The sequence below is a fragment of the Pelophylax lessonae genome, assembly GCF_965119305.1.
Source record: "Pelophylax lessonae genome assembly, chromosome: 1".
In the NCBI taxonomy this organism is placed as follows: Eukaryota; Metazoa; Chordata; class Amphibia; order Anura; family Ranidae; genus Pelophylax; species Pelophylax lessonae.
In genome coordinates, this window is record NC_138768.1 from 140,791,260 (window position 1) to 140,863,348 (window position 72,089).

General features: G+C 46.6%; 1 pseudogene across 1 annotated transcript; it reads right to left on the reverse strand.

Moving 5' to 3' along the window:
- Positions 1 to 8,949: 8,949 nt before the first annotated feature.
- LOC309544370 lies at positions 8,950 to 49,493 on the reverse strand (annotated as a pseudogene). The gene is made up of 3 exons: positions 48,965 to 49,493; positions 45,963 to 46,012; positions 8,950 to 9,712 (listed from the first exon to the last, which is right to left on the reverse strand). The product of its transcript is annotated as an uncharacterized misc_RNA (transcript).
- Positions 49,494 to 72,089: the final 22,596 nt, after the last annotated feature.

Below are 72,089 nucleotides of genomic sequence, written 5' to 3' on the forward strand. Positions count from 1 at the left end.
GGGGTTTACACCAAATGAGGTGTTTGTTTTGCTCTTTCATTTGACATGAGTATTGATGGTTTCCTGTCCGCCAATCAGTGGACTCTATCGTGTGACGCCAGTAGCTCCGCCCTAACCGTACCGTACCATTTCCTATGGCCCTACATTTGAAGCAGGACCAGGAATGGTGCGGTTTGGTTCGGTTGTATGGGCCACTTTCATAATGGAAACACTCAAATTAGCGTACCGTACCGAACCGACCCGAACCGATCCGCTCAGTGGAAACGAGGCATAACTATGTTCCGCAGATGGGCAGGGTACCGAAAACTCGTCCGAACCGCATTGGGATACAACTGAAATTTTTTTCGATCTGTAGACGAGACAAGGAGTCTGCCAAAATGTTGGTTTAGCCTGCAACAAAGGTAGCCATAATCCAGATATCCAAAAACAAACATCTGGATACAAGATCCTTCAATAATTCGATCACGGGGGGCGATTTGGAGGACAAACAATTGATGCAAACATAACACCCCTAGTATCGGTCCGCACCATAATGCGTCTATTCTTAAAGTATTGTCCCCAAATTCCTAGGGCAACCACCACGGGGAAAAAATTCTAAAAGAACACTGTTGCTAGTGTACCCAATTGTACCCATCTGATGTCCCAAGATTCAGCGCACCAGTGGGTGCGCCAGAAAGCAGCGAAACCCACTGAGCCGGCTGAGTCTGTAAAAAAAAAAAAAAGGCAAAAATCTTTAACAAGGATAAATTCCTCCTGCCAAATAGACCTACCGTAAAATAAATCAGAAACTGAACCCTATGATAACATAGCCTCTCCAAAGTCATGAAACAATCTGATATGAGCTGAATGAGATTCAAACCAGAAATGGCAGAACATAATTTACTAGCGAACAATCTACCGAAAGGGAATGGTCCTGGATGCAAAAACTAATAAACCCAACAACGATTCTACTTCCTCAAACATACCTTGCGCCTACGGATCAACATCGGCCTGGGGTAGTCTGAACACCATCAGCATGGAGTCAATGGCAATACCCAAGAACTGAACGCATGTAAAAAGCCATTCCGTCTCCTCATGCGCCTAAGGAATGCTGAACTGTTCGCATAGATCGAAAAATAGATGTAATAGACGCAAACAGACCGAAGATCCCCCCTTACCTAAAACAAAAATCATCTAAGTAATGTACAATGTCATTAGATTTGGACACATAAGAAATGACCCACCCTAAAAAGATGAAAAACATTAAAAATAAAACATGAAATGGAGCAGCGCATGGGGGGGGGGGGGGGTACCTGTCAAAATAATAACGGTTCATAAAGAAAAACCTAAGGAGTAAAATGAATCAGGAGGAGCTGGCAGAAAACGAAAAGCTGACATGATGTCCGTTTGTGCCAGCAGCGCCCCTTTAGTAAAAAATCAAATCAAAAACACTGCTCCTTGCATCAGTGATGTATGATGATGTTTAGAAATTTTTATAGAGTACACTAACCGCCGCAGTGTGACCACGGCATCATCAAAAGTGGAATATTGGATAGATGCTAAATCCTTGCTTATTACATCATTGAAAAATTCCCCAAAGGGGAATGACAAATGGTGAATAAGCTGGTATCTATATGGTTCCTTTTTCTAGGGGGATGAACAAAAAGAATCAGCAAACCTTCCCGACAAGAGTTATGTATTAATTTTATCAACAACTGTGTCCTCCTAAAAAATGTAGGCAAAGGGGAACCTGCACCAGAACTACAGAGATCCCCAGTCGGGGAAAAGCTGAATCCTATTCGGGAGCATTGTATAGAGACTCACTGGTGTTAACCCATAGATAAAAAGGGGGGTTATCAAACCCATTTTCTTACATTTATTAATTGTTCTAAAGGGGAACTTAGTTCCAAACTATTTGTGATGCAGTAGTTAACTAAAATCCACTTATGATTTTTCCAACTTAGCCATTGCAGAGTCTACTTCCTTTTTTTTTTTGTCACTCTAGAATTTGTTAATTCCAGTAAATCTGAGCTGATCAATTGTCATTGATAGAGGAACAGTTAAAACACAGTCAATATACACCACTATACAGGAAAACATCCCATGCCATGTGTAATGAGCAGGTAAGGTTATACCATGCTGCTCACAGATATGCATTTATTAATAAATCACTGGTTTGCAGGAGGAATAGAACTCTGACGTTATAAAAATTAATTATTTTAGTGAATTTGATGCTACTTCTGCAACAAACCCAAAGAAAGAAAAGTTACCACAAGGCTTTATATGCACCAATCAGTTAAAACATTTTGGCGTTTGTGTGCCTATTGCCAAAGGGCCACTAGATGGCGCCCAGACATAAATAGGAGAAGTAGAGGCTACTGCTTTTTTTTTTTTTTTTTACAGCAGCAGCAGCAGCAGGCATAGGCTGTGTACCAAAAACATACCAATAGAGTTAAATGCATTCATAAAGCCTTGTAACAGATTTGAAAGTACAAACCTGGAGGACAAGGTTGAATACTCACCTCCCTTGTCAGTCCCAGCTACTGCAAATCCTCTGCGTTGATATGAGCTGGCAGGGTCTAAAAGAAAGAAGCCTTGCAAACTGTCATGAAAGGGTTAGCTACTTCACCTGGTCTGCAGTGTGAGAGATGCTCCGGCGTCTGTGGGGCTTGTGCCGAGGCTGCCTGGGACTTGGCCAGCCGTCCGGCGCTGGAGGAGGTCGCCCTGCCTCCCTCTCTTCCACCCGGTGATGAGCGCGGGGCCCGCCTGGATGTTGACCGGTACCTGCGGCGGGGGGGGGGGGGAATCTGCGGCGGGGTGCGCGTCTCCTCTTGGCTGCACCGGCATCCAGCGTAGAAGGTCCCGGGGAGCAGCGCCGACGGCCGCTACTTCCTCGTCCAGCTCCGGTGCTGACGACGCTCTTCCTCTTCCGATGGCCGCGTCATCCGGTCTGCGGCTCCGTCCGGCAGATGGCTGAAGAATACTCATCCTGGATGGAGTCTTGAGGCAGGGAACAGCACGGTTTTTCTTGACTTCTGTGAGGTGATGTGAGGTCCGGTCACTAATGAGCCCCTTTTAATAGCGCTGAGGCGAGCTCTGGAGGTGGGAAATACAGGATAAAACAGGTATGCTACCTAATCTTCCTAGCTACAGGGGCAGGCTTAAGCTGATTGGAGCTTATGGGATGGTAGGAAGGAGAAATGCTCGTCTAAAAAAACCCAACTCATATAACCTTATACACCATACCTTATATATATGTATAAACACATTTTTTTTTTTTTTTTGAAAAAAGGCACTCGGACTCCAGATTGGATAAAACGGCCGCGGCTTCTTTATTAACTGGTATCAATATAACATAACCATCTTTATAAATATCAATATAAAATAACAGACCAACCCAGTCATAAACAACTCGGGTTGTCATTCACAGTAGATCAAAACAATTGATCAACATCCACAATACATCACCAACATAAATCATCATATATATATAATAAAATACACGTCCCCCTCTAAAACAGAGGTGACCCAAACCAGTTAATTTGTTTGAAGCCGCGACAAAACCAGGGGAGGGAGGGAGGGGAAAAATCCAGATGAGAGGTATGACGAGATTGAGCCCCTGAGGGGCGGGAGGCAGCTTAAATATGCTTCTCCCTGAGGTAACCTCCACCTCATAGGCTGAGGTGAGCGGGCGGAGAAAAGGGGCTCATTCGCTCATTCCCTTGAGAGAAGCCCTAAACTGCCTGACAACTCGCCTAAGAGACCCCACTAACCTGCCTGGTAACCCATCTTGGCGGGAAACCTACTGAGGAGAGATGTGGGCCTCATACCCTAATCACTTAACCCATGCTATATTTAAGTTATCCCTTCCATCATCCCATATGAAAGAGGGGCTAATTTAGCCCCCTTTCTAATATTCTCACCTAACAGAGCGCCACAGACCTTTTCTACCACAGCAACAGGTCTCCTCACGCTCTAAGCCCGCCAAATTAGCTCTAATTTACTTTAGCTAGACCTGTCACTATCCCATCGATAAAAGGGGGTTATTGAACCCCCTTTTCTTTCCATTGTTCTAGAAGAAGGAGGAAATAACCTCCGTTTTTTAGAATACAGAAGGCACTGATCATGGATTAGGCAGAGCCACAACACACAAAAATGTCATCTCTAATATTATCTCTGATAAATGATGCTGGACTAATAATCTTTACAGGTTGTGTTTTAGAAGATTGTAAAAAAGGTAGCATTTTTATTCTAGCCCTCCGCTGTAGCCCTCTTTTGGGAGGGTTATGAGAAATATCCCCAAACAGGATATTACTCTAAAGGGGATGCTCAAAGAGGAGTATCGTGTGCAAGAGGCCTTAACCTGTAGATAAAGAAGAGCACTGGAACCTTCACTAAGTGGAGGAGTGGGTTTGATAATAAAGTTGGCAGTGCCTCCACCCAGAAGGGTGTTAACAGAGGGGATTCTCTTCCTGAGAAAATAAACAGTAATTTACGGTAATCAAAGTAATTGGAAGCAGAGTAACTACTGTGACCAGCAAGCATATAACAATAACTGTAAGTATATAGCTTCAGACCAGTGTGGAAGTTTGATATCATAAATTGTTATATCCAATGTACAAACAGGTAATATCAACAAGGGGGCTCTGCAGGTGTCCTGGTAGAATTACAGGATACATAAACAATTTTTAATCACTCCTGGACCGGAAGATATTCCCACTTAATGACCAGGCCATATTTTGCGATTCGACACTGCGTTTTTTTAACGGACAATTGCGTGGTTGTGCGACGCTGTACCCAAATAAAATGTATGTCCTTTATTCCCCACAAATAGAGCTTTCTTTTGGTGGTATTTGATCACCTGTGTGATTTTCATTTTTTGTGCTATAAACAAAAAAAATAAGCGACAATTCTGAAAAAAAAAACAATATTTTTCACATTCTGTTATATAACATCCCCCCAAAAAAATATGTAAAAATCTAAATTTTTTAACATTTTAGGCCAATTTGTTTTCTGCTACATATTTTTGTTAAAAAAAATCTTAATAAGCGTATTTTGATTGGTTTGTGCAAAAGTTATCGTGTCTACTAACTACGGGAAAGATTTGTGTCATTTTTTATTGTTTTTTTTTCTTTTACTAGTAATTGCGCCGATCTGCATTTTTTAGAAGGACTGCGACATTGCGGCGGACAGATCGGACCCCTGACTGACATTTTTGACACTTTTGGGGAGACCAGTGACATTACTACAGTAATCAGTGCTAAAAATATGCACTGTTACTGTAATAATGACACTGGCAAGGAAGGGGTTAACACAATAAGTGATCAAGGGGTTAAATGTGTACCTAGGGGCGTGTTTCTAACTGTGGGGGGGGGTGTGGCTTGTGAAATGATCACAGAGACCTGTGTTCCTATATAGCAGGATTACAGGTGCTCTGTGATCATTGCAGAGAGAAGAACGGTCAACTGTGTTTACAACAGCTGACCGTTCTTCTCTCTCAGCGGGGAGGGATCGTGGGTGGCAGCCTGCAATCGGAGCCGCCTGCCCCGTGCATTGGAGTCCCCGCTGCAGAGTGGGGGCAGGAGCGCGCCGGCAGCGGCGCACGCTCGCCCCTAGCTGCAGGCGGGCGTCCGACATATACCTTAGTCGGTTCGCACAGGAGGGCCGCGCTGCCGCAGTTAACTGCGGTGAGTGGTCGGGAAGTGGTTAATAAAGATACTACTAAATGTATGTTGCAGCCAAATCCAGTTGCAGGGGCCCTTTATAATGAATGTGATTTGGCATTTGTCTTGATGCTGAAGAGCTGGAGACAAGAGCAGCGATGATGTGGGGATCTTCCGGTGGTTGTCCAATCAGCCTTGAACTCAGCTTCTCAGCAGAAACCTAGTGACATCTAATTTACCAGGCAACCGTACCTCGGACTACCTAATGAGCCATTGGATGCCTAACCTGGCTCTATCCTACGCTGGTTATTGAGCCCTGAGCTAAAACTAGCTATAAAATCCCAGACCAGAAAGGACAGGCCTAACTAAAATGACAGGAGCTGCATGTAAACTCAATTGCAACAAACAGGTTCACCTACTAGTATACTGGAAGGTGACCTCTACACACATAGTAGTATAAACTTTCTAGCACTGTGCATGTGGGATAATACCAATAGGACAGAGACTCATCTGTCACTAGGATTCAGATCAAGAAGTTATGGGCAGCTAAAGCTAAACAGTCAAAATACTGGAACAATTACCTTATAGTCTCTGCTTCTGGCCTGGGTAAAATACAGCAGCAGATCCTGAATGGATTCTCATGTGGTCCAATTCTGTATCTGCTTTCTAGAAACTCCCTTTTTTGTTAATAATAACGCAGTCCTTTAATCAGGTTTTGAGATATATATATATATATATAGGCAGACAGTCAGTCAAGTGAAAAATTAAATACACCCCTAGGAAATTGTTGACTTTTTCAACATATTTGAACATATAAACTTTAGGTCTTTATTCTAACTATGCCCACATATAAAGATGATATACACGAGAAAGAACACCTAAATGCCCTTTAAATCATTTATTTAACAAAAATATCAAAGGATATAATGGTGTACTGTGGAAAACGTAATTAAACCCTTAGCATCAGAAGCTGGTATTGCCACGTGTTGCAGAAATGATCTTATTTTGTATTAGTCAGAGCTCCACATCACAAGTAGGTATATAGAGATAAAAAGAGCTTCTAAGAAGCCAAACAACTAAATGCAGTGCTCATATTTTTTTGAGATGATCAAAGAATTTACCTTTTTTGAATGAAACCATAGCTCTCAACTGTCCCTGATTTCGAGGGACTGTCCCTCATTTGGAACAAAGTCCCTCTGTCCCTCCTTCCTCCTCATTTATCATATGTACTATTTATCTTTCAAAAAGTCCCATGTTCCCATCTCAGAAAGTTGAGAGTTATGTAAAACCATACATTTTTATTAGAAGAAGTTAATTTTTTTTTTTCAAATGATAATTAGGAGTCCCATGTAATTTTAACATCCATGCATATTCATATGCCTATACCCCTATTATATGCAATTCCATTTACACATACTTAGATCCAATCTGATCAGGAACATACATTTTGAAGATTTTTTTTAAATAAGGTAATCAGCACAGTATAGCTGGACATAATTTACAGACAAAATCTGCCTTTCAAGCAGCAATATGCATCTAAAAGAAATAATAACATTTAGTGCATGTATAATACTTACTTCATACATTTTAATACCATCATCATCATTATCATATAAGGTAAGTTCAATTCAACCAATCTTATTTGCATACCAGGGCCATGTGAGACCATACATGTAGACCTATAAAACTCCCCTATGGGACTGCAGGGGAGATGCGGGGGCACATAAACAGACACGCACAATACTGTGATCCCTATATAAATAAAGGAAAAGGTGTCTAATCTTCTTCCAAATCCCAAAAGATTAATATAGATTAATAGAATATATCCATATATCCCTTCCAGTTAGTAAGTAGATTAAATATATATATATATATATATATATATATATATATATATACATATTAGGGATAGACCGATTATCTTCAAGGCCGATATATTGGGGGCCTGATATGCACTTTCCCCGATATATCGGTATTGGCCTCGGAACTGGCCGATATTGCCAATATTTTTGTGACGTCATTCTGCTTTTTTAGGCTGCCTCCCTTGCCTTGGACAGCCTCGTCTGGAGTTGGGACTAGTCTTGCGGGAGTGTATCACCCACCCACAGCAGCCCTGTGCCAGCCAGCCACCCAATCCACAGCCAGCCAGCCACAGGCACTGTACCAGCGAGCCAGCCACAGGCAATGTACCAGCCAGCCAGCCACAGGCCCTGTACCAGCGAGCCAGCCAGCCACCCACAGGCCCTGTACCAGCCAAGTGATTAATAGGTAACAGTCAGTAAATAAAGTCCAAACATATAAATCCTTGACTGTCAATCCCCAGCTGCAGGAATCAGTAGATTCTTGCCGCTGGAATGTGAATGCATCCTAACTGAAAGTTTGTACCTCAGGATGGACATAGAGCTGGAGGAAGAGTCTGCAGAAGGTTGGCATTGCGTGCACAATTTATTGATTGAGGTCACAAAGCTTTGCAGACTCATTAGCAAAAAATAAATGAATGCATTTTTCTTTCTGCATATCTGTGCATTAATTGTTTTTTATTTATTTATTTATTTATTTTGCAAAAGGTGGACTTATCCTTTAAACATATGGTATTTAGTCAATCTAAAATAATAAATGCACATATTTTTGCAGGAAAAAATGGTGCAATTATTTCTTCCCACAGGAGCCAGCACTGCAATCTTTTTTTGAAAATGTAATCTTTATTTGCATAAAAGATATACAAAAAACAATACTTTTGTCGGGGTACATTCTCCCCTGTACTGCGACGCAGCGCATAAATACACTACATTACAATACATTTCCGGTCATACTAATAAATACATTCAATCACATACATTCATTCTGCGGTATGATGCCTGATGTGTTGTGCGGAGTAAGGATACCCCGTGCCATCACATCATGCATGACGCCGCAATACCCCTAAAGCATGAAACTAAAAACATTGTCTATACGTACATTGCTCAAACTGTATCGATATAATATGACATTTCAAAAAAGCAACAGGTGTGATGGGGGGGTGGGAGAGTGGGGTAAAGGGAGGGGAATGAAATCACAGGCCCGAAGCTTTATTGAATGGACAAAGACACACAAGGGAGAGTGGGGGAAGGGGAAATCTTCAGACCTCCTCTTCCTCCATGAGATCCATCAGGTTATAGTCTCTGAGCAGACTGTGAACCAGTCTGCGACAGTCCTCAATGGACATCCTCTACCGCTGGTGGATAAGGCGCTTTCTGGAGCACCATAAAGCGTCCTTAAAGCAACACAACACCCGCCAGGCGTTGTCAATGTCCTCCTGTGAAAAAGTTCAGTGAAAAAGTCCATTCAGCACAGCAAAATGTGTGATGGCAGTCTGTGGAACAAAGTCTCTAAGTTCAGGTTCCAAGGCCCTCAACAGGCTCTGTGCAAATGAGCACTCCCAGAAAACGTGAAAAGACGTTTCCTCGTGGATGATACAAAAGGGGCAGTGCCTGTATCTGCACAAGTTTCTGGCATGCATAAATGTCCTGAGTGGCAGCCCTCCCTGGACAGCCATCCAGGCCAGATCTTTATGCCTGTTGGTGAGTCTCTTTGAAGAAACATTCCTCCAGACCACTTTGCAAGTGGCTGAAGGGAGGCCTGGAACAGTCTCAGCAATGTCCGATGCTCTGATCAACTTGTAGATAGTTTTTGGCTTCCACAAGTCGGGCTTAACTCCATGCAGCCCCAGCTCCTTGATGAACTTGAAAGTGTCCAAGTAGTACCAAGGAGTGTCCCAGTTGTAGGGGATGGAGCTGTCCCATTTGTCCCATCCAAGGGACCTCCAGAGAGGCAGGAGGAAAAAACAGGACATGGAGTTGCCTCCAGAGTCCGAAGTTCTGTCAATCAAAGTTCTGCGGATGCAGTTGCAGGCAAAGAACACCCCCAGTAACGTTGCGATGTCGGGCACGCCCTTACCGCCCTTGAGGGGTTCCTTAAACATGACTGCTCGCTTCACTCTGTCCATCTTGGAGCCCCAGATGAAGTGGAACACCGCCCTGGTGATGGCCTTGCAGGTGTTGACCCGGGGGGGGCCAGGCCTGGGCGAGGTACTGCAACACAGGGAGGATTTCACTGCGGAGTACCAGTGTTTTCCCTTTGATGGTGAGTTCTCTGAGGCTCCATAGTCCAAACTTTTGTCTCATCTTGGACAGTCTCTCCTCCCAAGACTTCAGGGCTGCGCCCTCAGCTCCAAACCAAACTCCAAGAATTTTGATGAAGTCCGCCTTGATGCTGAAAGGGATGGATGCAGAAGAAGGCAGGAACCACTTTCCGAAGAGCATGATCTCTGACTTCCCGCAGTTGACTTTTGCCCCTGAAGCTTTGCCGAAGTCCTCACAGGTCTGGACGAGCGAGTCGATGGAGCGCTGGTCAGCACAGAACACCGTTACGTCGTCCATGTAGAGTGAGCACTTGACAACCCTTCTGTCCGGTCCCGGTGCGGTGATCCCTCTGATATCTGGGTTCTGTCGGATGCATTCGGCAAAGAGCTCTATACAGCAAACAAAAAGCAGAGGTGAGAGAGGGCAGCCTTGTCTGACCCCAGAGAGAACAGGGAAAGGGTCAGTTTTCCAGCCATTCACCAACACCGTACTACAAATGTCATTATACATCACATTCACATACGAACAAAACATGTCCCCAAGACCAAACCTGCGCAGAGCTCTGCACATAAACTCATGGGAGACACGGTCAAAGGCCTTTTCCTGGTCAAGACTGACCAGGGCCGCAGCACTGCAATCATTGCAGTTACGATTGTTGGATCGCAGCCATAATGTGAGGCTCCTGCAGACACATCCTCCAGCCTTCTACTTGCACCTCTGTATGGGCTTTCAGTTAGAAAGCTGCAGGAAGGGGGCGTGGCCTGCAGCTGAGGAGATGGCCGCATAGAAAAAGAGCTCAGTGAGCGCCAGCTAAGTCCCACGGCAAAGCAGCTACTTCACGCCGTCAACTCCGCTACCCTCTGCTCAGCGAATCTCTTGAGAGGTCCGTGAACAGAATGGGGAAGGGAAAAGGAAGAGAGGGGCCCCGAAAACTGACAGAGTTTTTTGCGCCATCAGGGGCATCCCGCCCCAGTGAATCCCTGGTGGTGCGGCTCACCACCTAGGGGGGAGAATCAGCACTCACTCCACCCCTAGATAAAATCGTATCCTTCCGGAGGCAGAACGAAGCCTCACCGAGGGACTCCCTTCTCTGGGGACACCACCAGGGAATTTATTGATCAGTTGGAGGACTTCCTTTAAAGATATGCTACTCTCCCAAAAAGGTTCCCTTCTCAGGGACATGCTTTCTTTCATGTCACAAGTAAAAAGATGTATCAGCACTAGGGGATAGAGTGTACCATATGGAGTCCAAAATGGGGGAGTTTGCAAATGCACATAATGAGCTTGTTGACGTTCATAATGGGGCTGAGGAGGATATGCAAGCAATAAAGTTGAAATTGGCCGATCTTGAAGATCGTTCCCGCAGGAATAATATAAAGTTCTGTGGGATATCTGAACCCGTGCTAGCAGCAGACTTGTGGAGATATGTGCAACAAATGATTTCCACTTTACTCCCGGATACGCCAGGCTCCCAAAACCATCACACCTCCCTGACAATATACCTATGGATTTCATCGCCAAAATTCATTTTTACCATGTCAAAGATGCATTGATGCGATTCTCAAGGAAAAATTCTCCCATGCCTGGTCCTTGTAGTTATATAACCTTTTACGCTGACCTATCTCAACATACCCTGCTGGCGAGGAAGAAACTTGTTTCTCTGACAAAACTGCTACGCAATCATGACGTCCCTTACTGGTGGGGATTTCCCGCCAAGCTGCTAGTCTCAAGCTGGCTAAAAAATTGGGTTCGCTCCTTACTGACAAGACCTCCCTACCATCTGCATCTTCACCTGGCAGAGTCTCGGCAGAGTCTCGGCAGAGTGGGAAAGAGTTCCTGCACAATCATCTGCTTCCAACCTTAAAGGAGATGAAAACCATAACTGAGTAGTGACTGAAGTAGTAGCCTCAAACTATCCAAATACTATTCTCTACAAGCAGGACAATGCTCCAGGTGCCCCAGAGGATACCCCTCCTAGTTAATGTTGTGGCGAAAGCCCTTCGTTGGATTATTTTTATTGTAACTCTGAATATTACACAGCAGTTTATAGGTGTTGTTGGTTTCTAACCTTTCTTTCTGTTTTTACGTTTATTACACAACTGTCTGCTGAGAAACATATGCTGAGTATGTATCCATGGCTAGGACACTATCTACAGAACTGTCTTCATAACTCCAGAGGATCTCAAGAACTTTAAGTCTTTACCTTCTAATACCTACACTAGTTTTCACCACCACATATCCCTCACTAGAGGGCACCAACTTCCATCTCATGAACAGAATAGTAAAATGGGTCTGAAGGTAATATTTCTGAATGCACATGGCCTTAAAAGCCTGTTCAAGCGAAAGACCTTATGGAACAATGTCAAGAAACTCCAAGGGGATGTGGTGTGTGTGCAAGAGACTCACTTTCACACCCAAAAGGCCCCTAAATTCTCTCACAAGCTTTTCCCCCATATTTTTACAGCCAACGCTGAAATGAAGAAATGAGGGGTGCTCATAGCCATAAAAAAAATCGGTATCATTCCTACTACACTCTGTCACCGTTGACCCACTAGGAAGATACCTGATACTGGTTTGCCACCTAAATAATACCACCTATACAATAGTGAACCTGTATGTGCTCAACACTGGACAAATCAAGTTTCTCAACACTTTACTCCAAAAAGTATCAAAAGTCAGTCGAAGGCTTCTCTTGTTTAGTGGAGACTTCAACTCCATCTGTGATCCGCAATTAGACAGTAGCTCTATGAAAAGCTCCCACAGACATACCCTTTCCACTTTCCTAAAGGACATTAATTTCTATGACCCATCGAAGTGTCACTATACTGTACATTCTTTTCTGTCCCGCACCAGTCCTATTCAAGGATCGACTTCTTCCTAATGGATCTGCAGTTACTCCGTAGGACTACATATGCAGATATATACCACGCCACGTGGTCGGACCATGCCCCATCGTCAGGCACCATCAGAGAAAAGGACGCGATTTCCCTGACCTTCCTATGGCGCAACGACTCCTCTTTAGTCTCCAAGCCTTCTAACTAACAGAGATTGACAAAACAGCTCAAAGAATTTGTTCAGCTTAATACCGATACGGAAACTGACATATTTACCATTTGGTGCTAGCACAAAGCATTTTGTAGAGGTTTAATTATATAAATGTCAGCAAGGAAGAGAAGGCATAGGTCGCACACCCTGTCCGAGCTTCTCAACCAAATTAAAATGTTGGAAGAGCAACATAAACAAAATTTATCCCAGCAAACCCTAAATGAATTACAAAAACATAGATTGGACCTCAGACAGTTTTTATTGCTACAACACGAAAAATCTATTAAATGTTCTAAGGCAACGTACTATGCCCAAGGCAATAAAGCAGGGCGTTTATTAGCTAACTATCTTAATGCTAAGCAATTGAAGACCAAATTGTCCTCACTAATACACCATACTACAGGTAAGAGGGTGTATCACCCTGACGAAATAGGGAATGCTTTCAAATCATACTGCTCCCTTCTATATAACTTAAAAGATGAGTCAGGGACACTTCAACCCTCTCTAGATAGTATAGAAAAATTCTTAAACTAGCTTAAATATACCGTCCTTGACCCCCCAACAACTTACCTTCTTGAATGGCCCTATATCAGGTGGGAAAATTCTATATGCTAATAAAACAATGCCAAAAGGCAAATCCCCAGGAGCTGAAGGACTCTCGTTTGAGTATTACCAAAAATTCACTGACATACTACTTCCACATTTGAATAAAGTTTTCAACAGGGCTGCAAACTTAACCTCCTTTCCTCTAGAAATGCTGCGAGCTATAATAGTCACTCTCCCCAAACCAGGGAAGGTGCCTGACTGTCCTCAAAACTTTCGCCTTATTTTTCTATTGAATTCGGACCTGAAGCATTCGGCTAAAATCTTAGCCAACAGATTATCAGACATCGCCCCTAATTTAATCCAGGCTGACCAGGTGGGCTTCGTGAATGGTAGGCAGGCAGCAGATGGCACAAGATGCATATTTAATCTACTGAGATTGGTAGAAAATCGCCAAACTCCAACTATTTTCCTCCCATTGGATGCCGAGAAGGCGTTTAATAGGGTCCACTGGGGATACCTTAAGGCTACATTAACAGGGCCTTATCAAACAAGCTATCACCGCTCTCTACACCAACCCTTCCGCCCAAGTCTTTACGTCTAGCGTAATAACTGATACATTCCATATAACAAATGGTACACCACAGGGATGCCCCCTTTCCCCTTTGATATTCTCCCTGGTTATAGAGCCTCGAGCAACCCTGTCACGTACCTGGTAGAAGAGCCTGATACGGTGAGGAAAGCCTCTCTTACACCTCTGACTCGGGGCCCCTGATAGAGCAGACACGTAGCACAGGAGTGCAGAGTGGCACGAGAGCCTATTGATCTTGATAGTAGCTTAGCCGGACAAACTGTCAGGATCAAGCAGGGGAAGACAGTCGGTGGACCGCAGCGGAGCAGGAGTGCCGTATGGACACCACTGAACAGGAGACAGGAGCAGGCTGGGTCTGTCAGTAGGTTGCAGCAGAGCAGGAATGCCGGATGGACACCACCGAGCAGGAGACAGGAGAAGGCCAAGTCCATCAGCGGGTTGCAGCGGAGCAGGAATGCCGGATGGACACCAGTGAAAAGTAGGCAGAGACTAGCAGCAGGCAGGCCAGCAGGATAGTAGGCAGGAACAGGGTCAGGCAAACCGGGTCATACACTGGCAGACGGATCAGGTGCAGATGTACAGGCAGAAGCGTGGTCAAAGACAAGCTGGGGTCAATGCAGGCAGAGTTCAGGAGAAGTCAAGGCAAGCCGGGTCAATAACAGTAATCAGATGCGGGTTTACAGGTAGCAGGTTTACACAGAAACGCTGTAGACAAGACAGCACTGAAGCACAGCACAGGCTCAGTTTAAATAGATCCCTTGATGACCATACAAGCAACAGGTGCACGCACTTGTGCAATGGGCGTAGCCTATGCACAGCAAGCTGTCTAGAAGAGCCATTCTGTCTATGGGAATGCCCTTCCTGACATTGCCCCCTCACAATGGGCAGCCTCCGGATGCCCAACTAGAATATCTTTTCTGGGTGGGCACGATGAAATGCTTGAATAAGTCTCCTGGCATGGATATTATTTTCAGGCTCCCATGAGTTATCTTCAGGGCCATACCCCTTCCATTTAATCAGGTACTGAATTTGATTCCTTCTTTTCCTACAGTCCAGAATTGATTCAACTTCATATTCCTCTTTCCCATCAACTACTACTGGCTCAGGTGGACTCGTATTTCGGTTAGGAAAAGGATCTGAAATAGCGGGCTTTAATAATGTTACATGAAAAACGGGGTGAACCTTGAAGGAATCTGGCAAAGTTAGCTCATAAGTAACATCATTGATTCTCCTTTTCACAGGAAATTGCCCCACATATTTAGGTCCAAGTTTCCTTGGATATGTTTGTTCAACACATCTCTACATGACTACTGAGTGTAATAATTCTGCAGCTGCAAATCCATTCACTAACAAAAAACGCAAGAGCGTTACAGATTGAACGAGCCCTAAAATATGGATTCAGCAGAATTACCCACTCAAGTAATGCAATTAAAACAACAAGTAAATGCATTGATACTTGCTCTTACAGAGGTAAAAAACGAAAATCAGGCTTTGAGACAGCAGGTTGGCCGTCTTGCACAGCTCTCTGCTGCTCAGCCCCGTGAGCCTAAGATAAACCCTCCTCTAGTGTTTACAGGTGATCGGAAAAAAGTTTGTGAATTTAAAAACGCATGTCAATTGCTTTTCTTGTTAAAACCTCGTACCTACCCTACTGACCAAATTAAAGTCTGTACCACTATTTCCTATCTGACGGGTGATCCCCGTGCCTGGGCAGACTCTCTCTTTGAGAAAGATGATCCACTTCTCAATTCCTATCCTTTATTCCTAGCGCAACTCGCTAGTTTATATGAAGACCCCAATAGGCAGAGTACTGCTGATACCCAATTGAGGGCTTTAAAACAAGGAAGGAGACCTGTTGAAGACTTTGTGGCAGAGTTCAAGAGATGGACCCTTGATTCAGGGTGGAATGATACATCTCTAAGAACTCAGTTCAGACTCGGCCTATCAGAAGCCGTTAAAGACGAGCTCGCCCGAGCGGATTTACCTGACACCTTGGATGACCTGATACAGAACAGTATCAATATTGACAGACGACTGCGAGAAAGAAAGGCCGAGAAGATGGGATTGCCATTGTCCAGTCCTTCTCGGATGTCGGCTGTTGACCCTACTCCTATGGAGGTAGGAATGATACGTCCACCTTTATCCTTTACCGAACGTGCCAGGAGAAGATCCGAACATCTCTGCATGTACTGCGCCTCCCCAGATCATTTGTTAAGCGACTGTCCCCTTGTCCGCAAAAAAGAGGGTGAGTGTTCAAATGTCTTGCTAGGGGGACTAACGACTTCCATTTCTAATCCTTATCTTTTTATTCATTTGACATTACAGTGGGACCAAACTAGGATCACCGCCAAGGCTATGATCGACACAGGATCTTGTGGGAACTATATCGATACTTGTTTTGCTACCTTAAATAAAATACCTATTATTTCAAAACTCAAACCTGTCTCTGTTAGTTTCATTAACGGTATTCCGTTATCCTCTGGTCCAATCACCAAACAGACACAAGCACTCCTTGTCACTGCCAATGAGTCTCATATGGAGACTACCACTTTTGATGTACTAACCTCACCACATTTTCCCATTATTTTGGGACTTCCCTGGTTACACATACATCAACCAATCATTGATTGGAAAACAAGAACTCTAACCTTCTCTTCTCACTATTGCGAAACCACGTGTAATCTCTCATCATATGGAAAGATCCTGTCTGTGGTGACAGATGAGATTATACCACTATGTTACCAGGATTTGTCGGAAGTCTTCCTTGAGAAAAATGCTCAAGTGTTGCCTCCCCATAGGGACTATGATTGTTGTATCGATCTACTCCCTAATAGCAAGTTGCCTTTCGGTCATGTTTATCCTCTTTCACAGGATGAACTCTCTCATCTCAAGGAATACTTGGATGAGAATTTGGCAAAAGGGTTTATCAGACCTTCTACTTCCTCTACTGCTGCAGGACTCTTCTTTGTCCGCAATAAGGATTCAAGTCTCAGGCCTATTATTGATTACAGGCAATTAAATACCATTACAATAAAGGATCGCTATCCCTTACCCCTCATTCCTGAACTTATTGAACAGGTGCGCGGGGCTACCTACTTTTCGAAATTGGACCTAAAAGGGGCATACAACCTAATCCGAATCCGTGACGGGGATGAATGGAAGACAGCATTCAGAACCAGATACGGATTGTTCGAGTACCTTGTGATGCCATTCGGGTTGTGTAATGCTCCCGCAGCCTTTCAACGATTCATAAATGACATCTTCAGAGACTTACTTGATGTTTGTGTTGTAGTATATCTGGACGATATACTTATTTATTCTCAATCTTTATCTGAACACATAAAACATGTAAGACTCGTGTTGTCCAGACTACTTGCACACAACTTATACGTAAAATTAAAAAAATGTTTATTTCATAAAGAAGAAGTACTATTCCTAGGATACATCATATCTAAAAATGGAATCAAAATGGATATGAGCAAGATATCCTGTATTCTAGATTGGCCTGTGCCAACAACTCGTAAAGCATTATAAAGATTCCTCGGATTTTCTAACTTCTATAGGAAGTTCATCAAGAACTTCTCTGCTATTGTGAGACCTCTCACACAACTCACAAGTATGAAAAAAACATTCAAATGGTCAGAAGAAGCAAATGGAGCTTTCCGCTTGTTGAAATCAAGCTTTACTTCTGCTCCCATACTACGCCATCCAGACCCATCCCTTCAATACATCCTGGAGGTAGATGCGTCAAATATGGCAGTAGGAGCAGTTCTCTCCCAACGACCAACAAATACTTCACCACTTCACCCAGTTGCTTTTTTCTCAAAATCACTAAGCAGCCCCGAGGTGAATTACCCAGTGGGTGAAAAAGAGTTGCTTGCCATAAAATTGGCATTGGAGAATTGGCGACACCTACTTGAGGGTACTCAATTACCAGTTCTCATATACACAGATCATAAAAATCTTCACTACCTTCAGACTAACAAGACTCTTTCCCACCGGCAGGTACGATGGTCCTTATTCTTTTTAAGATTCAACTTTTTGGTGACCTACACTCCTGCAGACAAAAATAAAAAGGCGGATGCGCTGTCACGATTAACCGAGGATAACTACGCCGAAATACCTTCAATTCCTATAATACCCTATGAACGTATTGTCGGTGTTGTTTGTTCCCTGAAGGAAGAGATTTTGCACAGCATAGGACTGGATTCACCTCCACCACAACTAAGTGCTGATGCAGAAGGCTTCCTCTATTACAACGACAAACTTTACATACCCCCTACTATGCGTACCAAGATTTTGGAATTGTCGCATGATGTGCCTATGGCAGGACATATGGGTATGACTAAAACATTCAATTTACTTACTAGGCAGTTTTGGTGGCCTGACATGAAGACGACCGTACAAAAATTTGTTTCTTCTTGTGACATCTGTGCAAGGTCCAAAATTGACACTACAAAACCATCTGGTCTACTTTGTAGTCTACCAATACCCAAGGTTCCATGGGAAGTTGTGTCCTTAGACTTTATAGTAGAACTACCATCTTCCAAAGGATTTAACACCATTCTAGTGTCAGTGGACCATCTGACCAAGATGGCACATTTCATTTCTATTCGAAGATTACCTTCATCCAAGCAAACAGCGGAATTGCTAGTGAAACATGTCTTTAAGTTACATGGTATTCCAAAGACCCTTCTGTCTGACCGTGGTTCACAGTTCATCTCCAAGTTTTGGCAAGCTCTATGTCAGATACTACGAATAGAGCGAAAACTTACTTCTCCTTACCACCCTCAGACCAACGGACAGACAGAAAGAGTCAACCAGTGCATTGAGCAATATCTACGTTGCCATACCTCATACCTACAGGACGATTGGGTGGACCTCCTCCCGCTGGCGGAATTCGCTTATAACAACGCAACCCACAGTACTACTAAGCAAAGTCCATTCTACTTGAACTATGGGTTTCATCCCACTCTTCTTCCACCACGCATCCTTCCATCAAGTAACCCAGTGGCCTCTGATTATCTCACCCAAATAAAGGACTCTCTGGGTTTACTCAACACCACCATATCACATGCCCATAGTCAACAAAAAAGGTACTACGACCTACGTAGAAAACCCTCTCCTCAATATGCTATTGGGGATCTTGTTTGGCTATCTACAAAAAAATTGAGATTAAAGATCCCTAGTAAAAAACTTGGACCTTTATTTCTGGGACCCTTCCCAATTAAGAAACTCATTGGAAAAGCTGCAGTGCAACTCACCTTACCGGCAGATCTCAAAATACATCCCATCTTTCATGTGTCGCTACTAAAACCACATGTTCCTAACCAAGGAATAAGGCCTACCATCTTGCCTCCACCTCCAGTACAAGTTGAAGGCGGAGAAGAATATGAGATCAAGGAGATTCTGGATTCTCGTATCCACAGAGGAAGACTCCAATATCTCATAAGATGGAAGAACTATGGACCCCAAGACGACACCTGGTTGGATACTGCTGATGTTCACGCACCTAGGCTTATACGAACATTTCACTCGAAATACCCTGAAAAACCAGTGCTATAGGCCAGCCCTCAAAAATTCCACCCGCCCGCTCGCATTTTGCGAGTGAAATTTAATTGAGGGCGAGTGTTCTAGCTTGGCTTAGATGAATGGCTCGGCTTGTGCTGGGGCGGGTGGATCGGATGGCTCGGCTCGGGCTGGGGGCGGGTGGATTGGATGGCTCGGCTCGGGCTGGGGGCGGGTGGATTGGATGGCTCGGCTCGGGCTGGGGGCGGGTGGATTGGATGGCTCGGGCTGGGGGCAGGTGGATTGGATGGCTCGGCTCGGGCTGGGGGCGGGTGGATTGGATGGCTCGGCTCGGGCTGGGGGCAGGTGGATTGGATGGCTCGGCTCGGGCTGGGGGCGGGTGGATCAGATGGCTCGGCTCGGGCTGGGGGCGGGTCTGCTCGGCTTTAGACAAGCCGACTCCCCAGTCATCTCTATGGAGGGCTCTGTGAGCCGCACTGCACACTGGGAAATGTAGTTTCCAGCACAGCACAGCACCGCGGATTTTCTCCTCACTTACATGCCGGACTTGAGGTGGCAGAGAAGATGCGCGTCCCAGGGCAGTGAGGAGGAGGAGGAAGAAGAGTCAGCAGCGAGAACTCAAACTTCAGGTAACAGCCTACTGGGGAGAAGTGAGAACCGAGACATTGGGGAGACCATCAGAGAGACAGAGAGAGACAAGTCCGAGTGTGTAAGTTTGCACAAGCAGGCAATGTACAGGGATGATGGGTGCAGGCTGTTAACTTATCATATCAACTGTACTGGCTTCTGAATGGTTGCTATTAGGCCCCATTTACACCTAGTGTTTTATACACAATGTGCATAGGGCAGCCCATTCATTTAAATGGGGATACACTACATAAGGCAAAGTAGCTCAATGAGCTTTTTCTGCATTCAGTTTTTTTTTTTTTTTTTTTTTACACCACTTATTTTACAGTGCTTTCACATTTTTGCATGCAGAAAAACACATGTCAGCTTGTGGTGTTTGGGATGCCATTAACAACGAATGGCACAGCAAACGTGATGTGGTTTTAGCAATGTTTTATAAATGCGTGCACATGCAATTTTGCATGCGTTTACAAAACACATATGAACACAAGTATGAGTGGAGCTTTAAGGATGGGGTCGGTGAGAACCCAGAAAGAAGGTGTCACTCCTGCACAATAATTTAGCGTAGTGCACCTCTCAACCCTGCACTCTGTATGTAGTGTATATTTACTTAGGAAGGCAGTAATGATGTTTACAGTGCCTGTGCCCATATTATTAAAGTTGTTCTTGATAAATATTTCTGTAACCTAATTTTGCATACAACATTTAACAGTGTTATTTAATGAGATAACTAGGAGGGCGTGTTTAGGGGCGGAATTAGGGGCGGGGCAGGGTAGGAGTTGGGTGGGGCAACTGGTGGCGAGTAACTCTTAAGGCCTGGCTAGCAGCTCAGGACTTGAAATTTTGAGCCCTGCTATAGGCCTTCCGGAGCCGGCCTTAAGGGGGGGGGGGGGTACTGTAAGATTCTGGTACCTTTGGTACCCTTATTTCCCATTTCTACCTTAATATTGCGTCCCACCTTGCTAACTAGGTGGAACGCATACACCTTTAAGAACGATGACATCATCGCCGAGCGCCGCTGTGAGCGGCTATTTCAATCGCCGGTTTTCTCTCACTCATTGCTCGTTCAAACCGCATGCTTGACCAGTCTTGTCCTATGCTTGACCAGTCTTGTCCTATGCTGACTATTTCCGCCTGTACCACAATAGGGATCCCTCGCTTATGTCCTTTTGTGGCATAGACAGAGTGGATAACCATTGGAGAGGAGGAAATATGACTAAAAAAGTCTCTATGAATGAGACCCAATGGATCTATAAAATGAAGACTTTAGAACCATTGGGAATGAATATTGATTTTGATTTGAATTGTTTTATTTCTAATTTCTAATTTTAAGTTTATCACACAATATAAAATCTCCATCATCTTTAACCTGGTAATTTTACTTCCCATTCATGTCCTTTTAAATAACATTTTTAGGAATATTTTTAGTGAATTATATGTGTATTCTTATGCTAATATATGCTAATTTTAGGCTATTTTAGGATGTTGGAATAAATGTATTAAAATGTATTTATGTAATTTAGTAATATAGGTATATTGTTATTTGAATTGATTGGCTTATTGGTTTTAATGTCTCAGCACACAGCATCCCATCCTATAACACACCATTTACGAATTTGAATTATTATTGAGAGTATAGGGAACAATGAATAATATGGCATTGAATGTTTCTAGCAAACTAGGGGTTAAATTCAATGGCAACCATAGTCAAAAGGTGTTCCAATACTTTCCAAACTTGGTCTGCCCGCCGGTGTTCCGTGAGAATTACCTACCCTGTGAGAATTACCTACCCCTCGTCACTTCCGGCCAGAAGCATCTGAGCAGCGCAGCAGTGCGCATGCTCAGAGCGCGGGATACCTAATGGCAGAACAGAGGAGCTTACTAGTGCGCATGCGCACTAGTATAAAACGATCACGGTGTACCGTGAAAAAAACCTACCGACGCGGCGCTTACCTAAAACAGCTGTGCTGACATACGAGTCATCCCCGCTCCTGTCCCGGTCACTTCCCTGCTCTCGGCAACTAAATATAAAAGCGGCTTTCGGCTCAGTGATTTATGTTTTCATACAGCCGCCGCCGCTTTTATATTTACTATCCGAGATCAGGGAAGTGACCGGGACAGGAGCGGAGATCACTCGTATTTCAGCACAGCTGTTTTAATGTACCCGCTGCATTACATACAGTGCGGAGTACCGGAAGTGACGAGGGGTAGGTTTTTCTCACGGGTAGGTAATTCTCAGGGAACACCGGCTCTGGCTCCCTCCACTCTCCCTACTGTCCAGCAGCTACGGAGTTCTCTGCTCTGCCCAAGGCAGGACACTGCTTTCTCCTCCCCTGATTGCATTCTGTGGGCGGAAGAGAGGAGGACAGCCACGGAGAGCACCTCCTTCTGTGTACAGAGCACTGCAGAGTAAGGGCAGAGCGTCCTGCAGGTTGTTTCCAAAGGGCAGAGAACTCCAGCATTTTTCCAATGAAAGGATGAAAAAAAGTTGTGTGTGCATCCCTGCATCCCTGCTCCCCCGCCCCCTCCCCACATGCCAGCCTCCTGCTAACCTCTACAGTCAGCCATGTGTGTCCTATGGAGGGACAGAGCTGCAGAGAACCGACTGGCAGCATTCCTAGAAGTGACTAGCAGCATGGAGGACCCAAGCTGAGCCACTGCCCTCTGTTGCTGTTACTAAAAGGTGGGAGGAAACAGCTTCAGAGTCCTACAGCCGATATGTGGATGATTGTAGCAGAGGAGAGCTTGCTTCATATAGACTGATAGCATGGGTTGTCTCAGTTATGTGTTACATAGAGATAGGGAAAAAATACACTAGCTTGTTGAGCTTCTTCAGCACAACAAAATATTCTCTTTTATTGCTAATTCAAGTTAACAATAACCAAGTTATAGGAAACCTAATGTGAAACAGGTAGGCTGTCATTCGTCCTCCGACAGTCGCCGTCATCTTCATATTCGTCACAATGGGGTATTAGACTTTGCTCCGAAGGGCAATGGATTCTCAGGAGGGCAAATTTCCTGCCACCTTGGTGGGAAGCCAGGGGACTGCTGTTTCCCCCCCAGGGGGGGATTTAGCCGAAGTGGTGGCTAACCTTGCTGCTCAGGTGCAGATGCTGGTGGCTGCTCAATCCACTAAAAGACCCAGAGTTTCTGTTTCCTCTGATTCTGAGGGTGATGGTGATGGGGCTGCTATGGCTGGGGTCTCCTTATCGGGGTCCCGTTCCTCCCTGGATCTCGTGGGGTCCGAGGTGGAGGTTGAGGGGGTTGATAATTCTCCCCCTGGCTCGCCTGAAGTGCTTGCAATCATGGATGATTTGGTTGCTTCTATAAAACAAACGCTGCGTTTGCAGGATGAACTGTGTCCTCCCGCTGCCCTGGCGGCTTATGGGACGCAGAAAAGACGCAAGACATCGCAGGTCTTTCCCTGCACTGATGATTTTCAGCGCGCTGTTAAGGAACAATGGCGCAATTTACGCAAGCCTTTTGCTGTGCCAAGTAGGTTCAGGCTGCGTTATCCTTTCACGCCTGCCACTGATGAACGGTGGTGTGTGCCACCCCCGGTGGATCGCGCGATTGCGGTTTTGAATAAATCCACTGCGATTCCTGCAGAGGATACTCCGGTGTTCCGAGATGCCACGGATAGGAGAATGGAGTCTCTTGCCCGTCATACTTATTCTGTTACGGGTTCGATGCTGAAAGCTCTGTTTGCCTCTCTTATGGCAGCCCAGGCTGTCGCAAGTTGGACGCAGGTGCTTAGGCGCGTCTTAGTGGCTGATTCGGCCTCACCGGCGACATTGGATATGGTGGATCAAATCCATCAGGGTGTCATGTATCTGTGTGATGCGGACTTGGATTTAGTGCCGTTGGCTGCACGTGTGCAAAGCGTGGCGGTGTTGTCTCGCCGCCTGGTTTGGTTAAAGTGTTGGTCTGTGGACCAATCTTCGCGCAAGACCTTAGCCAATCTGCCTTATGATGAATCTTGCCTTTTTGGGGAATCCTTGGATACGTTGATAAAGGGGATCACGGGCGGTAAGAGCACTCTCTTGCCCCACTTCCCCAAGGCTAAGGGGGCTCCTGGTAAGAAACATACTAATTTTCGGCCTCCTCAGGGGTCCTTTCGTGCCTTTCGGTCGCACTACAAGGGCAAACCATTCAAGGGTCAAGGCTCCCATAAGAAGCCGTGGTCTGGTAAACAGAAGTCCGGTCAGTCCGGACCCGCTGCCCATAACAATGCGGCCTGAAGGGGCGCCCTCACCCAGTTCTGGGGTGGGGGGACGCTTGCTCGGTTTTCTTCAACCCTGGCTGGCCTGCGTGCGGGACCGGTGGGTTCAGGAAATCGTTCGATCTGGCTACAAGATCGAGTTTCTCTCTCGGCCGGAGAGCAGATTCTTTCCCTCAAATCTTCAACTGTCTCCGGAGCGTTTGCCGGATCTGCACCTAGCGGTGCGGGACCTGCGGGCTCAGGGAGTGGTGGTTCCGGTGCCTCAGATTTCGGGGGTTTTATTCAAATCTGTTCACTGTGCCCAGGAAGGAGGGCAAGGTTCGTCCAATTCTGGACTTGAAGGCTCTGAACCGCTCTGTGCGGGTTCGCAAGTTCCGCATGGAATCCCTGCGGTCGGTGGTGGCTGCCCTGGTTCCGGGGGAATTCATGGCCTCCATCGATTTGAAGGATGCGTACCTTCACATCCCGATTTTCGAGGGTCACCAGAGATACCTTCGATTCGCCATTGCGGAGGATCATTACCAATTCGTGGCGTTACCTTTTGGTCTCGCCTCGGCTCCACGGGTTTTCACCAAGGTGCTTGCACCCGTTCTGGCTCTGTTGAGGGCCCAGGGCATCTCTGTCCTGGGGTATCTGGACGACATTCTGGTTCGGTCTGCGACCAGCCAGGGTCTGGAAAAGGACCTGTCCGTCACGATGCAAACTCTGCAGGAGTTTGGTTGGACGATAAATTTTCCAAAATCGACGCTGAGTCCGTCGGTTCGTCTTCCCTACCTGGGAATGATCTTGGACTCAGTCCAGGCGAAGGTCTTCCTGCCGGAAGACAAACTCAGGACTCTTCAGGAGGAAGTCAGGTCCCTCAGGGACGTTCCGCACTCGTCTCTGCGGACGAGCATGAGATGTCTGGGATTGATGGTCTCGGCCTTCGAGGCGATTCCCTTCGCCCAGTTTCACACGCGGGGTCTCCAAGCGGAGATCCTGTCCAGGTGGGACGGGCGACCTCAATCTCTGGATCTTCAGATCTCGTTGAGCCATCGCACCAGAAGGGATCTTCTGTGGTGGCTCCAGTCCCCGATGGTATCGGGGGGCAAGTCCTTTCGTCCTATCTCATGGACAGTGATCACCACGGATGCCAGCCTGTCGGGCTGGGGTGGCGTTCTGGGCGTTCTGTCCGCCCAGGGAACTTGGTCGGAGGGGGAGTCCTCCCTTCCGATCAACATTCTGGAATTGCGTGCGATACATCTCTGCCTTCGTCGCTGGACGGACAGGCTGCAGGGCTGTCCGGTTCGGGTGCAGACGGACAATGCCACGGCGGTGGCCTACATCAACCACCAAGGGGGCACCAGGAGTGCCCGAGCGGCTCGGGAAGTGGCCGACATTCTGTCTTGGGCCGAGACTCATGTCCCGGCGATAACGGCAGTTCACATTCCGGGGGTGGAGAACTGGCAGGCGGACTATCTGAGTCGCCAGACCCTGGATCAGGGGGAATGGTCTCTCCACCCAGCTGTCTTCCAGATGTTGTGCGCGAAGTGGGGTCTTCCAGATGTGGACCTGTTCACGTCTCGTCTGAACAACAAGATGAGAAGGTTCGTGGCAAGGACGCGCGACCCTCGGGCAGACGCGTCAGACGCGTTGGTGGTCCCGTGGCATCAGTACGGACTGATGTATGCGTTTCCACCGATTCAATTGCTGTCCAGGTTCCTTCGCAGGTTGCAATCGGAACGCAGCACGGTGATTCTTGTGGCGCTGGACTGGCCTCGCCGGTCCTGGTACGCAGACCTCGTGAATCTGGCGGTCGACGCCCCATGGCGTCTACCTCTTCGAGAAGATCTCCTGTCTCAAGGGCCGATATTCCATCCTGCTTTACAGTCGCTGGCTTTGACGGCCTGGCTGTTGAGACCGAGGTCCTGAAGGCTAGGGGTCTCTCCCCTGAGGTCATTCGCACTTTGATCAACGCGAGGAAGCCTTCCTCAGGGAAGGTCTATTACCATACTTGGAAGGCCTATTTTGCCTGGTGTGAGTCCAGGGGGTTTTCACCTCGCACGTACTCGGTTTCTCGAGTGTTGTCCTTCCTTCAAACGGGTGTCGACCAGCGTTTGGCGCTGGCTACGATCAAGGGTCAGGTGTCTGCGCTGGCCGTTCTTTTTCAACGTCCTGTGGCTTCTAACTCCTTGGTTGGCACCTTTGTTCAAGGGGTGCGGCATCTGGTCCCTCCTAGGAGGGAACCTCTGCCTCCTTGGGACTTGAATATCGTTCTATCTGTGTTACAACGTGCTCCTTTTGAACAGATCAGGGAGATCTCGTTGTCTATGTTGTCCAAAAAGGTCGCCTTTCTGGTGGCGATCACTTTGGCTCGCAGAGTGTCGGAGCTGGCGGCTTTGTCCTGCAAGTCTCCGTATCTGGTCATTCACTTGGATAAGGTGGTCTTGCGACCTAATCCTTCTTTTCTTCCGAAGCGAGTTTCGGAATTTCATCTCAATGAGGATATTGTCTTGCCTTCGCTTTGCGCGAAGCCTAAACATCCGAAGGTGGTGAGGTTGCACTCTTTGGATGTTGTTCGGGCGATAAGGGTTTACCTTAAATCGACTGAGTCTTTTCGCAAGACGGATTCTTTGTTTGTTCTTCCGGAAGGTCCTCGGAAGGGCATGGCGGCGTCGGCTTCTACCATCGCCAAATGGATCAGACAGACCATTGAACAGGCATATGCTTTGCAGGGAAAAGTTCCCCCTATGCCTGTGAAGGCGCACTCTACTAGATCTCTGAGTACGTCTTGGGCCTGTCGTCATGGGGCTTCTGTGGCCCAGGTGTGTAAGGCGGCGACCTGGTCAACCGTACACACTTTCACAAAATTCTACAGAGTGGATGTTCAGGCATCGGCAGATGCTTCCTTTGGCCGCAAGGTTTTGGACCCCTGGCGTTTTGGGATATGTTTTTTATCCCTGGGTTATTTGCTTTTCCTGGGTTGTTGCTCCTGTTGAGCAAGTTTTTTTCATGTTGCCCAGCTGGTTTCCTTCCTTTGGTAAGGTTCCTTTCTTTGATGTGGAGACTGCGTTGCCTTACGGCGCGGCTGCGTTTCCCACCCCTCATGTTTGCACTGCTTTGGGACGTCCCCATTGTGATGAATATGAAGATGGCGGCGACTGTCGGAGGACGTAAGAGAAAACTGAATTTTTGTAAAATCTTACCTGTAAAATTCCTTTCTCTGAGTCCTCCGACAGTCGCCGCCCCCGCCCCTCTTTTGGGGTTTGGTTGTATACTCTACTGCTATTCCACTGAAACTGAGATATGGATGCAGGAAGTAGGAGGGTATTGACTGAGGGGACCACTCCCTGGGGGTGGGATATGTTAAAAGCTTTAATGTTAACATATTCTGTTGCCTAGCTACTCCTTCGGAGCAAAGTCTAATACCCCATTGTGACGAATATGAAGATGGCGGCGACTGTCGGAAGGCTCAGAGAAAGGAATTTTACAGGTAAGATTTTACAAAAATTCAGTTTTTTTTTCTTTTTCTGAAAATGCTAGTTGCTTGGTTGGGATGCTGACTGCATTGTTCTGATTCAGTGGAGGTATACAGATTGGGACATGTGAATTTTAGCAGACTTTCCTGACATACATGTTTGAGGTCAGAATGTTATAAAGATAGTAAGTCAGCATAATACCAACTAACGGGCATTATCAGGGAGAGGTTGGCAGTAAAGGGCTTATAGTTCACTGATCAGACCTAGCCCCCCTTTTCCCAAACACACACAAATTCACAGAACTCTGCTAAGGGCTAGGGGTGTCATAAGTAAAGTGTAATATGCCTTATTATAGGTAACTTAGGAGGCACACCTGTTTTAGGCTGGGTTCACACTATTGCGATGACAGACATTGCATGTGATTTACACCGTATTGCTGTGCAGATCACATGCGATGTCTGTGCGATACAAATTTTGCCATACAGTTTGTGTGATTAAATTCATATCCCATTCAGACCAAAACAGTGCAGGACCCTTTTTTTGGTCCGCACTGGAATCTGATCGCTTGTTCACACCTATACGATCCAATTCCTGCACAATTTCAAAGTTCACACTGTGGTCTGTTTCTCATCGGGGGTGTCATTAACTGTACATTGACATCCGCAGCGGTTCGCAGACGTCAGATTGAACCACCAGCGATTTAGGTGCAATTCGAAAACCCACACAGGAATCGCAGGATTTCCCGCATAACACCAGTGTGAACCCAGCCTGAACCTCTAAGGCCCCTTTCACACTTGTGTGACTTGTCCTGCGATTTGGGACTGCAAAATTGCATGACAAGTCATTCTCCATTATTTCCAATGAGTACCGTTCATATCTGTACGACTTGAAGTCCCACCAACTTCAAAGTTGTCCCTGCACCACTTTGGCCCAATTTTAATGTGTTTTGAGGTCCAAAGACATAGGCATTGCTTCAAGCCCAGTCAAAATTACATCAAAATCGCGATAAAATCGTTAAGTTGCACAAGTGTGAAAGAGGCCTAAGGGCTCTTTCACACGGTCCGCCTCCGCAGGCGGATCCGTGTTGCTCAGCGGGGATCGATCCGCGATCCCCGCTGAGCCGGCGGATGACAGCTCCGTCTCCGCTTGCAGAGCGGAACGGGAGGTGTCTCAGCACCCGCTGCCCTCTATGGGGGATCGGAGGAGAGCGGACCGCTTGTCCGCTCTCATCAGATCCACTCCGCTCCGATTACTGAACGGATGGAAAAATAGGGTTTCCATCCGTCCAGATTTCAGCACAGGATCGGATGCGGATGGCAGCGGGTGTCAGCGGAGGTGACCTCCGCTGACACCCGCTGCCCCATAGAGCTGCATGGAGGATCCGATCAGATCCGCCTAAAAAACTGACAGGCGGATCTGATCGGACCGCCCGTGTGAAAGAGCCCTTAAAGTCTTCACCACTGTGCTGTTAACACACAAATTGAACATGGTTTTCAGGTGGCCGATTAGGTCATATTCTGCAGGTAATACTGCCCAGCAAACACTACAGGGGATTATTTATGCTATACTATGATACAAACCATCTCACCCTGGCATGTGTATACCTCCCATATACAAAACAATTTATCAAGATTTTTCCTTGTATCCAATATTTACTATAATCTGTACCCAGAACTAGCTACATGTTGTAATGCATATCAGGTCTGACCTGCGTACTACTCTCTAAGAATAAGAATGTGTGGTGTGTAGACATGCATAAGAGGAAGCCTGTCAGACCTGCTATGCCTTAGAATGTATACCTCAATATAGCTGCTTTTGCATTTTAGGGGGTCATTGGGGGATATGGTAGGGTCAAATCATTGCAGCACATGCTGTATCCAGCACATACATTTCAGCGCTGCATATGCTTCTCTGCGGGGGGGGGGCGCTCTTTGGCATTTTCGCCCTGGGCACTAGTTGACCTTGTCCCACCACTGGTCACTGTCACTCAACTCCAGCTACCCTATATACATATATACTGCTCACCCAGCTCCATCCTGCCAAAACCCCATAATTCATGCCTACCCAACTCCATCCTTATTGCCTGCCTACTCGACTACATTCACTAGGAATGCCTGCCTACTAAACTCCACCCTGTCCCCACTTCATACTGCCTCCAACCAAACTCCATCTTACCCTGACCCTACCTACTGCCTGCCTACCCAGCTCTCTACTGCCAGCCTAAATCCATCCTGCACCAAACCTATACTGCCTGCCTATCCAACTGCCCTATATAGACTTCTCACCCATCTCCGTAGTGCCCCCACCCTATACTGCCTGCCTACTCAACTCTATCCTGCCCCCACCCCCACCCCATACTTCATCCACCCAGAATGACTGCCTCCTTACGCAAGTCCATCCTAACCTGACCCTGTACTGCCTACCTACCCAGGTCTATACTAGAACCCTAAATCCATCCTGCCTACACCCTGTACTGCCTCTGCCTGCCTAACCACCTGCCCTATATAGACCGCCTACCTACGTCCATCCTGCCTCCACCTCCACTTCATTCTGCCTGCCAACCCAATTCTATATAGACTTCCCACCCACATACCCTGTTCACTGATCTTCTTTCTGTCTCTGCGCAACATTGCCACCTATTTTCACCCTGCCCACTTCCCTTATATAGCCTGAACCCAACTATATTCTGCCTCCGCATAAACTTTCCATTTCTGCCCACCTCCCATTTATAGAATATCCATCCACCTCCATCCTGCCCCTACAAAACCTGTCTTCCTGACTTCATCTTGCCTTCCTTCCCCTATATACTGTAGTGTGCCTATCCACCTCCATCCTGCCCCTACATAACCTGACCATCCATCTTCACCATTCTCATCTCCTTTATATAGACTGCCCACACACCTTCAGGCTGACCAACTATCTTTATCCTGCCACTTTGTATATTGACCCCCCAAAATAATACCTTGCCACCCCTTTGCCACCCCTGTTTTAAAAGTCTAGCTCCGCCACTGATATCAAGTCCAATGTTGCTGCTGGAACAAATAGTTTGCACCGAGCACTTTAAGGACTATATTCATTGATACATTCACCTATATATTGTCATTTAATGAATCATTCACTTGTAATTTATTGGTTCATATGTATATGTGATTCATGTGAGACATAACATTATTTATGCACTGGCACTTTATTGTGAGTTTACAGCTGAGCGCAATAACCCCCATCCATTTTCACATATTGCGTTATCACGTTTTTATTGCTGCTCGCTAGAGGAAGGAATTCCCCATTTTTTCACATTTATTTATTTATTTATTTATTTATTTATTTATTATTGTCAAATATCACTCTGTTTGCGCAGTCCCCTTTTCGGCTTACACCGAATTTTGTTTTTCAATGGTAAATACTGGCCTCACTGCCGAACCAGCTAAGGTGTACATAGTGTGGGCCACAGCCTCTGCCTTCTGGTCAGCCAGGTCCTTAAAGGCCGGGGACTCTTCAACCGGAATCATGGTTGCCTTGTTTAATCTGGAAACCGGAGGGTCCACCACCGGTGGCACAGTCCACTTCTTAGGAACCCCACGGGGACGCTTTAGTCATCCCCTACTCCCCCCCCCCCCACAATTCTGTCAAAATAGGCGGGGAAAAGGAAACACCTTTGCCGCTCTGGCTGGCTCGTGAGTGCCAAAGGGTACCTGAGCCTTCGTTGCAGCTGCGTCCTCCATCTTCAGGGTCTCATGCACAGATGCAATCAGTTCATCCACCAGCGCCTTTTCGTGCGCAGTTGCAGACGTGGAGGAATCATCCTCACTATCAGAGGATTCCAGGCGTGTGGTCGCAGTCCCAGAAGGGTGACCCACATCCGCGGCGGCTGAATCAGATTCAGGATCTGATGAGACAGATGAGGCAGGGGCGCTTTTTGCTATCCAGTCGCCCAAAAGTTGCCTCCACCCTGGACACAAGAGACTCCAAGGCCGCCGTCAGTGCATGGATGGATGGTTGAGACCCGGAGGGCCCTGCAGCCAAAGAGAGGGGATCAGGTGGGGACACGTGCTCCAAAGACTTCATGAGTCACCAGGGGGACCCCAGAAAAAAGTATAACACACTGCTAAGGGACAACCCCCACCGCTCTGGCAGCACCACCTGGTCGCCAAGCACAAGGCACAAATCAATCCTCGGGAGAGGAACCCACCAAACTCACTGCCCGCCGACATAGGCACCTTCAACCACCAGGAGAATCTGCACTACACGTGCGGCGATCAGGAAGCTAAATGATCCAGGAGTCAGCACCAGGGGATAAGGAGGGGCTCCCATCACCAAAATTGCTGCCCATAGGGCTAAACTATCATGGATGCCGCTATTTGCAATGGCAAACCACAAGAAAATGGCCGCCGAACTACATAAACATGGCCTCCGTGTATATGAATAAATACATAGGCTACAAGAAATTGGCATACAAGGACCCAAAATTGGGAGACCAGGCCTCAGGACAGATCCAGGCAGGACGGAGGGGCCTTGGCAGGAGCCCCCATCAGGTACAACCCCCCCCCCGCACAATCGTCCAGTCAGCGACGGCGCACCTCCCCCCCCCGGCCCCCATTGCCAGTTAGTGCCCTGCCCCCTCCCCAGCAAAGTGGCCGGACCACCTAAAAAAAATACATCCCCAGCGTATGTGGAGGGGGGAGTGGCAGCATGAAGAACCTGTCCTGTTAAATCGCTGTATGGTCTTGGCCACCTTGCTGCAGCTCAGCTTCAGCGACTTGCCAATCTTCTTATAGTCTAACAAACATACATACACCTTTCAGGCCAAAAGGGGAAAGTACAACATATCTGTTGCAGGTGCTCACCTCGGCTCACCACCGTAGACCATAAAGATACCAGAGAAAGATACGGCCGCACTCCACAGCTATGATAAGATTATGAAGTTCCTATATTCATCGTCAGTCCAGACAGACAGGGGACAGGTAGAGAGGTTAACGTTTCACATGACACACCGTGTGAACAAGCGTATATATATATATATATGAATAAATATATTTATTTATATTTCTCCAAGTGGTGCTTTAGTCAGGAATTCAATAACCTGAATAAACAAGTCATGAAGCAGTTAATATCACTAAAAGCAAAATCACTGCGATTATTAAATTATCAATTAAAAAAATTGAACAAATGGCTCCCGAAGGAGTAAGCTACACAAGTAGCAGCAATCAGATTTGCATGTTTTACAGTGTATGATATTAACCACTTTAGCCCCGGAGGATTTGGCTGCACATTTTTTATATGAAATTCTCCAAAAAAAATGTAAAAATCAAAAGTTTTTACGATTTTAGGCCAATTTGTTTTCTGCTACATATTTTTGGTAAAAAAAAAATCGCAATAAGCATGTTTTGATTGGTTTGCGCAAAAGTTATTGCGTTTACTAACTACGGGAAAGCTTTATGTCATTTTTATGTTCTTTTTTTTACTAGTAATGGCAGCGATCTGCGATTTTTTTTCTGGGACTGCGACATTGCGGCGGAAAGATCGGACACTAACTGACATTTTAGACACTTTTGGGGGTACCAGTGACATTACTACAGTAATCAGTGCTAAAAATATGCACTGTTACTGTAAAAATTACACTGGCAGGGAAGGGGTTAACTGTACCGGCGATCAAGGGGTTAAATGTGTCCCTAGGGGCGTGATTCTAACTATCAGGGTGCATGGCTTGTGAAATAATGACAGAGACATGCGATCCTATATAGCAGGATCACATAGCCTCTGTGATCACTTCAGGGAGAATGACAGACGGCTGTGTTTACATCAGCCGTCTGTCCTTCTCTCTCTGCTGCGAGAGATTGTGAGTGGCCAGTGGCCATCGGAGCCACCGGTCACACGCGCTGGCTCCCCAGCTAACGAGCGTGGGCGGGAGCGCGCTGGCAGCGGCCCCCTAGAGTCTCCTGAGCGAGCGACATAGGGCTACGTTACTTTGCCCAGCAGCAGAGTGCCGCAGTAAATGTACGGTGGGTGGGGCTGAAGTGGTTAATTGCTATAAGAATTCTATTTGTGTAGCATACTCCATAGGGAGACTTCAATTCCAAGGAATCATTTGCTATTATTCCTAGTGAATAAGCTTTAGAAATTGTAGAAGCAGGGCTGAGCTACTAAAAATCTCATGTGTAGCTGTAGCCTAATAGCCTAAAGAAGTGACTGCCAGCTGGGTATTTGTAAAGTGTGTTGAGGCTCTATATAAAATCAGGGCTTTTTCAGCGGGAACGCAGTTCCAGCACCTCCAGTACTAAATGCATGTAATGGCAAGGGATGCTGAGGTGTGCTTTAGGATCTATTTATGCTGGCTGTTGGAAGATCTATTGTTGCTGGGAGGGAACTAGTGTTGAGGGAGGGTTTCTTGACGCCAGCTGCTGGAGGATCTATTGTCGATTAGGGAAAGGTAAATTATTGCTGGGAGGGTTCTACTGTTGAGGAAGGGGTCCATTGTTTTTGGCTGCTGTAGGTCTGTTGATGCTGGAGGATCTATTGTTGCTTGGGATTCAATTGCTGCTGGGAGGAATCTACTTTTGAGGGAATGGTCTATTGCTGCAGGAGGATCTATTCTTTCTGGGGTAGGGGGGTTAAATTGCTGCTGGGAGGAATCTATTTTGAGGGAGTGTTCGAATGTTGTTGGCTGCTAGATCTATTGTTGCCAATGGGGGGGTCTACTAATGCTGGGGTGGATCTATTGTTGCTTAGGGGGTACTTTGTTGTAGGGGATACTGTTGTTAAAAGGAGGGGGTTTCGTTGCTGGTGTAGCTCACTCCTAGTCAGGTGCTAGATAAGAGAGTGTAGTTTTGGCTCTCTCTGCTTACCAGAAGAGCAGTAGGCAAAATATTGATGCACTCTGGTTATCAGGGAGCAGGATTTGTAGTTAGGTCAGTGTGCCCAGTGTGTGATTGATCTGGTCTCAGGGAGTGTCCCCAGCTGATCCAATGGGGAGGCACGTTGGATGCTTGAGGAAACCTGACCAATGACACATAGGCTTTTAGTACTGTCCCAGGGGTTGGCACAGACAGTGGTGCATTATGGGACAGGGTACAAAAAGCCACAGGCACATGAGGTAGCGGTCTTTGGCAGGAAGCAGAGTCCCAGGAGGAGGGTGGCGGCTGCCTCCTTTTCTGCAGCAGTTGATGGTGGTTACAGGCAGTTGGCCTGGTGTACCAGTAGCACAAGACTGAACCCAGAGGTCCAGGAAAGCTGACTGAGGAGTTGGGGCACTGCGAGACTCTGGAAAAAACAGTACTGTAAGTACAGAGGATCTTGCCCAGGGGTCTGCCAGGAAGGGGACCACTCCAGGTAGTGCAGTCAGTGGACGGGTGTCAGCTAGCCCAGAGAGAAAGGGGGTACTAGGGGAGTACCCTGAAGAGAAATACTATAGGAACACTTATCTCATCTTCATTCAAGTGGCAAGATGAAGTAGCGGCCTTGCCGCATTTTCAAGTTAGAAGTCCTCAGCTTTGTGAATAGTTAACATTTGGAGTATCCCCAGTGGCGTCACTAGGGCGGTGCGGTGGGTGCGGTCCACACCGGGTGACACCCGCCAGAGGGCTGACACCACCTAAGCCTAAACCTCCCAACCTTCCTTCCTGCGTGTGCGGGTTGTCTACAGTCTTCTCTTGTCAGTGTGTGTACGGACTCGGAGTACACTCACTGAAGCCGCCCCTCCCCTTCTTGCTGTGATGTTTACTTTCTATACACATGCTGCTTGAATGGCATTCTCCGTCAAGATAAGAGAAGCTGGGACGAGATAAATTGCAGGTAACCCTTCCACTGCTGGCACATTATCACTGGAAGGGATCATCCATGTTCTTTTTAACTTCAAGAAAATTGAACTTCAACAGTATTTTACATTTAGGAGAGTGCTGCTGTAATAGGTCATGTACTATGCATCCAGTCTCTTGTATACTACAGAAGCATGTCCGCAATCTCCAACAGCCCCTGTACTATGTCCGCAGTCTCTGTCCGTCTCCTGTATAATGTCCGCAGTCTCTGACCGTCTCCTGTATAATGTCCGCAGTCTCTGACCGTCTCCTGTATAATGTCCGCAGTCTCTGGCCGTCTCCTGTATAATGTCCGTAGTCTCTGACCGTCTCCTGTATAATTGTCCGCAGTCTCTGACCGTCTCCTGTATAATGTCCGCAGTCTCTGTCCGTCTCCTGTATAATGTCCGCAGTCTCTGACCGTCTCCTGTATAATGTCCGCAGTCTCTGGCCGTCTCCTGTATAATTGTCCGCAGTCTCTGACCGTCTCCTGTATAATGTCCGCAGTCTCTGTCCGTCTCTTGTATAATGTCCGCAGTCTCTGACCGTCTCCTGTATAATGTCCGCAGTCTCTGTCCATCTCCTGTATAATGTCCACAGTCTCTGACCGTCTCCTGTACTACGTCCGCAGTCTCTGACCGTCTCCTGTATAATGTCCGCAGTCTCTGACCGTCTCCTGTATAATGTCCGCAGTCTCTGACCGTCTCCTGTATAATGTCCGCAGTCTCTGGCCGTCTCCTGTATAATGTCCGTAGTCTCTGACCGTCTCCTGTATAATTGTCCGCAGTCTCTGACCGTCTCCTGTATAATGTCCGCAGTCTCTGGCCGTCTCCTGTATAATGTCCGTAGTCTCTGACCGTCTCCTGTATAATTGTCCGCAGTCTCTGACCGTCTCCTGTATTATGTCCGCAGTCTCTGTCCGTCTCCTGTATAATGTCCGCAGTCTCTGACCGTCTCCTGTATAATGTCCGCAGTCTCTGTCCGTCTCCTATATAATGTCCGCAGTCTCTGACCGTCTCCTGTATAATGTCCGCAGTCTCTGACCGTCTCCCTTATAATGTCTGCAGTCTCTGTCCATCTCCTGTATAATGTCCGCAGTCTCTGTCCATCTCCTGTATAATGTCCGCAGTCTCTGTCCATCTCCTGTATCATGTCCTCAGTCTCTGACCATCTCTTGTATTATTTCCAAAGTCTCTGACCATCTCTTGTATCATGTCTGTAGTCTCTGTCCATCTCTTGTATCTTGTCTGTAGTCTCTGACCATCTCCTGTATCATGTCCTCAGTCTCTGACCATCTCTTGTATCTTGTCTGTAGTCTCTGACCATCTCTTGTATCATGTCTGTAGTCTCTGTCCATCTCTTGTATTATTTCCACAGTCTCTGACCATCTCCTGTATCATGTTAGTAGTCTCTGACCATCTCTTGTATCATGTCTGTAGTCTCTGACCATCTCTTGTATCATGTCTGTAGTCTCTGACCATCTCTTGTATCATGTCTGTAGTCTCTGACCATGTCTTGTATCAGAATTAAAAGTAGCAGAATTAAAAAGTGAATGGGAGATGAATTTACATTCCTGTTCTCTAAAAATGATGAATTTACTATGCTCACAATATACCAAGGATTTGGATAATGTGAACAATGACATCAAGCAATTATATCTTGAAAATGCATCTTTAATAACTGACCCCTCCTTTTCCCAGAGAGAAATAAAAATGCAGAAACAATTAGAATCCTTTGTAGGTAATCTAATAAAAACAAAAGAAAAAAAAGATTGCCAGAGATAAGCAAGCATATCAACAAGATGAAGCTTATCACTGGACTAGAGAAAGAAACAATAAACGAACAAAAAATCACTATTCAGGCTCTCTTCATCCACTAACACACAATAATGATGTTAGCGATTCAGACATCTCGTCTCTATCTTCCACTTCCTTCTCACATGTGAATACCCAACACCACACCAATTCTAATAGTTCACAGAAACGCAAAAAAGATAGTAAAAGACATTTTAATACGTCTTCCAAACGCACTCCTTTATTTCCCTCTGAACGTCACCCAACACTTCCTCAATCTCCATCTCAATCTTCATTGAACTTTGGAGATTCAGGCCATGACAATCCTTCAGCCACTTTGAATCCAAATATCACTATTAATTCTTCTAAAGTAAGTCACAACACGGTGGTGAACAGTGATGTTCGCACGGCACCTATTTTCCAGCCCCCAAAGAGCCAACATAGTTAGCAATCATTCTCTGAACCTCAGAGTTCTGACTCTGACGCTTTGAGAGTTATAAACTTATCAAGTAAAAAATTAAATGAAGCCCAAATACATGTTCTATCTCTTGGTTTAACCTATTGCCCTACTCAAAGGATCGATACTTTCGAGCTAATTAAGGATGTTCACTTGTTTACTCGTAGATTGATGTTCAAAGTAATTTACGACAAAGATAATCATCCTCCCGATCAGGTTAATCAGCTTCATTGTAAGCCTGTACAAAACCATGAACTTTCCATGGCTGAAATACAGGCGCTCAATGACTTGATGGACCTCTGGGAAGAAGGGGAATCGTCAGGTTGGCCCTTCACCGAGGAGTTATCTCAACCCTTGGTCACTCAAAAGGGTTCTGCAATGGAAGCTACTTTTCCACCCCCGTCCACCTATAAATCTAAATCTCAATTTTTTACTTTGCTGCAATCTAACCCTAACATCTGGGCCTTTACCCAACAGGTGATTAGAGAAATTAAAAAAACAAAATGGAAAGATTTGAATTCCTCCAATCTGAATGAAAGTCAGATTATGGCTATTCGATCACTTCAGAACGACCCCTCCCTAACTATCAAGCCGTCAGATAAGGGGGGTAACGTCGTTGTAATGGATACTACAGGATATGAGGCTATGGTTTTAGACATTCTAAACAACAAAGATTGGTATAGAAAAATCTCTGAAAGCTTTTTAGCAAGAATTGTCATCAAATATCGTCAACTTATTTCTGAGGCCTACTCTAGAGCTCTGATAAATAAAAAAACATGGGAATTTTTGGATATTAAAGATCCAAAAACACCCACTATGTATGCTTTACCTAAGGTTCACAAGAACCTGAAAAAACCTCCAGGCAGACCCATAGTCTCTGGCAATGGATGTCTGACCGAGCGAGCTAGTCAGTTGGTGGATGACTATCTGCGTCCCCACGTATTGGCTTTACCTTCCTATATTAGGGACACTAGTGACCTGATTAAAGCCATAGATGGTATTCAGGTCCCAAAAGATGCATGGCTAGTGGGCATTGATGTGGAGGCCCTCTACAAATCGATTCCGCATCATTGTGGAGTTAGAGTTGTGGAGAGCTTCCTATCCGAGAGAGGTGGTTCCTCATTGGAATACAACGCCTTTATTATCTCACTGCTTAGATTTATTTTGTCCAATAATGTCTTTTTGTTCAACGGCTCCCACTACCTCCAGGTGCAGGGGGTGGCTATGGGGACCAAGTGTGCCCCCTCTTACGCCAACCTGCACCTGGGGGGGTGGGAACGTGACCTCTTCTCCAGGGACGATCTTGAGTTATTTCTCTCTTGTGTGCTCCTGTGGAGAAGATTTATTGATGACATTTTTATGATTTGGACGGGTTCTTTAACTCTATTACTGAGATTCTTTGAAGTTTTGAAAACCAATGATTTCAATCTCAAATTCACTTATGTGTATAACCAGAAATCTTTGAATTTCTTGGACATTACAATCTATATAGGTGATGACGGAACTTTAGGCTCCACCCTTTTTCGTAAAACCACTGCAGGTAACACTATTCTGAGAGCAGACAGCTCTCACCCCCAGCCGCTTGTATTTAGTATACCTTACAGCCAATACTTAAGACTACGACGCAATTGTACTAAATCAGAGGATTTCGAGAGAGAGGCAAAAAATCTACAAAGACGGCTCTTATGTAGAGGATATAGTAGGGCTTGTTTAAAGAAATCTTATCACAGAGCAAAAAAATTGAATAGAACTGATTTAATTTTTGGCAATAAAAAAACAGACAATACCAATGGGGTACGCTTAATTACACGATACTCGGGTCAACATGACCAGGTACGATCAATTTTAAAAAAGTTTTGGTATCTCTTGGAGGCTGATGAAAAGGTATCTAGACATATTGGGGATCGTCCCCAGATAACATTCAAAAGATCCCGATCATTAAGGGATCAATTGGTCCATAGTCACTATACCCCTTCTGGCAAATTCAACAGATCACTGACTGGCACATATTCTTGCAGAAGATGCAACTTCTGCAGGTATTTGCCCAATACCAGTGAAATCATTCTTCCTAATGGTAAAATGTATAGACCCAATTTTTACGCAAATTGCCAAACCATTGGGGTCGTATATATAATATATTGTAGTTGTAAAGCCTTCTACATAGGAAAAACAAAAAGACCTTTCTTTAATCGAATTCGTGACCATGTCAAACTTGTTAAAAACAAAAAGTTTGAAAGTCCCATCAGCCGTCATATGGGCCTCTATCATAGTTTCAATGATAAAATTATGACCTTTTTTGCTTTGGAACACATTCCACTCAATGAACGTGGTGGAAGTGTAGACAAAAATTTATTGCAACGCGAAACTAAATGGATATTTAATTTATCAGCCACTCAATATCCTGGTATAAATGAATCCATCAGTTTCAAGCCATTTCTTGGCTAGGGAAATGTCAATACAATGTATTGCTAGCCTCACCCTAAATTTTGGGGTAGGAACTAACAAATTGGACTCTGTACATATGATATAAGTCCTTTTTTTGTCTTATGTATCACTATTGATCAATATGTGTTCTAAATTTTTTGGGCAGATCAATCTGCATTGTATTTTTCAGATGCAATCCATCTGTGTGTGATTGAACAAAGGATCCTTCTTTGGTCTAACTTTGTAACAATTTCCTGATCCTTGCTGGTAAGTGTATGCGACTATGGGTGCTTAGGTTGGATGGTGAAAGCATTTTCATCCTATGGGAGGACCCTTGGACTGAGTATAAATTTCCTGCTCCCATCTTTGTTGCCCATATGGGCACCCGCGGTGCCCTACAATTATTTCCAGGCATTTTGGTCCTGCCTGGTTAGTAGAGACACCGCCCCCTATTCCCAGCCGTCCTCTATTGGAGCCCTTCAAAATATATTCCCAATGACTCTTCTTTTTTTATTTATTCAATTATTGAATTGATTAATTGTGCTTTTATTATAGTATTCTTGTTCTGGGTCTTTGTATGCGACGGAGTTCCTATAAGATCCTTCACAGTATATATTGTAATACATCTATGCTGGAATTTAATCTCTGGCATTTTCTTTTATTATGTCATTTTCATTTGCTTAGGACTGTTTGGCCCACTTGGAGGATAAACCTTTCCTCTATTTGGTCTATGTCTTCTTTCCTCTGCACTTCCTTGCTTACAGCGCCATACATGGTGGCCGGATCGGATGTTGTTGTCCTCGACTTCCGGTTTCCGGTCTTACCATGTGATGCCATCGCGCTGTAGTGACGCACTTCCTCTCTGGGTTCCGATTGGCCGGTGGGCATGACTCGCTCTCACTCCCTCGGTGACGTCAGACGCCGAGGGAGTGGAGGAGATGTATAAATGCCGGCGCAAATGGTCAGTATTCCACTAGACCACCGGGGAACAGGACGTTTGTTCGGAGACACATGCGGTAATGGAATTTCTTTCTGCTGGCTTTTATCGATTTATGATTTCTCGCTTATTGAATATGACGATTCAACCTCTCCTTTTCCTGTACATTCTGTCTTATCCCCTATGCAGCTTCACATTGGAGCGCACCATTCCAAGATTCCTTCTGATTTAACTAATTCCTACAGAATCTTCTCATAAGAAATTTGGATGCATGTAACACTGGATCACCAGGGTAAATGGCATTTCTACCTTATATTCTTTATAATCAATACAATGTTGGCAAGTCCTTCCTTATGGAAGATATGCTCATAGTACTCTCTCCATTGTTTTAAAGGAATACTTCTCCTCTTGGAAATTGTGGGATATCTTCTCCCTCACCATTGATATTGGGGCGCCCTTTGTGGTACTCCTATACCCTTGAACTAACCTGGTAAATACATTCATTGTGTTATAATTGATATCCAGTCCCCTATAGGATATCTATGTAATTTATATCTTCCAATTGTATTCCTATATTGCAGTCTCTCATCACTTTTTCATGTGCTATTTCTGGCTTGGCTATCATCTCCTCTATGGGTCAACGTTAAGGGGTCAGGTGTCTCAGTCCCCTCCTCCCCACTCACCCCTGTCTCTGCACCTACGTCGCCTCCACTTCCGGCAAACAAAAAGGTTCAGGTCTCTCTAAGGTACTTTTTGTCATCAGTATTAGAATTACGGCAAATTTATGCGGGCATTCAATATAGGACTATTGATATATGCCCTATTGTAAGTGTAATTATATATGTCCTACTTTTATGTTTTTTCTTTGTAATTTAGAAATGTTCACTCTCGAGAAATATCTATCGAAACTCCTGAAGAAGCTATTATGAAGATGGCGAAACATGTAGAGTTGATATTATCGAGTGCATTTTCTTGCTTTTAACATTTTAATTAATGTTGTGTTTTGTCCCAATCCTATATGTTTAATAAAATGTGTACTTTTTGAGAATCCAGATTTTTCTCCATCATTTGCACCTTTAAAGTCCCACTTTGCCCCCTTTATTGTAGTTACCATTTGTTTCCGGGATGTGGTGCTTTCTATTGTCTTAAATCTCTAGCAATATTTTTCAAAATGTCTTGTATCATGTCAGTAGTCTCTGACCATCTCTTGTATCATGTCTGTAGTCTCTGACCATCTCTTGTATGTGGGAGGAATTTTGTCCTTTCCTTACCCCTACACTGAGTTACACACCCCTGTCTCCTGCACTCTTTTTGTTTTGTACTCCTATTTTTTTATACATTACACACTCCTGGGCCCTGCGTTCTGTGTATTATGTACTCCTGGACCATGCTCTCTGTGTGTATCATGTACTCCTAAACCTGGAACTGGCTACAGCCTTCTGTGCATTACATTCATCTAAATCTTGAACCCATTGCATTACGCACCCTGGACCACTGGAGCCTGCACTATGTATCCTAAACCCGTCACTGGCTGCAGCACCCCCCAACCCCTGTGCTCTGCTTTACACACTCTCACACTATATACATAATACTGTACATTATATACTTCTCACCAAAGACTTCATTGTCTCAATAGTTGCTGGTTGCTATGCAGTCCCTGACTATTTTATTGAATTTATTCTTTAGGTAGGCTCAGACAAAGCAATCAAAGCATATTTTATAGGTACAAGGAAGTCTGGGTTTTGTTTAAACATATCCCTTAAGCCCCTCCCACAATTTACCGCAAGCTAGCATGCCGCAGGTCTTTTCACTCCTCCAGTGTCCCTCATTCTGAAGTTCAAAAGTTGGGAGGTATGATTAAGCGGTGACAGCAGGCTCTTTTCCTCGCTCAGTCCACCAGAGAACAGGTAGCGAGCTGCAGGCTGTCAGTTTATCTTCCCCACTTCCCCCCCTTATTTCTCCTGTCAGCAGTGCAAGACAAGAGAGAGCGGCTCTCATCTGATTGCCGCCCAGCTCACTGCCCGGTCTGTTTCCCTTCCCGCTGGCCACCGCGGAGGGCCAATCAGAAGAGACTAGGGGGGCATCATGGGACATGTAGTCCCGGAAGATTGGCAGCCCCATTTCTTGTCCACAGGGAGCAGACCACAGCCCCCATCATGCACTCTGCTTGGGGGAGAGATTGAGGACTGGGAACCTGGGAAAAGGCTGAGGGAGTGAGTGCTACACCATAAAGAGGACTGTGCTGGGGGAAGTCAGAGAGAGCCACACTGCCCAGAACCACCAGAGAAAGGGCCATGCTGCCTCCCAGCACCAGCAGAGAGCGAAAGACTGCGTCACTGCCAGGGTACAGACGGGCTACACTACTGACCAAAGTCAGCCTGGTTAACCCAGAGGGAGCAAACGTCTAACCGGAGGGATCACTGCTGCAATTTTTGCTGGGTCTGGCAGAATGGCCTGTCAGCCATTATCCGTTACCGCTCCTAGGGATTGAGCCATTAGGAAGTGCCTAACCTAATATCCTGTAGGCCTTATTGACCGTCGTAACCTGCTACAAAAAACTCCCAACGCTGAGCTGCTGCCCGGCCCGAATATAGGGGGGGGGGTGACACCATGTTTTACCTCACCAGGTGACACCAACCCTAGTGACGCCACTGAGTATCCCACTTATCCCTTCTCCCATCCCAATTTCAATAAAACCACAAAAACAACATCCCTGGACTGATCTTTGACTGAGCCAAGAACTGAAAGTGTTAAGTTTCTGCAAACAGTTGCTACGGGTAACCCAGGGGAATCCCTAAAGTGTAATATCCAGCAGTCCTCTCTAGGGGGCAGTGCTACACTGGCTACAGGGGATATATTTTACAGCTTATCATTACCAAATTCCATACAATTTACTTAGCACTGTAAAATGATACTTAGTTCTGTATTCTCCAAAGGGGGTGGCGTGGTACTGGGAGGTGGATAGGGGAAGGAATCAAGGGACAGTGCTCGGAGGTGGGTAGGGGGTAAAGTCGGGGAAGGGGAGGGGGGCTTGAAAGGGGGAGTTCCTTTTCTCTGAGAAAAAAAAAAAGAGTTCTACCATATGTTAGGCTTAGGTACTAAGGGAGCTGTAGCCCTTAAAAATACAGTCAGCAGACAGGCAACACTCACAGCATAAATGGAGATTTTTCTAGTAGGCCTTTGTTGGATTGTTAAAAAAAAATACTTATTTGTATTGCCATTACAATTCTGGGGTTATAAATGCAAGTGTATGCTGTGCCTAAGGGTCTTCTTTAAAGAGGTTGGCTATGGTGAAAAAAAAAAAGCCTCAAAAATGACCAAATGCTTAAGAAAAAAAAAAATTATGCATGGGTAGATTTGAAACATTTTAATTTCATTCAATTTTGATGATTATGGCTTACAGCTAGTGAAAACCCCAAATTCTTTGATTATTATATGGGACCAATAAAAAAAGCTGAGTTATACTTACTGGTAACTCCTTTTCTAGTAGTCTTCCAGGACAGCCCATGAGACCTTAGGGCTCCTCCCCCAGGACAGGAAACACATTCCAAAAATTTAAATAAAAAGGCGGTCCCTTGGTCCTCACCTTCAGTATTTCATGAGAACCGTAGGACATCCTGTAAAACATACATATATATATATATATATATACACATATCATACATTATACATAATACAAGCCAAAACCGGGTGGGAATCCGGCTGTCCTGGAAGACTACTAGAAAAGGAGTTACCAGTAAGTATAACTCAGCTTTTCTCAGAATCGTCTTCCAGGACAGCCCATGAGACGATGAGCAAGAAACTTACCAGTCTAGGGAGGGACTACTGCCTGGAGCACCTTCCGACCAAATGCCTGTTCCTGAGAAGAGAGGAGGTCCAGGCGATAATGTCTAACAAAGGTCGAAAAGTTAGACCAGGTAGCTGCCTTACAGATTTGGTCTGGTGAGGCACCAGCCCTTTCGGCCCAAGACGTGGACAAGGCCCTAGCAGAATGTGCGTTGATGAAAGGTGGAGCCACATTTTTCACTATATAGGTTTCTGTGATAGCCTGTTTTATCCACCTAGCTAAGGTGGCTTTAGAAGCTTTTTCCCCTTTATAGGAGCCGGAAAACAGCACAAATAAGGTATCACATTTCCTGAAGGTTTTTGTCACCTCGAGGTATCTCAGAAGGGCTCTTCTGACATCTAAAAAACTAAATTCTTTCTCTTTTTCGTTACCTGGGAATTTACAAAAGGTAGGTAGTATAATATCCTGAGACCTATAAAAGGAAGTAGCTACCTTGGGTAAAAACCTTGGATCTGTTTTTAGCACTATCCTGTCATCAAAAATCATAAGAAAAGGTTCTCTGATCGAGAAAGTCTGTAATTCACTTACCCTTCTAGCTGAAGGTATGCTATATAGAGTACACTGGCTAAGGAGAGGCTGCTCACCCAATAGAACTAGACAAGAAGGGATGCCGAGGCATCGACCCCCAACGGGTTTTTAGGCAGCATATGAAATAATGGGCGTGGAGACAAAAATAATGTCAAAAAGTAGTAAAAAATGTCATCTTTAATAGACAAAACTTGAAAAGTGACAAGTGATATACATAAATGTAACAAAAAATACAAAGTTAAAAACAACCCCTAAAGGGGGAGTATGTTATGAGCTCCTGGTGTAGATACAAAAACATGATAGTCTCATTGCAACATGATATTCACAAACAACATGGTCATTGCAAAATTGGTTACAAATGACACGAAAAGCACCCCAAACCCCTTGGAGGTTGGGGGCAAACAAACCACGACGCGTTTCGACCTACAGACGGTCTTCTTCAAGGGGATTGTGAAATCTAAAAAGAGCATATCAACATTAGCACAATGTTCATATCAAACAGTAGATATATATCTGTTAGAACACCTTTGTGTATAGTTTTACCATTTAGCGCAATAAGCGGCTGAAAGCCAGGGAGCTGATTGAGAGATAGGGATCCACAGACTTTTCAAGGGCATAGCCTCTTGCTCCATGCAGGGTGGAGTAGGCATGCAGGCCTACAAGGACTCACCAGGGTCTGGTCACCACAGAGGGCAAATGGCACCTAAAAAAAATATATATATTTTGCGTTCTTATATCTTATTCTGGAATTGTAAAGGTAGAATCCCCAATGAGATCTGGGATTTAACGAATTGAAACAGCAGGGGAGAGTGACGGGCGGTGAGCTGGATAAAGAAAGACTGGGATGGGTGTGCGAAGACTGGAGACGAGCAACAGGAAAATGGAGGGAAAAACAGGTACCCATGAAACCAGAGCCAAGTGTGTAAAGGCTGAGAGTGTGGGACAGGGGGAAGTGGAAGGAACCTGAAGGGTAGCCTGTAGAGAGAGACCCACGTGAAAGAAGGTGGGGATAAAGATGGAGGACATGCAGAGACCAAACCAACCAAGGAGTGAAACACCCCAGGTCGGGGCAGTGAGAGAAGGAGAGGTAGGCACCCTTGTGATCGGTAAGATGTAAGAGAGAGACAAGACCTGAGTGAAGCTCAACACGCCGGACTTACCCTGTGTCTGCTGCAAGTGACATCCAGACATTCTGGTCTAACATCAAGAGGAAGGATCCTGGTGCCGGTGTAAGCCTAAGTGGCTTAAATACCTGTTGCGCAGAGGGCTACAGGTGCCCTCAATGAGCGGGGTCAGCGTGGTCCGCAATGGCGGACCAGGTGAATCCCCCGGCGTTCCGGAAGGGGAAGTGCGAGCCTCCCGCCGGCGTCCGCCGTCACCTAGACGACCCGGCCCATCTAGTGCGCATGAGCGGGAAGGAAAGCCCGCGCATGCGCATCAGAGGGGAACGGGCGGCCGGGATCCGGAACGGCGCCAGCATGGGGATGCTCCCTCTAGCGGCCGAAGCCGCAAGAGTGGAAACAGAGAGATGGTCACGAATGGCCGAATCTCTCCCCATGCTGGGAGACACGCAATACCGCAATCCACAGTGCAAGGCAATGGATGAGAGCCCCGGAGGAGGAAAGGAAACACCCGAACCTCCACAGAAAAGTCTGGGATGATTAATGTATCAATGAAATCATACCTAAAATGTTCATTATGGAGCAAAGACATAAACATTTTTTGAAAAATTGCTACAGCATAACACTGGAAAAATAATACAAATACATGAGCATAAATACACAGAATCATGGAGAAGAAATGTCATGGACAGGGACACAAAATACATTATTCGACATTCATATGCAATTGGGATTTGGCAGGCAACATTTATGTAGAACCCTGAAGTACAGAGGAGTACAGAGAAAGCCTAAGAGCCCCATTGGCTGGAGGAAGAACAATATGATTTTGAACCAATGGGAAAGGACTGATAGACATAATGGACCAGAAGGTGACTTAAAAATGGAAAGAAGAATGGAATAAGAAAGAAAGGAACGTCAGCAAGGCCTAAGATAGCATATATTAGGAGAACCATGCTCTTATTGTGTTTTACCAGAAGTAAAACCCTTAAGGAAGGGAACAAATGAAATAGATTAATTTTAACCCGGGGCTGCAGTCGCCCTTAGTTTATAAATCCACTTCTGTTCCAATTGTAATAAAAGTCTATTCCAGTCGCCCCCACGGTCCGGAACATGGACTCGTTCCAAGGCAGCGAAAGTGACTTTGGGCATTATTCTATTGTGTGCTACCACCGCATGTCTGCCCAACGGTAAATATAAATTACCGATTTCCATGCTGTACACATGTTTAGAAAATCTTTTCCAGAACTCTTGTTTAGTTTTCCCAATGTAGAATGCACCGCATTCACATTGGAAAATATAAACAACCCCCTTAGTCTGGCAATTTACGAAATGTTTAGGAACAAACATTTCGCCATTGGGGAGTTTAAAAGTTTTTCGCTTTTCTATATATGGACAGTGAGAGCAATGTCCGCATGGGAAAGTGCCCGTGGTGGGGCAGTGTTTTTTGCTATTGTCGCGATATTCGCTACATGTGAGCTTATCTTTTAATGAATTAGCTCGATGAATGTGATGGCAGGCACAGGGGGAATGAATCTCTGGATTTTTGGGTCATCGGTTCATAGACCAGTGTTGGTTGATAATATTACGAATGGCAGAGTGCTGGCGTGAGTAGCGTAGAATTATGCGAGAGGTGTTGCAATCAGAAGTGGTAGAATTGGATGGTTTTTTAGGACCAAACAAGAGTTCTTGTCTAGTTTTGGCTAGGGCTTTTTTGTATGCTCTCTTAAGGCAGGACCTGCTGTAGCCCCTTATTAATAATCTGTGTTGAAGAAGTGCAGCCTCCTTTCTAAATGACTCATCACTGGAACAGTTCCTGCGCAGCCGCAGGTACTGTCCGAATGGAATCGAATTCTTGAGGGGAACCGGGTGAAAGCTATCAGCATGCAACAGGGTGTTGCCGGCTGTGCTTTTACGGTATAGTGTACTGGAGAGACGACCGTTCGAGGTGCGGCCAATCTGGACGTCAAAAAAATTAATGGTGTTTTTGTCATAGTTCAAAGTGAACTTGAGATTTAGCTCGTTGTTATTCATTTTCTCTACAAATGCCAGCAGAGCCGTGGCTGAACCCTCCCACACGACAAAGATATCGTCAATGTACCTTAGCCAGGTAGAAACCTGGCCAGTGTACTCGACGAGATTCTCGTCTGACAATAAGGTACGTTCCCACTCCCCCAGGCACAGGTTGGCGTACGATGGGGCACAACATGTCCCCATCGCCACGCCCTGCACCTGGAGGTAGTGGGAACCATCAAACAAGAAATAATTGTGTTGCAAGATGTAATCCAAACCATTGACGATGAAATCATCAAATGGTTTGTTGTGAATGGATTGTTGGCATAAAATGCGCCTAATAGCTGCTAATCCTTTGGGGTGGGGTATGCTACTATAGAGGGCCTCAACATCCAGAGTGACCAAGAGAGCTTGATCCGAGATGTCGAGTTCCTCTATAGTTTGTAAAAAATGTATTGTGTCTTTGACATATGACGGCAAAGCTTGTACATGCGGTTGGAGATGTGAGTCAATGACTCTATTGAGATTTTCTGTAATGCTTCCATTACCGGATATGATTGGACATCCGGTGGGATTAGCTGGGTCTTTGTGGATTTTTGGAAGACTATAAAATGTAGGTGTACGGGGATATTTGGTTTTGATGAAGTCATACATGTCTTGGGTAATGATGCCTGCCGTAAGGGCCTGATCAATGAGGGTATTAAAACCCTCATTGAAGCGGATCACCATACTGGCAGGTATTGGTCTGTACCACTCTCGATTGCCCAAGATCTTGAAGCACATATCCTTGTAGCCCGTGATGTCCATTAGGACAACATTGCCACCCTTGTCTGAGGGTTTGATTACAATGTTGTTATTTTTTTGTAAATTTTGTAATGCTAAATATTCAGTGTCTGATAAATTGGAAGGTATAGGACATTTTTTAGAGGTCTTTTTGACTGTCTTCTCCAATTTAGCTATATCTCTGACAACCTGCTGTACAAAGATGGCAATATTGGGATTTGTATTTAATGGAGGGAATTTGGTGGAGGGTTTCTTAAAAGAGTGAGATTTAAACGAAAACTCTGCCTCAACATTGTCGAGGAGTTCCTCTAAATCAATTCGATCGATCAAGTCGAGTGTATTGTTCTCCTCGTACAGCAGGGTTAAATCCCGTAGGGCCTTAAATTCGCGCATGCTGTATTTTGACCAATCTGTATTGTCAGCATTGGTATTAGATCTATCGTACATACATTTGAGGAGTAACCGACGGGCAAAAAGGTGTAAGTCAGTAATGACTTCAAACGAGTCGAAGTTCTGTTCGGGACAGAAGCTCAGGTCTTTAGATAGTACCTGTTTCTCTGTGGGGGTCAGGGCATGTGAGGACAGGTTCACCACATTGAGTGTGTTATCTAGGTGCGAATCAAGTGGGGCAGTATGCCCCTGCCTCCCCTGCCTTTTTGTGGGGGGCCGGTCCCCCGTAGGGAGTTTAAAGGCCCCTGGGCCCCTGGAGGAAAGGATGACTGACTTGTATTGCTCGATGTGTCAGAGAGCAAAGACTGTGTTTCCAAGGGCAATACGGCAGAAGAAGATGATGGTTGGGTAGGTTGTACCGTGTATGCGTAATCAGAGTCAGCCTCAACAGTCTCTCTCTACAGGCTACCCTTCAGGTTCCTTCCACTTTCCCCTGTCCCACACTCTCAGCCTTTACACACTTGGCTCTGGTTTCATGGGTACCTGTTTTTCCCTCCATTTTCCTGTTGCTCGTCTCCAGTCTTCGCACGCCCATTCCAGTCTTTCTTTATCCAGCTCACCGCCCGTCACTCTCCCCTGCTGTTTCAATTCGGTAAATCCCAGATCTCATTGGGGATTCTACCTTTACAATTCCAGAATAAGATATAAGAACGCAAAATATATATATATTTTTTAGGTGCCATTTGCCCTCTGCGGTGACCAGACCCTGGTGAGTCCTTGTAGGCCTGCATGCCTACTCCACCCTGCATTGAGCAAGAGGCTATGCCCTTGAAAAGTCTGTGGATCCCTATCTCTCAATCAGCTCCCTGGCTTTCAGCCGCTTATTGCGCTAAATGGTAAAACTATACACAAAGGTGTTCTAACAGATATATATCTACTGTTTGATATGAACATTGTGCTAATGTTGATATGCTCTTTTTAGATTTCACAATCCCCTTGAAGAAGACCGTCTGTAGGTCGAAACGCGTCGTGGTTTGTTTGCCCCCAACCTCCAAGGGGTTTGGGGTGCTTTTCGTGTCATTTGTAACCAATTTTGCAATGACCATGTTGTTTGTGAATATCATGTTGCAATGAGACTATCATGTTTTTGTATCAACACCAGGAGCTCATAACATACTCCCCCTTTAGGGGTTGTTTTTAACTTTGCATTTTTTGTTACATTTATGTATATCACTTGTCACTTTTCAAGTTTTGTCTATTAAAGATGACATTTTTTACTACTTTTTGACATTATTTTTGTCTCCACACCCATTATTTCATATGCTGCCTAAAAACCCGTTGGGGGTCGATGCCTCGGCATCCCTTCTTGTCTAGTTCTATTGGGTGAGCAGCCTTTCCTTAGCCAGTGTACTCTATATAGCATTCTATTTTGGTGGTTAAACACCGTTCTCTTGCCCCCACCCCGGGTACACTGCGGAGCAGTATTTTATGTGCCATGGTTTTTGTTTTGTCAGGTTTTGACACTGTAATCAACCACAATTTGGATTCAAATCGTTGGTTGAATCTCACACTTTACATACTGTTGATTTTATGTGGTTTTGCATTTTGACAACTGCAATACATTGTTATATGTGGATTAGTGCTCTTAATCTTTTTTCTCCATCCTATGTAATTGTAACATATTCTCCTATGTAGCTATTTTTCTTTCCGATTTACTGTCTAATCTAGCCTTTCTCTGGAGATCTTGAACGAAGTTGGCAAGTATGAGCCTCTACCAAGGTGAAAAATGGGCGGACCTGATGTCGGAATATGAGACCGACTTTGAACAAAAGGATCAGGTAGAGACCCAAATTTCGTCCTTATTCCAAAAATTACATCAAGTACTGGAAAAGAAATCGGCCATACACTGGCACTCTAAATAATTTGATCGCTACACTAGAGAATCCATAAATCCTCTAGGGTTGCGTATTCAAATTTTTCCAAATTTGGATAAAATCAGTGATGAATTTAAGGCAGCCTGGGAGGAGAATTTACAAAACTGTTCCAAAAATATGATGGCCCTTTTAACCAAAGAATATGCACAACAGACCGTTGCCTTAGATGCCGAAATAAAAAGTCTCAAAACAGCCCTCATCCCATTTGCCAAACACACTTTGTACTCAAGTCTCCAGAGAAAGTGACAAGACAACCTTGCCTTATACAATAAAAACATCTTACAAAAAAAGGAACAAAAATTCTGGCGGGATAAAACAGCCTTCTCGGCCGGGAAAGCGTACAGGTAGAACAATCCAGTTGCACGTGTTCCCAAGTCGTTCCAAATGCATAGTGAGTCTCACTATAACCACAATCAGATAAATCAATCCACCAGTAGAGGTGGAAATGGCAGGCAACCAACCCGCGGATCTTCTAACAGAAACCGTGGGAAATATAAAAGATCAAGAAACTTCAGGGATTCCTTTGAACAGGACGTAAAAAAACGGACAGTTGAGACTGACTCTGATTACGCATACACGGTACAACCTACCCAGCCATCATCTTCTTCTGCCGTATTGCCCTTGGAAACAGAGTCTTCGCTCTCTGACATATCGAGCAATACAAGTCAGTCATCCTTTCCTCCAGGGGCCTTTAAACTCCCTACGGGGGACCGGCCCCCCACAAAAAGGCAGGGGAGGCAGGGGCATACTGCCCCACTTGATTCGCACCTAGATAACACACTCAATGTGGTGAACCTGTCCTCACATGCCCTGACCCCCACAGAGACACAGGTACTATCTAGAGACCTAAGCTTCTGTCCCGAACAGAACTTCGACTCTTTTGAAGTCATTACTGACTTACACCTTTTTGCCCGTCGGTTACTCCTCAAATGTATGTACGATAGATCTAATACCAATGCTGACAATACAGATTGGTCAAAATACAGCATGCGCGAATTTAAGGCCCTACGGGATTTAACCCTGCTGTACGAGGAGAACAATACACTCGACTTGATCGATCAAATTGATTTAGAGGAACTCCTCGACAATGTTGAGGCAGAGTTTTCGTTTAAATCTCACTCTTTCAAGAAACCCTCCACCAAATTCCCTCCATTAAATACAAATCCCAATATTGCCATCTTTGTACAGCAGGTTGTCAGAGATATAGCTAAATTGGAGAAGACAGTCAAAAAGACCTCTAAAAAATGTCCTATACCTTCCAATTTATCAGACACTGAATATTTAGCATTACAAAATTTACAAAAAAATAACAACATTGTAATCAAACCCTCAGACAAGGGTGGCAATGTTGTCCTAATAGACATCACGGGCTACAAGGATATGTGCTTCAAGATCTTGGGCAATCGAGAGTGGTACAGACCAATACCTGCCAGTATGGTGATCCGCTTCAATGAGGGTTTTAATACCCTCATTGATCAGGCCCTTACGGCAGGCATCATTACCCAAGACATGTATGACTTCATCAAAACCAAATATCCCCGTACACCTACATTTTATAGTCTTCCAAAAATCCACAAAGACCCAGCTAATCCCACCGGACGTCCAATCATATCCGGTAATGGAAGCATTACAGAAAATCTCAGTAGAGTCATTGACTCACATCTCCAACCGCATGTACAAGCTTTGCCGTCATATGTCGAAGACACGATACATTTTTTACAAACTGTAGAGGAACTCGACATCTCGGATCAAGCTCTCTTGGTCACTCTGGATGTTGAGGCCCTCTATAGTAGCATACCCCACCCCAAAGGATTAGCAGCTATTAGGCCCATTTTATGCCAACAATCCATTCACAACAAACCATTTAATGATTTCATCGTCAATGGTTTGGATTACATCTTGCAACACAATTATTTCTTGTTTGATGATTCCCACTACCTCCAGGTGCAGGGCGTGGCGATGGGGACATGTTGTGCCCCATCGTACGCCAACCTGTGCCTGGGGGAGTGGGAACATACCTTATTGTCAGACGAGAATCTCGTCGAGTACACTGGCCAGGTTTCTACCTGGCTAAGGTACATTGACGATATCTTTGTCGTGTGGGAGGGTTCAGCCACGGCTCTGCTGGCATTTGTAGAGAAAATGAATAACAACGAGCTAAATCTCAAGTTCACTTTGAACTATGACAAAAACACCATTAATTTTCTTGACGTCCAGATTGGCCGCACCTCGAACGGTCGTCTCTCCAGTACACTATACCGTAAAAGCACAGCCGGCAACACCCTGTTGCATGCTGATAGCTTTCACCCGGTTCCCCTCAAGAATTCGATTCCATTCGGACAGTACCTGCGGCTGCGCAGGAACTGTTCCAGTGATGAGTCATTTAGAAAGGAGGCTGCACTGCTTCAACACAGATTATTAATAAGGGGCTACAGCAGGTCCTGCCTTAAGAGAGCATACAAAAAAGCCCTAGCCAAAACTAGACAAGAACTCTTGTTTGGTCCTAAAAAACCATCCAATTCTACCACTTCTGATTGCAACACCTCTCGCATTATTCTACGCTACTCACGCCAGCACTCTGCCATTCGTAATATTATCAACCAACACTGGTCTATTCTAACCGATGACCCAAAAATCCAGAGATTCGTTCCCGCTGCGCCTGCCATCACATTCAAGCGAGCTAATTCATTAAAAGATAAGCTCACATGTAGCGAATATCGCGACAATAGCAAAAAACACTGCCCCACCACGGGCACTTTCCCATGCGGACATTGCTCTCACTGTCCATATATAGAAAAGCAAAAAACTTTTAAACTCCCCAATGGCGAAATGTTTGTTCCTAAACATTTCGTAAATTGCCAGACTAAAGGGGGTTGTTTATATTTTCCAATGTGAATGCGGTGCGTTCTACATTGATAAAACTAAACAAGAGTTCTGGAAAAGATTTTCTAAACATGTGTACAGCATGGAAATCGGTCATTTATATTTACCGTTGGGCAGACATGCGGTGGTAGCACACAATAGAATAATGCCCAAAGTCACTTTCGCTGCCTTGGAACGAGTCCATGTTCCGGACCGTGGGGGTGACTGGAATAGACTTTTATTACACTTGGAACAGAAGTGGATTTATAAACTAAGGGCGACTGCAGCCCCGGGTTTAAATGAATCTATTTCATTTGTTCACTTCCTTAAGGGCTTTACTTCTGGTAAAACACAATAAGAGAATGGTTCTCCTAATGCAGTGGTTCTTAACCTGGGTTCGATCGAACCCCAGGGGTTCGGTGAGTCAGTCTCCGGGGTTCGGCGGGGGGGACAAAGGGGCAATTGCTCCCCCTGAGAAAATATTACTGATTGTGAGGCCGAGCGCACCCCGGGAAATCAGAGCTGCGGTCGGGACAACTCACAGCCATTACACATAGACACTTGACACTCCGCCCCCTGTACCTCCCCCAGCAGGTTTCCAGCCTATCTCCTGCAGGCTGCTTGCTGCGTGAGTGGGCGGGATGGGGATGTACCTGACCACGGAGATCGCACCTGCCTGGAAGAGGGAAGTGTGAGCAGCTGAGCAGAGGGAGCCGAGTGAATGTTCCTGGAGGTAGGCTCAGCTAGCTGTACATGGTGGATTTGTTTACAAGGACCTCTATGCTACGTCTGCTGAGTTACTGCAGCTTAGCATAGAGGTGCTGTTAGCTGACAGATGGAAATGCATGTCCTTTTAATTTAGCTTAATAAAGCATTGTGAATACCCCCTGGTGTGTGCCCTCCTGATACCCCATGGAATGCTCTCCCAACACCTCCCCTCAATGTGTGCCCCCCTAACACCCCATGGTATGCCCTCCAAACACCTCCCCAAAGTGTGTTCCCTCTTGACACCCCATGCTATGTCCTCCCAACCCCCCCAGTGTATGTCCTCCCAAACCCCCCCCCCCCAGTGTATGTCCTCCTGATACCCCATGGAATGCCCTCCCAACACCTCCCCCCAGTGTGTTCCCTCCTGACACCCCATGGTATGTCCTCCCAGCCCCCCCAGTGTGTGCCCTCCTGATGCCCCATATTATGCCCTCCCAACACCTCCCCCTAAGTGTGTTCTCTCCTCACACCCCATGGTATGCCCTCCCAACCCCCCCCCCCATGAGTCATCCAGCCCACTGAAATGTATTAATGCAAAAGTCAGACTTGGAGAGCAGAGAAGAATACAATAACAATACCGCGATATATCCAATTACCGAAAACCGGCACATCTCTAGTGGGGTCTGGGGAAAGCAGCACAACCCTGGATGTTGGTGAGTGAGGGCAGATGGAGCCTGGGGGGAAGCCCCATTGCTCACACTAATGCCACATCCAGGGGTGGTAGCATGACTATGGTGGTAGGTAGGGTAAGTAGGGGAGCCTGGTAAAAGGCATTGTCACCCTTGGTGGTAGAGTGTGGCTAGCAGAGCCTGGGAAGAGGCATTACTGTCCTTTGTGGGAGGTGGATACAGGTAGGTGGGGTCTGGGGAAAGCACCACAACCCTGAGTGTTGGTGAGTGAGGGCAGATGGAGCCTGGGGGGAAGCTCCGCTGCCCACACTCACGACACACCCAGGGTGGTAGCATGCCCTTGGTGGTAGGTAGGGAGCCTGGGAAGAGGCATTGTCACCTTTGGTGGTAGAGTGCAGATAGCAGAGCCTTGTATGAGGTATTGTATTGCCATCTTTCTTTGGAGATAGATTCAGGTAGGTGGGGTTTAAAAAAGGAGCACAACCCTGGGGGGTTGGTGAGTGAGTGGAGATGGAGCCTGGGGGGAAGCTCCACTGCTCTCACTCAGGACACACCCAGGGTGGTAGCATGCCCTTGATATTAAATTTAATAGGCAACAGAGCCTGGGAAGAGGTACTGTCACCTTTGGTGGTAGATTACTGTGGGTAGCAGAGCCTGAGAAGAGGCACTGCCACCCTTGGTGGATGATGAATTTAGGTAGGTGAGGTCCGGGAGAGGTACCCACAGTTGATCCAGAGGAAGGCGAAAAACCCCTGCAAAGCACAATCAAATTTGCCCTAGCAGGGGGAAAAATTCCTTCCTGATCCCCCGAGAGGCAATCGGCTATTCCCTGGATCAACTTTACCTATAAATGTTAGTAGCCAGTCAGGTAGCTGGGACTTGGGAGAGCACCACCACACACTGGGTGTGGTGCTGTGTGGGCAGATGGAGCGTGGGGCCCAAGCAGCCCCGTGGTGGTAGGTGAGGAGGGTAGCGGAGCCTGGGAATAGGCATTGCCACTTTTGGTGGTAGAGTGCGGCTAGCAGAGCCTGGGGAGAGGCATTGCCATCCTTTGTGGGAGATGGACTCAGGTAGGTGGGGTCTGGGGAAAGCACCACCACTCTGGGTGTTGGTGAGTGAGGGCAGATGGAGCCTGGGGGGAAGCTCCACTGCCCACACTCACGCCACATCCAGGGTGGTAGCATGCCCTTGGTGGTAGGTAGGGAGCCTGGGAAGAGGCATTGTCACCCTTGGTGGTAGAGTGTGGCTAGCAGAGCCTTGTAAGAGGCATTACCATTCTTTGTGGGAGATGGATGCAGGTAGGTGGGGTCTAGGCTATTGACGGCATCAGATTTTCATGCTGTAATTAATTGATTAAGGTTTTGCCACGGTATACGGTATTATCACGGTATTCAATTATTAAATTTAAATTATTCAATTTCTACCTCACTTGAATTTCATTGCTGAATTTAGGGACTTTGGTTGACTTTTGCACATTATTATATAGTCAGCCAGTACAGACTCTGTGAACCAGACCTAATATAAGCCATCAAGCAGTGTTTGGTCTACCTGGTGATGACTGGTCCTGGCGCTCAGCTCCGATCCAATGACCTGGTCATTAAGGGGCAAATCATTGCGGTCCAGAAGTGGTTAAATCTACAGGAGGACCGGGGCTTTTATTTATAAATTACTTTACTATTGCTTTATGCCTGGCTCACATCTATCCATCTTATTCTATCCATCTTATTCTATCCATCTTATTCTACCTATTTATCTATCTATATATTTATCTTATTCTATATCTAACTTATTCTATATCTAACTTATGCTATCTATCTTATATATCTTATATATCTTATTCTATCTATCTTATTCTATCTCCATCTTATTCTATCCATCTATCCTTGCTTGTATTAGGCAGTGTTTCTGTCTGAGCCCTGGAAGAAGCATGGGGTGTGTGCTGGGAGCCGTCTGATTGGTTACAGGGAGGAGCTAAGCTCTCAATCTAGGATCATATTACCAGAGCTGTTTCTATTGGCTGAGTGAATGAGTCATCCAGCTCACTGAAATGTATCAATGCAAAAGTCAGACTTGGAGAGCAGAGAAGAATACAAAAACAATACCGCGATAAATCCAATTACCGAAAACCGGCACATCTCTAGTGGGGTCTGGGGAAAGCAGCACAACCCTAGGTGTTAGTGAGTGAGTGGAGATGGAGCCTGGGGGGAAGCTCCACTGCTCACACTAATGCCACATCCAGGGGTGGTAGCATGACTATGGTGGTAGATAGGGGAGCCTGGTAAGAGGCATTGTCACCCTTGGTGGTAGAGTGTGGCTAGCAGAGCCTTGTAAGAATCATTACCATCCTTTGTGGGAGGTGGATACAGGTAAGTGGGGTCTGGGGAAAGCAGCACAACCCTGGGTGTTGGTGAGTGAGGGCAGATGGAGCCTGGGGTGAAGCCCCACTGCTCACACTCACGCCACACCCAGGGTGGTAGCATGCCCTTGGTGGTAGGTGAGGTAGGAAGGGGAGCCTGGGAAGAGGCATTGTCACCCTTGGTGGTAGAGTGTGGCTAGCAGAGCCTGGGAAGAGGCATTACAATCCTTTGTGGGAGATGGACGCAGGTAGGTGGGGTCTGGGGAAATCAGCACAACCCTGGGTGTTGTTGAGTGAGAGGAGATGGAGCCTGGGGGGAAGCTCCACTGCCCACACATCTGAGGTGGTAGCATGACTATGGTGGTAGATAGGGGAGCCTGGGAAGAGGCATTGACACCCTTGGTGGTAGAGTGCGGCTAGCAGAGCCTTGTAAGAGGCATTACCATCCTTTGTGGGGGATAGATACAGGTAGGTGGAGTCTGGGGAAATCAGCACCACCCTGGGTGTTGGTGAGTGAGGGCAGATGGAGCCTGGGGGGAAGCTCCACTGCCCACACTCACGCCACATCTGGGGTGGTAGTATGACTATGGTGGTAGATAGGGGAGCCTGGGAAGAGGCATTGACACCCTTGGTGGTAGAGTGTGGCTAGCAGAGCCTTGTAAGAGGCATTACCATCCTTTGTGGGAGGTGGATACAGGTAGGTGGGGTCTGGGGAAAGCAGCACAACCCTGGGTGTTGGTGAGTGAGGGCAGATGGAGCCTGGGGGGAAGCTCCACTGCCCACACTCATGCCACATCTGGGGTGGTAGCATGCCCTTGGTGGTAGGTAGGGAGCCTGGGAAGAGGCATTGTCACCCTTGGTGGTAGAGTGTGGCTAGCAGAGCCTTGTAAGAGGCATTACCATCCTTTGTGGGAGGTGGATACAGGTAGGTGGGGTCTGGGGAAAGCAGCACAACCCTGGGTGTTGGTGAGTGAGGGCAGATGGAGCCTGGGGGGAAGCTCCACTGCCCACATTCACGCCACATCCGGGGTGGTAGCATGCCCTTGGTGGTAGGAAGGGGAGCCTGGGAAGAGGAATTGTCATCCTTGGTGGTACAGCGTGACTAGCAGAGCCTTGTAAGATGCATTGCCATCCTTTGTGGGAGATGGACGCAGGTAGGTGGAGTCTGGGGAAATCAGCACAACTCTGGGTGTTGGTGAGTGAGGGCAGATAGAGCCTGGGGGGAAGCTCCACTGCCCACACTCATGACACATCTGAGGTGGTAGCATGACTATGGTGGTAGATAGGGGAGCCTGGGAAGAGGCATTGAAACCCTTGGTGGTAGAGTGTGGCTAGCAGAGCCTTGTAAGAGGCATTACCATTATTTGTGGGAGGTGGATACAGGTAGGTGGGGTCTGGGGAAATCAGCACAACCCTGGGTGTCGGTGAGTGAGGGCAGATGGAGCCTGGGGGAAAGCTCCACTGCCCACACAAATGCCAAATCCAGGGTGGTAGGATGCCCTTGATGGTAGGTCAAGTAGATAGGGGAGCCTGGAAAGAGGCATTGACATCCTTGGTGGTAGGTGAGGTAGGTCAGGGAGCCTGGGAAGAGGCATTACCATCCTTTGTAGATGGATGCAGGTAGGTGGGGTCTGGGGAAAGCACCACAAACATGTTGGAATTTGTAGTACATATGTAGAAAAACCCATGCTGGAATTTGTAGTACATCTACAGAAAAATGCATGCTGGGATGTGTAGAACATCTACAGACAAATGCATGCTGGGATGTGTAGTACATCTACAGAAAATCCATGCTGGGATCTGTAGTTCCATTGTATAATATTGGAGATTGGGACCTCATTGGAGATTTGGACTCCCCAATATTATTATTATAATATATATTTAATATATTATATAATATATTATATATATAATATAATATAAATATATAATATATATATATAATATATTATATATATATAATGTATTATTATAATATTGGAGATTGGGACCCAGTGTATGCTGGGAGTTGTAGTCCTTCTTACCGGGACAATGGCTGTCCCCGGCTGGTAGCGGAGCGCTGTGTATGAGCCGTCCTTCCCTTCTGCTGCTCTCTCCTCACACTGCCGCTCTGCGCTTCCGCTCGCCTATTTATACAGTGCAGGCCACGCCTACTAACCGTTAACTCCGACGACATTCCATTCAGGAGTCACGTGTCAGGCTGCCACGAAGCCACGTGGCCGCATGGGGGAGGAGTTCTCTCCTCGCCGCTCAGCTTATTCTTGGCTTAGCCCACTCCCAGTCCATGCGCTGGTCACGCCCACCCCATCCACTGATCACGCCTTTCCCATCCACTTGTAGCGCTATTTTAATCACTCTAGACAGCTACTGGGGTATGATGACGCCACCTGTGTAGTATTTAGGAGCAGAGTATATAATCTGTGTGATCAGGACAGGATTTATAGTAAGTGCCAGTGCCTCTACTCAATCAGGGTTTGTGATTAGCAAGTGAAATCCCAATTGAGAAAACATTTCCCTATAGACAGTAATCCACACAGCAGAGTGTTTAAATGTCCATGCATTGAAGAAATAACATTTAGTGATCCATACAACATAAGATATTCTCCTCAGGAACATGAAATCATCAGCAGTGTCTCTGTGTGTCTCAGTGAGGGGGTGTTACAGCACTTACAGTCTCTGTTCTTTCAGCAGGACATTTATGTGTCCCTCATGTCTCTCTTGTTTCCAGTCTCACCCAGAAATCCTTGCTCTGCCCTTTTTGATGACCTCATACTTCTTGCAGAGAAAGAAAGAAACACAGCAACCATATTGAAAAAGGGCAAAACAAACACTGCATAACAAGAATACACATTTGAAAGATGGGCAAAGAAATTATCACATCACTACATTCTCCTCCTGCTGAAAATCCTTCCGACCCGGCAAGGATATACACATAAAATAACAAGAAAAATTAACATCGTTGTCGCCTTCTGCAGACCACTTCTCCAGAAGCAATCTATTACAGACCTAGCTGCAAAGAAAGTATGGTTAGTAACAAATAGGCATCATGCTAACCAGTCTAGAATGAGCTGCAATCATGTCCGTCAGAACATGAGGTTGTACATAGTTCTGTACAGCATAGCAGGGTCTTCCCAAAGTGTCATAAGTAAACACTGGTGGAGGACGTCGAACACGATCTCCTCTCCTCAACCCCTCAGGCATAAATCCAGAGAACTCTGGGACAGCATTAGTGGGGAAACTTGGTGCTCCAACCATGCCTGGAACTGTAGGCACAAAATTTTGGACTGTTGGTTCAAAAGCAGGAGTAGCTGGATTCAAACCTCCCCTCTGAGGGAGGCCCCCATCAGTACTAGGTGAAGGAACCTGTACAGGAGACTCTGGTGGAGGTGTAAACCAGTCATTGTCATCACTCTGGTCTCCACTGTTGGCACAAGGCACATCATTAGAATCTGTAGCAATGTCAGATTGTGGCTCCTCATCAACAGTAGCAACTTGTGGTACCAGAAGCAAATGATTCCTATGCCAGGCTTTGATCCGACCCTCAGGTCCTCGAATCCTGTATACTGGAATCCTAGGCAGTTTTTCTACAACTTCAAACAACTCATTTCTCCAGCGATCAGCTAACTTATGTTTGGCTGAGGGTCCCAAATTGCGGAGAAACACTTTATCACCAGGTTGTAAGTCTTTGTAACGAACTTTGGAATCAAAACGCCTTTTATTGGCAGCATTTAATTTCGCAGCATTTTCCTCAGCCATCTGATAGGCCTCTTTCAAACTCTGTTTAAGTCGTGCCGCATACTGATAGTGATTCCTCTGTTCCACTCCATCAGTAGACACGCCCAACTGAATGTCAATAGGGAGACGGGCTTCTCTCCCAAACATAAGAAAATAAGGAGAAAAGCCAGTGGATTCATGTCTGGTGCAATTGTAGGCATGTACCATAGCTCCCACATGTCGGCTCCAGGTCTGCTTAGCACCATTAGGGAGGGTACCCAACATGTTCAACAAGGTACAATTGAAAGGTTCAGGGAGAGCATCACCCTCTGGATGATAAGGGGTGGTGCGGCTCTTGTTGATGTTAAGCAATGTTAACAGCTCTTTAATTAGGCGACTCTGGTCAGAGTGAAGTCGATTTGGCAATCCATAGTGAACAAAAAACTTCTCCCACAGCACTTTGGCTACAGTTACTGCTTTCTGATCTTTGGTGGGATAGGCTTCAGCATAGCGAGTATAGTGATCAGTCACAATCAAAATATTTCCCACACCACTGCTGTCATTGTCAATACACAAAAAGTCCATGCACACTAAATCCATGGGACCAGAACTTTTCAAGTGTTCCATAGGAGCAGCTCGAGTAGGCAGAGTTTTCCGTTGCAGACATCTCATACAACGGCGGCAATAGTCCACAACAGCTTCCCTCATTCGTGGCCAAAAGAATCGGTCTTGGATTAATCCATAGGTTTTTTCAACTCCTAGATGCCCATGTTGATCATGCAAACTTCTCAAAACAGAGTTTCTATAGACTTGAGGGAGCACTAGCTGTCTCCTTCCAGGATGATCATTTTATTTTTACACTGTTTTTTTTAAAAAAAAATTGATCATTTTTATTTCTATTACAAGAAATGTAAACATTCCTTGTAATAGAAAAAGGCACGACAGGACCTCTTTTTTGTGAGATCTGGGGTCAAAAAGTCCTCAGATCTCACAAGTACACTAAAAGATAGAAAAAATAAAAAAAAAAAATAAAAAAAAATTAAATAAAATGAAAAAAAAAAACGGTATTTTTGTAAAATCTTACCTGTAAAATTCCTTTCTCTGAGTCCTCCGACAGTCGCCGCCGTCTTCATATTCGTCACAATGGGGTATTAGACTTTGCTCCGAAGGAGTAGCTAGGCAACAGAATATGTTAACATTAAAGCTTTTAACATATCCCACCCACAGGGGGTGGTCCCCTCAGTCAATACCCTCCTACTTCCTGCATCCATATCTCAGTTTCAGTGGAATAGCAGTAGAGTATACAACCAAACCCCAAAAGAGGGGCGGGGGCGGCGACTGTCGGAGGACTCAGAGAAAGGAATTTTACAGGTAAGATTTTACAAAAATTCCGTTTTCTCTTATGTCCTCCGACAGTCACCGCCATCTTCATATTCGTCACAATGGGGACGTCCCAAAGCAGTGCAAACATGAGGGGTGGGAAACGCAGCCGCGCCGTAAGGCAACGCAGTCTCCACATCAAAGAAAGGAACCTTACCAAAGGAAGGAAACCAGCTGGGCAACATGAAAAAAAAAACTTGCTCAACAGGAGCAACAACCCAGGAAAAGCAAATAACCCAGGGATAAAAAACATATCCCAAACAGCCAGGGGTCCAAAACAAGGGACCCTAAGGAACTGCTGCACTAAGAACCTTGCGGCCAAAGGAAGCATCTGCCGATGCCTGAACATCCACTCTGTAGAATTTTGTGAAAGTGTGTACGGTCGACCAAGTCGCCGCCTTACACACCTGGGCTACAGAAGCCCCATGACGACAGGCCCAAGACGTACTCAGAGACGTACTCACAGGCATAGGGGGAACTTTTCCCTGCAAAGCATATGCCTGTTCAATGGTCTGTCTGATCCATTTGGCGATGGTAGAAGCCGACGCCGCCATGCCCTTCCGAGGACCTTCCGGAAGAACAAACAAAGAATCCGTCTTGCGAAAAGCCTCAGTCAATTTAAGGTAAACCCTTATCGCCCGAACAACATCCAAAGAGTGCAACCTCACCTCCTTTGGATGTTAAGGCTTCGCGCAAAGCGAAGGCAAGACAATATCCTCATTGAGATGAAAGTCCGAAACTCGCTTCGGAAGAAAAGAAGGATTAGGTCGCAAGACCACCTTATCCAAGTGAATGACCAGATACGGAGACTTGCAGGACAAAGCCGCCAGCTCCGACACTCTGCGAGCCGAAGTGATCGCCACCAAAAAGGCGACCTTTTTGGACAACATAGACAACGAGATCTCCCTGATCTGTTCAAAAGGAGCACGTTGTAACACAGATAGAACGAGATTCAAGTCCCAAGGAGGCAAAGGTTCCCTCCTAGGAGGGACCAGATGCCGCACTCCTTGAACAAAAGTGCCAACCAAGGAGTTAGAAGCCACAGGACGTTGAAAAAGAACGGCCAGCGCAGACACCTGACCCTTGATCGTAGCCAGCGCCAAACGCTGGTCGACACCCGTTTGAAGGAAGGACAACACTCAAGAAACCGAGTACGTGCGAGGTGAAAACCCCCTGGACCCACACCAGGCAAAATAGGCCTTCCAAGTACGGTAATAGACCTTCCCTGAGGAAGGTTTCCTCGCGTTGATCAAAGTGTGAATGACCTCAGGGGAGAGACCCCTATCCTTCAGGACCTCGGTCTCAACAGCCAGGCCATCAAAGCCAGTGACTGTAAAGCAGGATGGAATATCGGCCCTTGAGACAGGAGATCGTCTCGAAGAGGTAGACGCCACGGGGCGTCGACCGCCAGATTCACGAGGTCTGCGTACCAGGACCGGCGAGGCCAGTCCGGTGCCACAAGAATCACCGTGCTGCGTTCCGAGTGCAACCTGCGAAGGAACCTGGACAGCAATTGAATCGGTGGAAACGCATACATCAGTCTGTACTGATGCCACGGGACCACCAACGCATCTGATGCGTCTGCCCGAGGATCGCGCGTCCTTGCCACGAACCTTCTCACCTTGTTGTTCAGACGAGACGCCAACAGGTCCACATCTGGAAGACCCCACTTCGCGCACAACATCTGGAAGACAGCCGGGTGGAGAGACCATTCCCCCTGATCCAGGGTCTGGCGACTCAGATAGTCCGCCTGCCAGTTCTCCACCCCCGGAATGTGAACTGCCGTTATCGCAGGGACATGAGTCTCGGCCCAAGACAGAATGTCGGCCACCTCTCGAGCCGCTCGGGCACTCCTGGTGCCCCCTTGGTGGTTGATGTAGGCCACCGACGTGGCATTGTCCGTCTGCACCCGAACCGGACGGCCCTGCAGCCTGTCCGTCCAACGTCGAAGGCAGAGATTTATCGCACGCAATTCCAGAATGTTGATCGGAAGGGAGGATTCCTCCTCCGACCAAGTCCCCTGGGCGGACAGAACGCCCAGAACACCACCCCAGCCCAACAGGCTGGCATCCGTGGTGATCACTGTCCATGAGATAGGACGAAAGGACTTGCCCCCCGATACCATCGGGGACTGTAGCCACCACATAAGATCATCAGTGCAGGGAAAGACCTGCAATGTCTTGCGTCTTTTCTGCGTCCCATAAGCCGCCAGGGCAGCGGGAGGACACAGTTCATCCTGCAAACGCAGCGTTTGTTTTATAGAAGCAACCAATTCATCCATGACTGCAAGCTCTTCAGGCGAGCCAGGGGGAGAATTATCAACCCCTTCAACCTCAGCCTCCACCTCGGACCCCACGAGATCCAGGGAGGAACGGGACCCCGATAAGGAGACCCCAGCCATAGCAGCCCCATCACCCTCACCCTCAGAATCAGAGGAAATAGAAACTCTGGGTCTTTTAGTGGATTGAGCAGCCACCAGCATCTGCACCTGAGCAGCAAGGTTAGCCACCACTTCAGCTAAATCCCCCCCTGGGGGGGAAACAGCAGTCCCCTGGCTTCCCACCAAGGTGGCAGGAAATTTGCCCTCCTGAGAATCCATTGCCCCAAAAAAATATGCCGTAGAATAAAGGGTTAACTGCCCCTTTAACAAACGCGGCGAGCGCAGCCCACCGCACACACACACAAGCACAATGTGACCCCCACAGGGATAACACTGAACACAGGCAATGGATATAGGAAGAACAGAAGGATAAAACCTGAAGAGACCCCTGCTGCTGCTGCCGCCTCGATCGGTGCACCCAGGAAAGAGGAAGTGATGAAATCAGGGCGCTCTATTAAAGCCTATGGAAGGCTACAAGAAAATGGCCGCCCGCAGTGAAAACATGCGGCCGGAGCGAGCGCAGCCAAAATGGCGCCGTTTGGCGCCGAAACCGCCGCTCCCCCACTACTGTGAGAATCGCAGTATAACACTACACATGTAAAAAACATGGCGGATCGCCGCAGCAATCGCTGTATTGTGCCCAAACATGACAAAAACATGCCCCACAGCACACAGCCCTTCACACCATCCACAGTCTGACACAGACAGTGCCACACAGCCCCCCCCCCCCTTGCAGCCCACAGCGTGCAGCCAGAGCGATAGGGAGCTAAACAGTGTGAGCAGAGGCAGGTTACACAGTCCCAGACTGACACCCCCCCAACAGACAGGTCCCCACATAGATACACTTACCTCCTAATGGCGTGGGGAACCCGCACAGGCGAACAAGCCGCTGCACATGAGGCAGGGAGAGTCGCATCCAGGACGCACAAAATCGGGGTTAAGAAACCGCACAGCGTCCAGTGAGGTAGCCACCTCACCAATCATCCCTGCACCGAACAGGGATGGGTTGTTCACTGTGCCAGGAGCGTTACCTGGCTGAACGCTCGATGGCAGGCTGGGAAGCCACTGACCCACAACCTGCGACCAGGGGGATCAGCCCAAGACCCAGCCCACACGAATCCTCTTCATCAGAAGAACTAACTAATGCTGACAAAAAGAACAGCTAAGTAAAGAGAGAGAAAAAACTCAAACAAAAAATCAAAAAAGAAGAGAAAGGCTGAGGCAAAATGCCCCAGCATAGAGAGATCCAGCTACTCCTGACAAGCTAGACATTGAAACTGAGATATGGATGCAGGAAGTAGGAGGATATTGACTGAGGGGACCACGCCCTGTGGGTGGGATATGTTAAAAGCTTTAATGTTAACATATTCTGTTGCCTAGCTACTCCTTCGGAGCAAAGTCTAATACCCTATTGTGACGAATATGAAGATGGCGGCGACTGTCGGAGGACGTAAGAGAAAAGGGACCTTTAAACTGGTTGCTAGGCAACAACGTTTGCCGTAGCTCCGGTCCTCCAAGACCATAGAGTCGAGTGAGGGCAAGCTTGCCCTCACTCGACATCCTGTCTGTGAGGATCTGGGACCGGATCGTTTTCCCCGCTGCCGGCGGGTCCGGTAAGCGAGGGAAAAGGACCAGAATGCGGCGGGAGGGGGGGGCACCTCTTCCGCCACCCCGGAAGGGTGATCCCGCGGCGAATCCGCCGCTGGGACCCCCCTTATCGGAAAGCCAACCGTCCACCGTTTAAAAAAATACCTGGGTTATGGCAGCTATCTGCTGCCATAACACCGGTATTTAGGTTTAAACGGAGGACGTATATAAACCTTTTTGGACTTAGACATGGTGGCTGTATGAAGGGTGACAGGTACTCGGGTACTTTGCTGGGCAGGTGACAGGTACTCTGGTACTGATGAGCAAGTGGCAGGTACTCGAGTACTCCGATAGGCAGGTGACAGGTACTCGGGTACTCTTATGGGCAGGTGACAGGCAGGTGATAGGTACTGATGAGTTGTACTGATACTGATAGGTGATACTGATACTGTACTGATGGGTACGGATGATCAGTACTGATACTGATAGGTGATAGGTACTGATGGGTACTGATGAGTAGTGATGGGTACTGATGAGCAGGTGGCAAGTACTCGGGTACTTCAGGTGTCAGGTACTCTGATGAGCAGATGGAAGGTACTCGGGTACTCTGATGGGTAGGTGACAGGTACTCGGGTACTCTGATGGGTAGGTGACAGGTACTAGGGTACTCCGATGACGGGTACTCGGGTACTCCAGTGACGGGTACTCAAAGTACCCGAATACCTGTCATCAGAGTACCCGAGTACCTGTCATCAGAGTACCCGAGTACCCGTCATCAGAGTAACCGAGTACCCGAGTACCTGTCATCAGAGTACCCGAGTACCTGTCATCAGAGTACCCGAGTACCCGTCATCAGAGTACCCGAGTACCCATCATCAGAGTACCCGAGTACCTGTCACCAGCCCATCAGAGTACCCGAGTACCCATCATCAGAGTACCCGAGTACCTGTCATCAGAGTACCTGATGGGCTGGTGACAGGTACTCGGGTACTTTGATGGGCTAGTGACAGGTGCTTTTTATTGGGGGGGGGGCAATCAGTGTGGTTGGAGTGCACTGTACTTGGATCAGTGTGTGAGGAGGAGAACACGGTGACAGCTAGTTACCGTGTTCTCTGATGACATTTGTGACCGGCTGTGATTGGACACAGCCGGTCACGTGGTAAAGAGCCAATTTCATTGGCTCTTTACCTAGATCGGGGATGGGCTCTGTCCGAGGGACGAGCCTCGTCCCCGATCGCCGCACTGCGCGCCCCCGGGGGTGCGCAGTAGCGGCCGGGGAGATCCGGGCGACGTCATATGACGAAAGAAAGGAACGAGCGGCTCGCGCTGGAGCCGCGCTCGCGCTGGAGCCGCGCTCGCGCTGGAGCCGCTCATGTGATCGGCTGTGATTGACACAGCCGATCACGTGGTAAACAGCCAATTTTATTGGCTGTTTACCTTGATCGGGGTTGGGCTCAGTCCGAGGGACGAGTCTCACCCCTGATCGCCGCGCTGCGCGCCCCCGGGGGCGCGCAGTAGCGGGGAGATCCGGGCGACGTCATATGACGGCGGCCCGGATCGCTAAAGCCATGTTGCCGACGTCATTTTACAATGACTCGGTATTGAAGTGGTTAATGTGATTTGAAAAGTAGTTCAGTCATGTTGAAGTCCTATTGTCTTCTATATGTCTTCCATTTTATGTAGAATTGTCTGTGATTACCTATGCTGATAAGTCAGCTTGTTCACCATTAAGCTAGAAGGCCATTCTGGCCATAGGAGTGTGCAGCCAATTAATACAGTATAGTTCATATTCCTATCGCACACCTTCCTGGTTTGTAGGCTCGTGTGTATTGGGTGCTGAAGCGATCACCAGTTGGCAACTGGATTAGTTACAAGTAAATACATATTCGCCAGCACACCAAGGATCTTGCAAAAGCAGTCCAAAAAAACTTTATTCAAGATACGATCACATCAAAAAACAGTGCAACGTTTCGGAGCCGCACAGGACCCCTTCCTTCCTTCACATGCCTGACGAAGGGGTCCTATGCGGCTCCGAAACGTTGCACTATTTTTTGATGTGATCGTATCTTGAATAAAGTTTTTTTGGACTGCTTTTGCAAGATCCTTGGTGTGCTGGCGAATATGTATTTACTTGTGCAGCCAATTACTCTGTAAATGTTTTTTTATCAATGAAAAGTCCTTTTGTAATGAAAAAGCTGCTCTCAGCTATAATATTCTCCACAATGGAGTTTGCCTCTTTGGCCGGGACTACCCTCCACCTAAGCATGTGGAGGTTCCAGGTATGGTTAGTGATCAAAAGAGGGGAGATTGTAAAGGAAATTCGTGCATGCTGTATATTATTGTATTTTATTTTGTATGTATTGCACACGGCACTAATAATGTTTGCATTCTTTTGAGTCCTGATTAGAATTACCCTGCCTATGTTACGCCCCTTGTTACCATAAAAGTACAATTGTAATAATAATTTGACACCTACGTAAATATGTGAATAAAAGCCTTCGACAAGGCACAAAAAAAATTCCAAGCTCTCCTTAGCGACCAGTTTGCGACCAACCAAATTGACCTATCCAACCGTATGCATTAAAAAACTGAATTTTTGTAAAATCTTACAGTAAAATTCCTTTCTCTGAGTCCTCCGACAGTCGCCGCCCCTTCCCAATTCGTCACCAATGGGTATTGACCTTTTCTCCGTAGGAGTAGCTAGGCAACAAGAATTGTTAATACAAAGCTTTTAACATAGACACACCCCTAGGGGCTGTCCCCTCAGTCAATACCTCCCTGCACCAGCATTCCCAACTCAGTTTGGTAGCATAGCAGTAAGAGTACACAAAAACCCCAAAAGAGGGGCGGGGGGCGGCGACTGTCAGAGGACTCAGAGAAAGGAATTTTACGGTAAGATTTTACGAAAATTCTGTTTTCTCTTACGTCCTCCGACAGTCGCCGCCCCTTCCCAATTCGTCACCAATGGGACGTCCCAAAGCAGTGTAGACATGAGGGGTGGGAGACGCAACCGCAGAAAAGGCAACACAGTACCCACATCAGAGAAAGGAACTTTACCATAGTAAGAGAACCAACTGGGCAACAGGAAAAAACGTGCTCAATAGGAGCAACAACCTCAGCTGATGCCTGAACATCCACCTTATAGAATTTTGAGAAGGTGTGAACGGACGACCAAGTCGCCGCCTTACACACCTGGGCCACAGAAGCTTGATGCCGTAAAGCCCAAGACGTATTCAAAGACCTGGTAGAGTGCGCCTTCACAGGAAAAGGAGGAACCTTCCCCTTCAAGGCATAGGCTTGTTCAATGATCTGTCTGATCCATTTGGCGATAGTCGCAGCCGACCCCGCCATGCCCTTCTGAGGTCCCCCAGGAAGGACAAAGAGAGAATCCGACTTGCGAAAAGATTTAGTGGACGACAGGTAAACTCTGATCGCCCGGACAACATCCAAGGAATGTAAGGCAACCTCCTTCGGATGCTTAGGCTTCGCGCAGAGCGAAGGCAAGACAATGTCCTCATTCAGGTGAAATTCCGATATCCTTTTCGGAAGGAAAGATGGGTTAGGCCGCAGGACCACCTTATCCTTGTGGACCACCAGGTAGGGAGAATTGCAGGACAAAGCTGCCAGCTCCGACACCCTGCGAGCCGAAGTGATCGCCACCAAAAAGGCAACCTTCTTGGACAACAGAGACAACGAGATCTCCCTGATCTTTTCAAAGGGAGCCTGTTGCAACACGGACAGAACCAAATTCAAGTCCCATGGAGGTAGCGGATCCCTCCTAGGAGGGGCCAAGTGTCGCGCCCCCTGAACAAAGGTGCTAACCAACGAATTAGATGCCACAGGTCGTTGAAAGAGAACGGCCAGCGCAGAAATCTGACCCTTAATTGTGGCCAGCGCCAAACGCTGGTCCACTCCAGTTTGGAGGAAAGCCAACACTCTCGACACCAAGTATGGGGAATACCCCCTGGACTCACACCAGGCAAAGTATGCTTTCCAAGTACGGTAGTAAATTTTACCCGAAGAGGCTTTTCTGGCCTTGATCAAAGTGGGAATGACCTCAGGGGAGAGACCCCTATCCTTCAGGACCTGGCTTTCAACAGCCAGGCCGTTAAAGCCAGCGACTGTAAAGCAGGATGGAATATCGGCCCTTGAGACAGGAGATCTTCCCGAAGTGGCAGACGCCACGGAGCGTCGACTGCCAGATTTACGAGATCTGCGTACCAGGACCGGCGAGGCCAGTCCGGCGCTACCAGAATCACCGTGTGCGGTTCCGAGGCTAACCTGCGAAGAAGCCTGGACAGCAGCTGAATCGGTGGAAAGGCATACATCAGACGATACTGATGCCAGGGCGCCACCAACGCGTCTGAGGCGTCTGCCCGAGGATCGCGCATCCTTGCCACAAACCTTTCCACCTTGTAGTTCAGACGAGACGCGAACGGGTCCACATCTGGGGAACCCTACTTCGCGCACAACATCTGGAAGACATCCGGGTGGAGAGACCATTCTCCCTGGTCCAGGGTCTGGCGACTCAGATAATCCGCCTGCCAGTTCTCCACCCCCGGAATGTGAACTGCCGTTATCGCCGGGACGTGTGTCTCGGCCCAAGACAGAATGTCGGCT